Below are 60,948 nucleotides of genomic sequence, written 5' to 3' on the forward strand. Positions count from 1 at the left end.
CCCACATGCCCTAGAGTGCAGGCTCCACAAAAAGAGAAGCCACTGCAATGAGAAGCCCGCACGTGGAAACAAAAAGTAGCCCTTGCTCGCCACAGCTAGAGAAAGCCCAAACACAGCGATGAAGACCCAGCGCAGCCAAAAATTAATAAATAAACCTAAAAAAAATAAAAAAGAATATTATGAACCCAGAAAGTAAAAAACACTAAAGAGATTAGTATTAACAAATTTCAGTAGGATTATAAGAAACATATAAGCTAAATTACAGAGAAAAATAAAAAACACAGTGGTACATGAGAGTAACAATAAAATGCCTAGGACTACATTATGCTGCGCTGAGCTTAGTTGCTCAGTCATGTCTGACTCTTTGCAATCTCATGGACTATAGCCCGCCAGGCTTCTCTGTCTATGGGATTCTCCAGGCAAGAATACTGGAGGGGTTGCCCTGCCCTCCTCCAGGGGATCTTCACAACCCAGGAATTGAACTGGGGTCTCCTGTATTGCAGGTGGATTCTTTACTGTCTGAGCCACCAGGGAAGCCCAGGAATACATTATAGGGGGTGTGTATCAAGAAGATTCTGAAATTTTATTGGAAGACATAAAATAAGAACTCAAGAAATGGAAAGATATGCCATGTTTCTGGATGAGAAGATTTCTTAAAATGTCAGCTTATAAATTAATACACAAATGTAATGAGGCTCCTGTCAGAATTTCAAAGAACTTTATTTTCTAATTGGATAAAATGACTGCCAAGATAAGTTGTTAAAAAAAAAAAAAAAGTAGTGACGGGGCGGGGGAAAGCTTGCTTTATAAACACACTACAAATCATGGTTCGGCACAGGATACATTTGCTGAACAGGACAGAATTGAGAACTTATTTAATTGCCTATCTATTGATTGAAAAAACATCCAGGACCAGTTTGGTCCCTTCACTTCCAAATTTTACCCATGTCAGGAATCACACGTTTATAATCATGATTTACTCCCAGAATCTCATTATCAAGCATCTCTCCACTATTGCCTGTCTTTCCAGCTCACTAGCTTTAATATATTTTTTCTGAAATATTTGGCCTAAGGGGAACACTCATTTTTCGATTCTACCATTTTCCCCCAATCAATTTCCTATTGACCCCACTGGTTAACAATGACTGTTCACTTATGTGTGGAATTTAATCATACAACTAGTGAATATAACAAAAAAGAAGCAGACTCACAGATACACGGAAGAAACTGGTGGTTACCCTTGGGGCAAGAAAAGGGGAGAGGAGCAGTACAGTGGCAGGGGATTACAAAATGCATGCTATACGACTGAGTGAGAATGCACGCACAAGATGTACTTGACAATACAGGGAATATAGCCATTATTTAATAATAACTGTGATTGGAGTAAAACTTTTTAAAATTGTGATTTATTGTATTGTATAACTGTGTTGTTGTTCAGTCACTAAGTTGTGTCCAACTCTTTGCAACCCCATGAACTGCAAGATGCCAGGCTTCACTGTCCTTCACTATCTCCCAGAGCTTGCTCAAACTCATGTCCATTGAGTCAGTGATGCCTCCAACCATTTCATCCTCTGTTGTCCCCTTCTCCTTCGGCCTTTGATCTTTCCCAGTATCAACGTCTTTTCCAATGAGTCGGCTCTTTTTATTAGGTGGCCAAAGTATTGGAACTTCAGTATCAGTCCTTCCAATGAATATCCAGGGTTGATTTCCTTCTAGGATTGACTGGTTTGATCGCCCTCCTGTCCAAGGGACTCTCAAGACAACTGTAATGTATGTAAAAATTGTACAGCAACTATAGTGTGGATAACACATGCATGCTCAGTGGTGTCTGACTCTTTTGCAGCCCCATGAATCATAGCCCACCAGCTCTTCTGTCCAGTGGATTTCCCTGGCAAGAATATTGGAGTGGATTGCCATTTCCTATTCCAGGGGATCTTTCTGACCCTGGGATTGAACCCAGGTCTCCTTTTCCTGAACTGGCAGGAAGATTCTTGCAACTATGTTGCTGCTCTTAGTCACTAAGTCATGTCCAACTGTTTGTGACCCCAGGGACTGTAGACTGCCAGGCTTCTCTGTAAATAGGATTTCCCAGGCAAGGATACTGCAGTGAATTGCCATTTCCTTCTTAAGGGGATATTCCCCACCCAGGGATCGAAACTGCGTCTCCTGCTTGGCAAGCAGATTCTTTACCATAGCCAAAATTGAATATAAGCAGGAACAAATGAACTAAGTAATTTGAACAACTTGATGGTATATCCATGGTGAGATAAACACCTTAAGGTCAAAAAAGAATGTAAGTGAATCTTGACATTTTCTTAGCAGGTTCATGCTTGGTAGTTCCCTTGGTATTACAACTCTGAAGTCATTCTGTAAGAATCGTTTATTTGTACTTCTATTAATGAACAGTGAAATGTGCAAGAGGTACATGTTCAGATCAGATCAGGTCAGATCAGTCGCTCAGTCGTGTCCGACTCTTTGCGACCCCATGAATCACAGCACGCCAGGCCTCCCTGTCCAACACCAATTCCCGGAGTTCACTGAGACTCACGTCCATTGAGTCAGTGATGCCATCCAGCCATCTCATCCTGTGTCGTCCCCTTCTCCTCCTGCCCCCAATCCTTCCCAGAATCAGAGTCTTTTCCAATGAGTCAACTCTTTGCATGAGGTGGCCAAAGTACTGGAGTTTCAGCTTTAGCATCATTCCTTCCAAAGGAATCCCAGGGCTGATGTCCTTCAGAATGGACTGGTTACAGGCATGTTTATTAATGTACATGGTTATCGTCTCTACCCAGCACTGCAAGATTTAGTAGTGTTGTTTTAGAGAAAACTTAGATGTTGCTTGTGTTTTCTAACTTAAAAAAAGAGGTGGTATGAGTGTGACACACAGGAATATATAAGTAGCTTAAAATTCCTAGTGAAGAAAATATGGCTGAAGATACATGAATCTCAAAAGGACAACTGCCTCATGGCCAGGAGTCTAGACCACTTCCTGATGTGGTGGCAGGTCTGAACTTCAGAGGCTGGGACACACGAGATGCCTTAGAGCCTGATGTGAGGTTGGCTGACAACATCGGGGACTTCACAATGCAGGGAACCTGGCAGCATTTTCAACAGATCCCTCATTTGCACTTAATGGCTCTCCTTGGAAATCACTCTATCATTCACTTTCAGTTCACTGTTCTACACTACCTTTCTGCTTGTTAAAAAGACCACGGAGAAAAAGCACTTGCTGAAGAAAAAAGGAAAATATACATATACATGTGTGGAATGAGAAACTATAATCTTTTACAAAACTAATTTTCAAATGAGTATATCCACTTTTGTTCCAGAAAAATTTTAAACCTCCAAAGGAAAAATAAAACCAAACAACTTTGTTTCCTCTACATTAACTATAAAAACGGACTTAGGAATAGAAAACCTGAGATCAATAACCACAATATGTTATCATTCAGTTTAGTCACTCAGTTGTGTCTGACTCTGTGATCCCAAGGACTGTAGCACACCAGGCTTCCCTGTCCATCACCAACCATGCTATTATTAACAGCTAAACGTACTGTTGCTCAGCTGGTAAAGAATCTGCCTGCAATGTGAGAGACCTGGGTTCGATCCCTGGGTTGGAACGATCCCCTGGAGAAGGGAAAGGCTACCCACTCCAATATTCTGGCCTGGAGAATTCCATGGACTGTATTGGGTCGCAAAGACTCAGACACAACTGAGCGACTTTCACCTTCACGAACGTACTGAAGTGTACTGTCGAGCTTTATACTGTCTTAATTCATTTAGTGCTCAGAACAACCCTAGAAAGTGTTGAGACTATTATTATCTCATTTTCAATCTGAACAAACTGAGACCCAAGTCTAGGAAACGTACAATAACGACGACCCTATATGCAAGACAGCAAAAGAGACACAGATGTATACAACAGTCTTTTGGACTGTGTGGGAGAAGGCAAGGGTGGGATGATTTGAGAGAATAGCATTGAAACATGTATATTATCATATGTGAAACAGACTGCTAGTCCAGGTTCAATGCATGAGACAGGGTGCTCAGGGCTGGTGCACTGGGATGACCCAGAGGGATGGGATGGGGAGGGAGGTGGGAGGGGGGTTCAGGATGGGGAACACATGTACACCATGGCTGATTCATGTTGATGTATGGCAAAAACCACTACAATATTGAAAAGTAATTAGCCTCCAATTAAAATAATTTAAAAAAATAGGCAATACCCATTTTTAAAATTAAGTATTCCAGCATGTAGAAAAAGAATCAAGTTTATGAATCTTGCAAGACATGAAGCTAGCATCAATAGAAATGACAGCCCAGTCTATGACTGCATATGTAAAAAGCAGAAAATGGTGGCCCTGAGAGCTTGGCCTGCCTAAGAGCCCTGGCCTGGGAGGGGGCTGGGAGGGCTTACCGAGGAACTGAATGGAAGGTTGCAGACCTTAGCAGCGGTTGTGAAACGGGAGGTTTCCTCCACTTTGTCAGAAAACAAATTCAAAATGGTATTAGAAATGAAACAGATGGCTGTAATTTCCTCTAAATAAACATATATGTGTATTAAAATTACAATTTTAAGGCAATTTTGAAGGCAAAAGGAGAAGAGAATGGCAGAGGATGAGATGGTTAGAGAGCATCACCAACTCAATGGACATGAACTTGAGCAAACTCCAGGAGACAGTGGAGGGCAGGAAAGCCTAATGTGCTGCAGTCCATGGGGTTGGAAAGAGTCAGACATGGCTTAGCCACTGAACGATGACAAAATTACATTTTCCCTCTTTTACCTAGAAAACGAAAGAAATCTTATTTTAAAACAAAGTACCAAATTGATTAGTCAGCTGGATAGAATAGCTTTTCCTTATTAGCATCAACTACATAGATTCCAAAATTAGAAGACCAAATCTATTCACACTAAAAAAAAGTTTTTAGGAATAGTTTTTAAAAAGAAGGTTCAGAACCTATGTAAACAAAAGTATAAATATAAATAGCATAAACTCTGAATAGAAAGATATCTTGTTTCCTAATGGCAAGTCTTACCATTAGATTACCAGTTTTCTCACAATTAACACAGAAATATTTATCAAGTGATTTCAATAAGCATTCTAGTTTTTATAATTAAATTTTTACTGAAAATTTTTTTTAACTTTGCACTTTTCAAACAAATTCAAAAGACAAACTGCTATTTTGAGACCAGCAATATATATTAGTGACAAAAGACTAGTACTCATATCACATTTTATAAAGAACTCCTCTGTTAAAAAAAAGAGACCACGAAAAGGAAAAATGGGCAAAGGATAATAAAATGAAGGATCATATGTAAAAAAACAAATTGAAAAAGAATGGGAAAGAACTTGCCTTATCAGTCATGAACATATTATAGAGCCACTACCATGAAAACCTTGGTTTTGTCGGGCCTCTGGAGTTGTCTGATGAAACCTGCAAAGCCCTTCTTAGAATGCTTTTAAAGCATAAATCAAACACACAGGATTAAAGAAATCTAGACACACTAAAATCCATAACCTTCCATGGTGAAGAGACACTAAAATAAAAATAGAAGGCCAGAGTAGACTCCACTACTTACAGGAATTTTATCAAGGGCAAAATGATTATTTCGGCTCAGTGGGCAAGTGCTGGCTCCCATATGAGAAAGAAGATGGTTCCCTACCTTGTGTCATAAACAAAAGTGAACTCTAAGTTATTAAGGGTTTAAAAAGAAAAAACTAAAACAACAGTCTCAGAAGAGGTTAAGGAGATTTGCACGTATAGTCTAAGAGCTGAGGAACCCTAAAGTGAAAGTGAAGTCGCTCAGTCGTGTCCAACTCTTTGCGACCCCATGGACTGTAGCCTACCAGGTTCCACCATCCATGGGATTTTCCAGGCAAGAATACTGGAGTGGGTTGCCATTTCTTTCTCCAGGAGATCTTCCTGACCCAGGGATTGAACCCGGGTCTCCCACATGGTAGGCATTGTAGGCAGACGCATTACCGTCTGAGCCACCAGGTATAATAAAATATTTTTTAAAGTTGTAAGAAAAAATACAGCATAAACAAACTGAAAAGCAAACACTGGGGTAGAAACAAATGCTCAAAACTTAAATATATGGGTTAGTATCTGTACTAGGGTTTCCCTGTGGCTCAGAGGTTAAAGCGTCTGCCTCCAATGTGGGAGACCAGGGTTCAATCCCTGGGTGGGAAGATCCCCTGGAGAAAGAAATGGTAACCCACTCCAGTATTCTTGCCTGGAGAATCCCATCTGTACTATATAGAGAGCTCATATAACATCATGAAATCAGAAAAAAAAAAAAAACTGAATAGAAAAATTGGCAAAGGATGTGAATAATCATTCCAAAAAAGAGCAACTGCAAATAGCCTACAAACATGAAAAAATGCTCTACAGAAAATGCAAACTAACGTAAGCGAACATCTTAGAAATACCGAAGTGGCAAAATTTAAAACTTGAGGACACCTCCTGCTCCTGATGGTGAATGCAGGTGGGGATATCTTTACATACTGCTAGTAGAAATGTAAATTGTTACAGATTTTTGGAAAGCAATTTACAAGACACATCAAAATGAAAAAATAAATTTTCTTTGGCCGATAGATGCAACTCTTTGAAGTTGGATCCCACAGAAACAAAAAGGTATACATACAGGGCTATTTATTGCAGCACCATCTGCAAAGGCAAAAATGGAAACACCACATAAATGCCCAATAGTAGAGGAATGGTTAAGTAAACTGTGATAAGCCACAGCATCGAATATTAATATTGTGAAATCATTGAAACAGATGCTGTGTATGCTCAATTGTGTCTCTTTGCAGCCCCATGGACTGTAGTCCACCAGGCTCCTCTGTCCATGGAATTTCTCAGGCAAGAATATTGGAGTGGATTGTCATGCACTCCTCCAGAGTATCTTCCCAACCCAGGGATCAAACCATGAATCTCTTGTGTCTCCTTCATTGGCAGATTCTTTACCACTAGTGCTACCTGGGGAGCCAAAATAGATGCTGCTGCTGCTAAGTCGCTTCGGTTGTGTCTGACTCTGTGCAACCCCATAGATGGCAGGCCACCAGGCTCCACCATTCCTGGGATTCTCCAGGCAAGAACACTGGAGTGGGTTGCCATTTCCTTCTCCAATGCATGAAAGTGAAAAGTGAAAGGGAAGTCCCTCAGTCCTGTCCAACTCTTAGCGACCCCATGGATCGCAGCCTACCAAGCTCCTCCGTCCATGGGATTTTCCAGGCAAGAGTACTGGAGTGGGGTGCCATTGCCTTCTCTGGAAATAGATGCTAGATGCATCCAAATTGGCTTGAAGGGATTTTCAGAATCTACTGTTAGGTAAGAACACCAATATGCAGAGAAGAATATACAGATAATCTCATTTTTGTAAAATAGCAAGAGTAAAATAATGCATATATATATATAGCAGAAAGGATACACATGCCAGATTGTAACAATGATTATCTCAGGGAGGAAAGGGGGACAGTGAGTGTTAGGATGACAGAAGAAATTAAACCAAAAAAAAAAAAAAAAAACGAGACCCTATGAAGCAAGCCCTCAAAATTACATTGCTGTTGTTCAGCTGCTGAGTCGTGTCCGACTCTTTGTGATCCCACAGACTGCAGCAAGCCAGGCTTTCCTGTATTCCACTATCTCCTGGAGTTTGTTCAAGTTCATGTCCATTGAGTCGGTCATGCTCTCTAATCATCTCATCCTCTGCCACCCTCTTCTCCTTTTCCTTAAATAGATACTTGTATATACCCACAAAAAAATATATGAAAGTAACCCCACTAAAATATCAAGTTATTTAAGAATAATGGCTTTTCAAGTGATAGTGATCAACACACTGAACTCCATGTAGGAAGAGTCCCCACAAAGACCACATACACCACAGCAAAGCTTTGATTACAAGAAAAAAAAATCCAACTCAAACTGGCTTAAACAAAAAGAGAATTTATTGGCTCACGTGAGTGAGAAGTCCAGAAGTAACGCTAACTTCAGGTGCAGTTTGATCCAGACGCTCCAGACTTCATCAAAGCTCCAACTCCGACTCCCTTTCCTTTTCTTAGTACAGCCCTCAAGCTGGCTCCTTTAAATCAGAAAAACTGGCTACAAAAAGTTCAGAGTTATCACACCACGTTATCTCCAACGAAGTGTCACCTTCTGCAGTTCCCGAGGGAGGCTTAGCAAACATGCTGTAACTAAGTGGCCTGATCCGGGTCTGTCACCCATACCTGAACCATGTCCTGGGGGGAGGGGGCCAGTGGCACTGGTTTAAGAGAACCAGGTCAGCTCTGGAGCCGACGGTGTGACAGTCCCATTCAAACTGCGTGTGTGATGGGCTGCCACTATCCAAAGAAAAGGGGGATGGTATTCTGAGGAGGTGGATGGGCGAACACAACATAACATGAAAAGGGAATAAAAGAAAATAATACAAATATCTGATGAAATACTAGAAGTGCTCAACCACACAAGTAATCCAAGAAATACAATAAAATTGCATACTTTTGTTATTTATCAGGTTAGTGAAAGAAAAAGACACTGCTGTGTGTGAGAGAGATGGTGAGGAAGCAGGCCCCACGAAAACTAAAAGCTCAACCACTACTGGAAATGTCTGTGACAAAACAGCTCTAAGAGGCAATGAAACGAGCTTATACCATCCCTAGAAACACTACTGATTCATAAATATGAAACAAAAGGCTAGCAACGAATAGGAAAACTTAAAGGCCAGAATGTAACAGAACTTGAGTCATGTTTCCTTTCCTCAAACCTGACAGATGTTACTATTAAAAACAAACAACAACAAAAAAAACCCCAGAGATTTCTGGGTAAACCTATATTCCTTATCTCCAAATCTTGACTTGGCTTATTCTTTCCGTTCTGTTCCTTCAACATTTCTAGACAAAATCCAAGATGAAATCTATAGTTGATTACCCTCAGCATAGCTGGGGTCAGAACTAGTATAAAATCATCTAAAACTGATTAAATTATCTTATTCCCATCTCTAACTTGGGAAAATAAATGAAGGACATAAAAATCTCCTAAGTATGACTGGTGAAATGCACCTCAAAATATAGAAGCATAAGGATTGAATACTGCAAAGATCTACAACCTATAGGATCAAGAGGATTATCCCACTTCATTTGAAAATCAGAAAAAAGACACATTAAATTGTATTTAAATATATTATAGATATGAGGTAGGTCTGTGCTATTCCACACTTGGAACAGAATCATGTAATCATGTGTATTTGAGTACACGAGTCACAATGAATCAAAATCAAGACCAATTCCACTGTGTTCAATTAGAAAGCCAAGTGTGAATTTGAACATGGCAGCTGAGTACCTGAAATGAAAACATCCCCTAGATTTTAATTTTGAGCAAAAGGCCATACCCAGATTTAATAACTTTTCTCATGTCCAATTATAAACAGGAAATTAAGGTGCCATAAGTTCTGACTTTTCTAGGTCAAAGATTTTCATTCCACCATGAGGAGGTAAAAGAACTAGGAGACCACCTACCCTTCTACCTTAACTTTTAGGTAAAATGACTTACACAGTTGGTTTACATCAATGGGATTTACTCTATAACCAAAAAATCTGAAATACACCTATTACACATAACAAAAGAATGATAACCCTGCTATTTTAAAACAGAAAGCTAGTGACTAGCCATAGCAAAGGGAGCAGTGGTTAAGAGCATGGACTCAGGAGTGAAGATGCCTCGACTGGAATCCAACTCTCACTGATTCGCTTTGTGATCTTTGGGAAGTTCCTTAAAATATTTGTATTTTATTATTTTCATCTTTAAAATGGGCATAATAGCAGTACCAACCAATCTCTCAAGGTTGCTGTGAGGTTTAATGAGATAAACCAGCACTTAGAACAGGGCTCGACATCAAGGAAGCTTCAATAAATGTTAACTATCCCTCTTAATATAAACTGAATTTGTTTGTTTAGCTCTATATGAATATTCCCAGAACTCAGAATGAAGTGAAGTGAAAGCTGCTCAGTCATGTCCAACTCTTTGAAACCTCATGGACTATATACAGTCCATGGAATTCTCCAGGCCAGAATACTGGAGTGGGTAGTCTTTCCCTTCTCCAGGGGATCTTCCCAACCCAGGGATCAAACCCCGGTCTCCCGTATTGCAGGCAGATTCTTTACCAGCTGAATCACAAGGGCAGCCCAAGAATGCTGGAGTGGTAGCCTAACTTCTAATCGTTCTAATTTGCTCCATCTGCAAAAGGCACTCAACTTCAAATGATTTCAGAAATGAAGAACTGACAAAATCTTGTTATTTAAGTGACAATTTTTAGCTATTACAACTACTTCATTTAGAAAACCTACACTATGAAACAAGAAGCTTGCAACAAGAATAACTCTTGCAACAAGAGTTTTATATATATATAATATATATTCTATATTCCTACAGAATATAGGAAGTAGTGTAACATTCAGGACTTCCTCAGCTGATGAGAGCAACAAGGAAATGTATAATACTTCCTGCACAAATGCATCTAGGGAAAGCAGGCTAGATTTATTAAAAAACTATAAAAGGTTACAATATAAATCAAACAAAATTAGTTGTTAAAAGTTAAGTGACTCATATGTATCCAAATTCTGACCAAATAAAGACAATCCAATGCATAGGAAGAATATTCTATGGCTCAAGGAGCAAATAGCAATAAACAGAAATGTCAATACAGAAACCACATATACAAATCTACAGTTTTAATGTAACAACAAATCATAAGTACATGTGTTAGCTATCTTTCTCTAACATTAAAGTAGTAGTATATGTTTCATTTTCTGTAAAAACATACGTAATGCATAAAACCTTTAATCCCATGTAATATAGTCTAAGAAGTGTGAACCACGTAGTACGTTAAGGTTTTCTTATGTGAAGATATACATTTCAGTCTATTATCACAAGCATTGTAAAGGTGACCCACAAAAATGTTTATCGTTTGCAACTGTATATAGAGAACAAACCGCCCAGAAATTAGTATTTCTTATTAATCTTACTGAGTGGTATTAAAGTGGCCTGCCTGAAAGGGCAAATCACTTATCTGCAAGCTTAAAATAGCAGAGATCAATGTATATTAAATAATACATGAGTGAAAAAAATATACAATGTACAATAGCAGGAGGTTACAAAACTGAATACTGTGTAAAAGATTTATTAGTCTGTACAAGTTTGTACCAAGATTTTCACTGCAACAGTATTTTTCCATACACATCGAAATCTGGAAGCAATATGCCTTTTTCAAATTATAGTTTAGTGTTTTTTTCCCCAACCCTCAAAACACAGAAATGTTTTTGAATATCAACTAGTCATTTACGGAAGTCATAAGATACAGATATTCATTAACATTACACAAGCTATAATTGAAGTACCAGAACAAACACCACCAACATTTATGGGAAAAGGTGTTGGTTTTAAAGGTGATAAGTGCTACATGAGTTACACAAACATACTACTCCTGTCCTCCTGAAACCAAAATGGGGGAATCTTATTGCGATTCTGTCAAATACCACACAACCCAAAACGCTGCACAGAGGCTGATGAAGCCATGTACACATCACAGAATTAAAACTCCAGCTAAGCAATGAGCTGCTCCTCAAGTCAAGGAAGACCAAACTTCTTTAACATATTAATGCTACTTCTGAAGTATCGTCAGAACAAACGGGGATTTAATTATAAATTGGCCTCGACCACATCCTGCAAAGAGGATTTTGCTTAGTACTAAAGAGAATCCGTCAGCGAACATCCTAGGAAAGCTGTGGAATCATGCTCTTTGTTATTCCTGAAGGGAAATCTGCCAGGTTTGATGACATCTGTTTATCTCCCAGTAGTCCTGGGAGTTCTACGATACCAATTAATTCAGTAATTGATAAGTATTTAAGCGAAAAAGAGACCAAAACCAGACCTTGTATCAACATATACTAGAGAGGTGGATTTTTAAAAAATCACATGATGAATGTAAATCATAAAATCAAATGTACTTATAAAGGTACACCTATTTTATGTTACATAAAAAACTGCAAATTGCAAACTTTGCATGCTTACGTTTTACCTGGAAAAGTCAATGAGTGGGCTTTCTCACAAATATTTACTGCCATGATACAAAACAAATATGTGCAAACTGCAAGGTCCCTAAAATAGCAGTTAAGAGAGTTTATATACAGAAAGATGACATTATCTGATCAAATACGCAAGAGATGGCGTTTCCCAGAGTTTATAACACAGAACAGTAACCACCACACGCTCCGCCTCCTTGGCCTTCTTCCCTGTGTGTCAGCTTGACTCCTTTATTCTGGTTCTCACTTTCCCACAGTCCAGGGGTCTGAATGATCTTTTCAACAAGTTCCTCAAAAGCACACTGTACACCATCACAGGTTTTTGCACTTGCCTCTGAAATTCAAGGAAAAACGTCAAGAAGTATATTCTCTTCTAGTCATAGTTCTATGTTTTCCTGGAAAACTATTATAGCAGAAATATCAGCAGACAATATATTTTTATATATATGATTTCTCCCCACAGGTTTAATATAAGTGAATCTCCTGCAACTCTGAAAGTTGAGCTATTTAAATTCTATCCATAAGACTAGTGGTATGTAAGCTCAACATCTTGTGGTAGAATTGTACATTTTAACGCCCTACTCAAATATCCGTACGTGTGCCAAAGTTCTTAACTTTTTGGTTACTTGTTAAATTAGCCTCTGAAGCAGACATCATTCCCATTTTAGAATAAGGAAATTTAAACTCCAAGTTAAACAATAAATCAGGTTATTCTGTGCCTGCAATGAACAGCCATAGGTGGTTGGATAAGTGATGTACAAACTGTGAACACTAGTTCCATTTTCAATTTATGCTCAGGAGACCCATGTGGATATGCAGGACTGCTCTCTCATCTTGTGTTTCCCCACTGACTTTTTCCCAGTCTGATGACTATTTTATGTCTTCATCTTAAAGCTCCTCTACCTCAGCTGATGATCCAGCTCCACCGTGGGAAAAGCAGAAACAATCTGGCAAGAACTACTGATCACCCCACTAATAGATTGACTAACCCACCTGCATTGTCTTTAGGCTTTGCCTTCACTCCTGTTACAATGGGGGAACCCTCCTGGCTGCCGGCTGGGGCCATCCTTTTGTCTACTTCCCGGGATCCCAACCCTCCTCATTCACTGAAGGACCGTGTACCCACTCTACTGGATTATACACCAACCAGCTTGAAAGCCCACCAAAATTACTGTCCATCTTATTAATCACTTACCCCCCGACTAACCAACCTGCCCTCCAGCCGACTTATCCTCTAGTAGCCACCTACTTTCCCCACTCTCTTCCAAAACAAAATGGTGATAAAGAGATATCTATATAAGTTGTTACCACTTTATCTCCAATTTTTCTTCAAACTAATCTGATTCCACCACTCCATGGAAACTGTTCTTTTAAAGGTGACCAACACCCGCTAGCTTGTCAAATCCAATATCCTTTTCTTATTTGACATCTTGCAGCATTTGATACAGCTGGTCACTTTCCTCCTTTAAATACTTTGTCCACTTGACTTCCAAGACAGCTGAACACTCCTGGTGCTCCTCTCTCACTGGCACACCGTTCACAACCTTACTCCCTGGCACCTCCTCTTTCTGCTGACTTCTAACTGTCGGAGTACCTCAGGGTTCAATCTTCGTCCTTTTCTATCCAGCTTTTCTTATAGTGACTGTTCCAATCTCATGACTGTCAATGTGATTGACATTGACAATCTAAACCCACCTAAATGTCAAACAAACCCACCTAAATGTCAATGACCATGATGTTTACTCACCGTCTCAAAGACAGTTCATTCTTATGTCTAAGCAGAAACCTTGGGTCCCTGCTCCTCTGCATAAACCTGTTCTTGTCTCGACCTTCCACATCTTACTTACGGCACCACCATTCACCTAGCTGCTCACAATAAGACTTGAACCCATCCTTGATTGCTCTTTCCTTACCCTGCACACCCAACCTATCCACCTGACAGCTTTACCTTTGAAGTGTCTCCTGGATCTACCAACTTTCCACCACTACTACTGCCACACTTTTTCTTCTGCTTCTTATGGCCAAATGAATCTTAAAAGAATATCAAACCACAGCACTACTCCCATGCTTTCTACCACACTTAAAATACAATTCATTTCTTCACCATATCCCAGGAAGTCCAACACTAACTTCCATCATCACCAACCTTTCCTCCGACACTCTGTTCCAGCCCACAAGCTTTCTCCTGTTTCTTGGACACAGTACACTGCTTCCTGCCTCAGGAATAAGATGCTCTCTATCTAGATCTTCATACCATGAATTCTTGCTCAAATGGTGCTCTCTCAAAGAACTTTTCCTTATTTCCTCCCACCCTCATCATTCTCTCTCCCCTTACAACATTTTATTTCATGCAGAGCACTAGTTATGAATTCGAGTCTGCTTCCCATACTGGAATTGTAAGCTCCCTGAGGGCAGAGAGTTGGACCATTTTGTTCATTGTTCTATTCTGTGTTCAATAAATGTTAATTGAACAAACTAATATATGGAAATGGAAGACACCTAGCAAGTAAGCAGCAGCAGTGCTACTCAAGCCCATTCTAAAATTCCCTATACTTTCCATTTGTACCACCCCACTTCTATCCATATATGATGTTCTCCCATTTCCATTTCCTGATTCCTACTAGGTTCAAACTGATTCCTAAAGCTGGCTTGACATCACAACCAGCTAGGGTGTTTCTTATAAACTGCTTTCAAGGCTCTGTTTCAGACTTGTCGTAAGTAAAGCCCAGAGAGTTGTAATTTTTTAAAGCTCCCCAAGTGATACTGCCAGTCCACTTTGCCGGACAAGGGGTCAATCAACTTTTTCTGTGAGAGTAAATATTTTGGGTGGTGATGCCATATTGTTTCCATGTAATGACTGAACTCTGGCATGAAGCACAAGGGCAGCCACAGACAATAATGCAGATGGCAGGGCACGGGCACGGTGTGCTTCCTTACAAATGGCGGGGCCAGATCTGGTCCAGGCTGTAGCTTGCCAACCCTTGCTCTACAGTGCTTCTCAAATATTAGCATGATACAAATCACATCTTGTTAGAATGCAGATTTTAATTCAGAACCTATGGCTTAGGCCTCAAATGAAGCATTTCTGACAACAGTGGTGCTGCCAGACACGGCCCAGCAGGCACGCACGCCTACAGCACTGGGTCACGGGAGGAGAGAACGGTGTGCTGCGCTCCATACGGCCTCACAGTGATCCTGTTCTTTTTTACAGTGGGAAAAATAAGGAACCTACTTCTACAGTTAGCTAGTTTTACAGTGCAGCTATGAACTAAATAAATATTTTTTATGGTTCATAAAGAGAAGAATGTAATAGAAACTCCATTTAAAAACTCTTCATTAATAATGAAAAGATAAATATTCACACACTTACCTATAAATAACATGGAATGCTTTCGTGCAAATTTCAGGCCTTCATTTCTATCAACTTCACGATTTTCCTAAAAGATAAATGCAAAGATTAAGAAAAGCTATCAAAATATACAACCAAACTGCCAAGTGTCTGACTTCTCACCTTATCAATTTTATTTCCAACTAGCATGTTTACTATGTCATTTCTCGTGCAGTATGTTTCCAACTCATTTAACCAATTATCCAGTTTTACAAAGGTGTCTCTTCTTGTGACATCATAAACTAAAATAAAAAGAATCATTTATTAAATAAATATCAAAAGCAAGAAGCAATGACATTATATTTCTGATATGTACTAGGAACTGACATTAATATACAGGCAAGTCTGTTTTTCTAAGCTGTTAATGCTTTAAAAATCAATGTCCACTGATCCAGATGGAAGAAACAAGTGTACTTTTTAAAAAATGCATTTATATACACACTTCAATTTAATTAACATATGCTGTTACAGAAATGAAATAGCTGCCTTCATAACAATAAAAAAAGTGAAAGTGAAAGCTGCTCAGTCGTGTCCGACTCTGCGACCCATAGTCCATGGAATTCTCCAGGCCAGAATACTGGAGTGGGTAGCCTTTCCCTGTTCCAGGGGATCTTCCCAACCCAGGGATCAAACCCAGGTCTGCACTCCCACATTGCAGGTGGATTCTTTACCAGCTAAGCCACAAGGGAAGCCCAATAAGAAAAAAGGTTTGTCTAAAAGCTAAAAGGTGTTTAGACCCAAATCTGTGGCAAAATACAAAGAAGTTTTACATAAATTTAAACATTTATGAACCTGTTAACTTATTTCTTACAAGGACCAGAATTTGCAAATTTGAAAACACATGTAAAGTTAGAGGGTGGGCAATGAGGACCTACTGTATAGCACGGGGAACTCCGCTCAATGTTATGTGGCAGCCTTGGATAGGAGGCACGTTTGGGGGAGAGTGGGTACATGTGCATGTATGGCCGAGCCTTTTGACCACCTGAAACTATCGCAACGTTGTTAACTGACTATATCTCAATACAAAATACAAAAAAAAAAAGGTCAGTGGGTGGAACCCTGATTATCTTCCTCTGTTTACATATTCATCATTCTGCATTATAGGAAATAATTTGTTAAAGTGTTTTCTAAACTTAGGAGGTACTGAACCAAAACCGAGAGTCACTGTCAAATTAACAGAAATGAAACCAAAGCCTCACAAGTTGTGATATAAAATGAGGTCTCGCCCTACAGTTGAACAGTATTCATTTTAGACAGTTTCCCAGCAATATTAAGAACAAGCACTTTTCAACAAATTATACCGAAAATCCACACTTGGTTTTTAAGTTCTGTGCGATTATAAACCAATAGCATTAAGTGCTTTGTGCTATTTTTCAAGACTAATAAAAAAGATTCCACTAAGCAACCAACACTCCTTCCATATAATCTGGCAGTAAATATCAGTAAGCTGCTAACTGAAGATCAGTTCCTGGTAATACTCTAAGACAGATCAATGACACAAGGACAGGTCCTTAGTTATGTACTCATCAACACGTGCTTTTAAACCAAGTAAATAATAGAGGGGTTTTAATAAAGGTAAGCAATTTTTAGGCTGTACTTTAAAAAATGTTTTCTATGTATTTTCTTTTGGGAAAATGCATTAAAACCAAACCACTTCTTATTACATGTTTCTGATCTTTATTTTTTAATTGCTAGACAAAGGGCTGAAACAAAATTTTAAAAGTTTAAATATTTCCTAATATTACATAAAGTTAATATAAAGTCACATAAAAGCAGCCGTAAAGAAAAATAAAGCAAAAAATTACTGACCTTCACAAACAGGAAAATCAGAAATTCCAGTAATACAATAACAATATATTTTAAACAGTAAAGTAAAACCTTACCTAATATAACACCCTGTGCACCTCTATAATAGCTGGGAGTTAATGTTCTGAATCTTTCTTGACCAGCAGTATCCTAAAAGTGACAATCAATTATTATTAAACAAAACATTGGATAAATAACAGATCTTCAAAATATTAATTTAAGAGTAGAAAGTTAATAGCATGATTAAAACATCAAGCTTATTTAAAACTTAAAATTTAAATAAGACATGTTCTTTTACTGACAAATGCTACACAAAAATTAAATTAACAAGTACTGCCTCATCTCTAGGAAAAAAATGTAACAAAGTTCAGATTTTCTACCACTTGGACTCAAGATTTTTATCACATATGAAACCCATTCATAGGAAGCCATTGTTCTCAACTCTGGTGGCACAATAAAATTCCCTGGGAAATGAAAAATACAGATACTGAGGTTCAACCCATAAAGATTCTGATTTAATATGGGCATGAGAGAAGCTTTAATAAGCTTCTCAGGTGATTCTAACATAAAGTCAAAGGTTGAGAACTACTGTTAAAGAAAATTACAGGGCTGTTTTATTTCAGGCAAGCAGTGTTTAGGTTGTACTTTTAAAAATATTTTCTAGGTCTCTTCTTCCAGAAAAACGCATGAAAACCAAACCACTCCTTATTATGTTTCTGACTCATACCTGGGGTATAATATAAGAAGTACCCTAGCTAGGAAATGTAAATTTCATATGGAAGGGAATTTTTCTGCTCAATGACCAGTTTAATCCCAGAGCCTGAGGAATTCTTGCCATAGGACAGTTGCTCAAATTTTGTTGGGAGAAAAAAAAAAAAGAACGAAAACTAGAAACAAGTCTCTTCTGGGCCTGGTTCCTTCTGTCTTCCTTCTACCATCCTCGGACTGTGGCTTCAAGTCTACCTAAGATTATGCAAATATGCAGTCTGCAAACTGCTGCCTTAGCCCACCACCTGTTTCATTACATAAGCTTTTATTAAACAAAGTCTGACTGGAACACGGCCAGGCCCATTCACTTGTGTACTGCCATATGGACTGCCGTATGGTCCACCTTGGGGCTGGACTAAACATTTACTATCTTGCCTTCAAAGAAAAAATTTGCAGTCTGCTAATGTAAAATGACCTGAAGAAAAATAAAGACACATCAAACATCAACAACTACCAGTCCTCTGATTGTGAGTGTGGGTTTAGCTATGGGGCAAGCATAGGCTCAGCTGGGTCAGGACTTATGATAACCATACAATAAATAGTCAGAAGTTAGATCATTGCTTGCCTTCAAAACAGGAATTTGTAGTAAGAGTATAACATCTTTGTAAGATAAAAGAAGCAAAGTTTATTATCTGTGGTTTTATTTTCTGATGGGAGAAGACAGAAGGGATATTAAAGACAGAAATGGACAGAGGAAATGGACAAAGCTGGAAAGGCTAAATAACAGAAACTGGGGAGCGGAAGGGCAGGAGGATTCAGAGAAGGTGGGTACCGCGTAGGTCCTGATGAACACGCTGCACCACCAGGGGAGGAGGAGCAGGGTGAGGCCCAGCTATTCTACTTGAGTAATCCCAGGACGTGCATCCAACAGGGAGAGGAATTGATTTTATTTATATATGAATAAAACCACAGAAAAATGAGAGGCAACAACAGATTCATATATTTCTAACACTGACTGAGAAGGCCCTCCTATATACGACATGACACCCAGAAGCATGAAGAAAATGACTAATTCAATCATGTAAAGATTAAAACCTTGGTATGACCTAAGAATCTCTCCCCAACACCACACTCACCCCCCTTTTGCCCCCGACACTCATCCTCAACAAGATTTGAAGGTAAATCACAAACTAGGGGGAAAAAATCTGCAGCATATAACAGAGTGTTACACATACAAGAACATTAACAAATACTCATCTTAAGGTTTTGAAGACAAATGACAGAGTGGAAAAAACGTGGCGTATGACAAAAAGCTAGAAATTTTATTGTATAAAGACTTTAATCATGAAGAAAATGAGCACAATATAAAAAGGCAAAGCATATTAACAAAAATTCATTAAAATATAATCATATATAAGAAAAAAATCTCACTAATCAAAAGAAATGCACATATAAGTGAAAAACTATTAGAGAGAGGCAAAAATGAGAAAGATTAACAATATATAGTACAGAAGACCTTCTTCCTAAATCTTAATGTTAAATCTTCACATTCTTTCAGCCAATAATTCACTTTCTAAGTATACATCATAAAGTAACTGGACAAGTGCACAAAGATGTAAAAATCAGGAGGCTCACCAAGGCACTGATGATCTTTGTGAAAAACTATTAACACTGTAAATATCTTTCACTGAGGGTTGACTAAATTATAGTCATAAGATAATTGGTCATTATACAAATGGTCATTTAAACTGATGGACTTCTGTACTGACACAGAACAATGTATACAATGTGTGCGTGGGGGGGGTGCGGTGGGAGGGACAGCAGGTGAAAGGATTAAAATACAATCCTTTTGGAAAACTGCATATGAACACATGTGACAATGTGCATGCGTTCAACATATTTTATAGAATGTTCACTAAAATACACACATTGACTAAAGATGGAACTGTCTTCTCTATTATCCTTTGGTTATCCTTTTTTATCAATAGAATGAGACTATATTATCCTCACAGTCAGGAGTAGCCTCTCATTTAAAAAACAGGGATAAGCTTATGATAAAGATGTCACTACAATAATACTTGCCAGCTAGTATTTTTATTGAGCAGGAACTAGAAAGTAAATTAAAAACAAAAAACCTCCTGTATCAAAGTAAGATCTCACAGCAACCATCAAACCTCAGATCCCACCCTAAACTATTTCTCAAAGCAGGAGCAAGGGCAGAAGAGTTTATAAATCAAGCAAGAAAAACATGGAAAATCAGGTTCCACTTCAGGACAAAAAGAAGGCAGCATTCCTCAACATATATTTTACTATGGTCTAGTCCAACATTTTCCAAATTATTTTCTGTTAGGCATTACTGTACTGATTGATAGTATTTATTTAGGGGAATGGTCAAACAAGATACAATCATGTAAAATATTGTATCTTAGAAAGAAATTAATGGGGGAAAAAAAAGCCGTAAGACACACAGTCATTTGGAATAAAATGCGTGTTGGAAATAGAGTGCCATTCAGAGAATGCCATTAACATGAATGACATCATACAATGCATGAGCACTTGCTGGTTCAATCTGTAACTGACACCCAGCCAGCATTTACTCTTTAACCACCATGATGAAGTATAATTCAACTTGACTGCAGACCAGTTCTAATGTGATTATCATGTTATAAAAATATACTGAGATATTTAACTATAGCAGATGTGGGGATTTGATGAGTGTATTTTTATACATTTTATATGTAACACATTTACTATATAAGCAATCACATTTAGATTGAGAGACAGGAAGGCCGGAGAGAGGAAGGAGCAAACAGATACAGACTGGGCATCCTGGGGGTTCTGACAGCGAGTGCTGCCACACTCAGCACTGCCATGGAGGGGTCGACTTAGCAAAGAATGTGGACCAGAACAGCTGGGTTCACAGGCAGATGAAAAGAAGCCAGTAAGGAAAAACACTGGACATCAGTATTCAAAAAATCCAAAGTTGGCAAACTCAAGTGTTATAGATATTTACACTAACAAACATGAAAAATCATGTTTTCTAAGTATTACTTCATTCCCTTCTCCGCAACAACCGCCTTCAGCACTAGTTCAGGGTGACTTGTCTTTTTTAAAACTTCAAAGAAACACATTCAATAACAATGATTCTCTGCGGCAGATGACTTTTTAAAAAAATACTGCTTTCATATATTCTGAAGAGACTACATATTTTAAAAATCTGAGCAGGTGAAACAGGTCTCTGCCTAATTACAGAATTATAAAACATAACTACTTTTTGTCTATCCAGTAATCAGCATCAAATCTCCCAAGTTATTTAATACAAATTGCTCATTCTCCTGTAGGACACTATACACATCAATCTTTGCGTCTTCAAAAAGTACAAGTTTAATATTTATACAAAATACATTTTAAAAATTCTTACCCATATTGCAAGTTTTGCCTTATTTCCGTCCACTGAAATTGTTTTCACCTTAAAATCAACACCTTGAAAAAATGAAAAATTTTATAAGAATTCCAATAAACTTTAAAAATCAATTATCAAGAAAACCAAGAAAGAAAAAAGCCACTTTATTAAACGCCCAAATTCACATCCAAATTCTTAGTTATGGATGTGAAGATGAAAGGAAAAGTGTCACTAAAGTTTAGCAGCTTAGGATTTAATCAGGGAAATGAAAACCAAATGCTTGTAGAATTCATTCATCCACCAGTACTTCTTGAAAAACTTAAAAAAAAAAAAAAGAAATTCAGTGTAAGGTGGTGACTGCGCATTAAAAGTCAAGAGCTAGAATTCACAGTGCTAATGCAGAGAAGATCTCTGGATGAGGGCACTTTACCAGAGGTGCTCTAAGCTATCATTAAAGAGTGTTGTCCATAGCTGGCCAACACCCTAAATCAGATTCTGACTGTGGGCATCTTGGAAGATTGGTAAAATTACAAAAGAGCCACTCTCTCCTTGCCTTATGAATTCTTTGTCTTTCTTTTTGTCCTAAAGAAAAGTATTCGCTTTACGTAACTTTATCAATAATCACTTGCTACTGTATGACTGCAAAAAGAGAATTTATACACAAAAACATTTATGCCCAATCCTTTAAGAATATTCGTAAGTGAAGAGGCGTGCTCAAGGAGCAGTGAGACTCTATAAGCACTGATTTATGTAAAGAGAAGACGAATTCCTTAAGAAGTCATAAGGGTTTACTACAGCAGCCCTGCAAAACCTCTCCCTTTCCAGAAAAAGGAGCTGACACATGACATCTGGCTTAAATGAGCAGTGACTGCCCAGTGTCTTAACAGTATCAAAAATAATAAGCAGTCTCTCTCACTGGCCAGAGAAAACATTAACTCCAGACACTTGGAAAGAAACTTGCAAAAGATTTTAGCTTGTTGCAATTAATTCAGGACAGCCACAACTAACATGATATATATACATGCTCATATACTAAATGCTTCCTAGAACATCTATCATCAATATGGAAATATATTAGCAATTCTTGGATGACTTCTGGTAATCCATTATATACACAAATAAGGTAATACAATGCATTTCAAAACATGCATTACACCAGGTCTTTCTGTATGCCAAGGATTTTAAAACAACAGTTTGTGGTGTTTTGGGCTAAGGTGATAAGGAAGTTCATAAAGACATGTTTAGAATGTCAGGCAACCATGAGTTAAAGGACAGTGCTGACTGCAAAAGTCCAAGGATGTAGCCTAAATGTAGTTTCTTTGTAGCCAAACAAAAAAAATTTTATGTTAAAAAATCTTGTGTCCACCAGGCCTATATAAAGAAATATGCCACACCATCTATATTAAAAATATGGAATTTTTACATTCTACTTATATTTGCTTAAAAAAAAAACGTGAAAAATGCAAATGAGAATGGTTTTGACTTGGTCAAGGTACTAAATGAAGGCAATTGGTACACATTTCATAGAGACAGCCTGTCATATATACTCTATAGTTAAATTCTCAAGGTTCTTCAGAGAAAATACAAAGAACTTATTTTCCCTTAAACACCTAAGACAACATGCCCAAGGGCAGACTGGCCGTTCTGCTAGCCTCCAGCTATGCAGTCTACCCAGGAAAAGAAACTCTATGTTGCAGTGTGCTTTTGTTCTCCTCCCTTCCCACTTCCTCTTTCTCTTTTATACTTTCTTGCATGTATTTCTTGGCGGTCTACTGACTGTCTCTGATTAACTGTCTCTAAATTACTCTTCTGACAGATTTGAAACCTACAGAAAACACCCTCAGGAAACACTCCCCTTGGAGTCCCACTATCCAAGTTAAGAGACAAGCAGCCTGAAAAGGTACTTCATCTACACTCAGAACCTTCAGTTTCCATTTATCCTCCCTTGGTTCCTCCGCTGAATCTCGTGTGCAGACATTGACCCCTTTAGCTCTTACATGCTCAATCTGCTTCTTCTCCATGTCTGGATCTTGTATTTTGCAAGTGGCTATTAATTTGCCTTTATTGGTGGCAGCAGTAGGAATCTTTCTGATAAATTTGATTTTGCCAACTTCTCACTGTATTTGATTAAACTATCTTTTCAACCTCACGTGGATGACAAACAAGGAGGTCATAAAAGAAGCAGACTATTTAGAAAAAATACCCCTTCCTGTCTCTCCTCCTCTACAGCACTGAACACACTAATAACCAATTCTTTGACTTTCCGGGGACACCAGATGTGTGTCCCACAGTTCAGTTCAGTTCTGACATCATCTTCCTGACGTTAAAGGGTAGATCCCACAAGATAAAAGTGCAGTCCCACAAGACTGCCACACCCCACGTCAGATTTCAGTCTCATGTCCAGGTTATTACCTGTGCTTCTGACCAACTGGCTATACACTAGAGGTTCCCACTTAATTTGAGATAGTGGCTCAAAGAACCTAGGAAAACAGTCTACTGACTTACTAGATAATCATTCTATTAGAAAAGGGCACAACCCAGGAACAGCCAGATGGCAGAGATGCACAGAGCACCGTGTGGGGAACTGGCAGAGCTCTCACGCCCTCTCCACGCATGTCATCCTCCCAGTATCTCCATGTGTTCTCCAACACAGAGCTCTCTGAATCCATGGGCTTTCTTATGGAGGCTTGGCTGGTTAAATCTTTTGCCTTTGATGATTAAACAAACAAAATCTCCAGCTCCTTTCCCCACCCTGGGAGTAAGGAAGATAAACTAGAGCTAAAGTTCCAATGCTTTAATCACATGGTTGGTTCTCCTCCAGGCTTAGAGGCTTTCTAGAAGTCACAACAGTAATATAAATTCAGGTGTAGTTGAAAAAAGCCTGAAAATACAAAAAACATCCTGGGAATTCCCTAGCAGTGCAGAGATTAGGATGCGGTGCTTTCACTACCGGGGCCTGGGTTCACTTTCTGGTTGGGGAACTAAGATCCTATAAGCTGTGCGGTGCAGCCAAAAAAAGGAAAGAAAGAACAGATAAACAAAAGACATCTTTAATGATTCTTATTACTTAAGAAAATCCAAGGGTATAGCAGAAAGCAACACAACATTGTGAATTAATTATTCTCCAATTCAAAATAGATTTAAATTGTAAAAAATGATAATAAAAAAGAAAATCCAGTAGTTTAGGAGTTCTGTGGCAAGAATAAAACATATATTTCGTAACATAAACTATAAAATCACAGAACTGTTGCTTCAGCTTTTCTTTAATTGTTCATTTGGGCTTGCATTTTTGATACAATATTCAATTCTGTTCCTTTGCAGGAATCTTTCCTTAGGCACAGGCCTATTTTATGAAGGTTAAATTGGCTAAAATGAGGTAATATAATCAACAAAGCCTTTGAAATAAGCAATAAGTGAGACATGAAAATTTACCAAAGGCATTATTAACTGCACCATAAAGAAATACCAATGAATGGGAAACCAGAACACAACAATGGAAGCATCTGCCTTACCAAAGACGAAAAAGCAATCAAGAGAAGCTGACTCAGAACTAGCAGAGATGTGAAAACTAGCAAATATTAAAAACAATTCTAACCATATACCACATGTTCAGAAAGTTAAGCAGACATGAGCTAGATTAAAAAAATCCAAAACAAACATCTAGAGATGAAAATGACAACATCTGAGATTAAAAAGAAAATACACAGGATGAGATTAACAGCAGATTAAGACATGCAGAAAAAAACACAACTGAATATATAAGAAAACCCCATAGCTAACATCATACTCATTGATAAAGAACTGAAAGCTTTCCCTCTCAGATCAGAACAAGATAAGAATGTCTACTCTTACCACTTCTATTATCAAGAGTACTGGAAGTCCTAGCCAGAGCAATCAGGCAAGAAAAGGAAATAAAAGGTATCCAAATTGGGAACGAAGAAGTAAAATTATCTCTGTTCACAGACCACATGTAGACAACATTTCTTATATGTAGAAAATCCTAATGACTCTATTCCACACACATACAAAAATACTGTTAGAACTATTAAGTGAATTTAGCAAAGTTACAGGATATAAAACCAACATGCAAAAATCTACTGCATTTCTATATCCTGCTGCTACTGCTAAGTCACTTCAGTTGTGTCCGACTCTGTGCGACCCCAGAGATGGCAGCCCAACAGGCTCCCCCATCCCTGGGATTCTCCAGGCAAGAACACTGGAGTGGGTTGCCATTTCCTTCTCCAATGCATGAAGTGAAAAGTGAAAGTGAAATCGCTCAGTCGTGTCCGACTCCCAGCGACCCCATGGACTGAAGCCTGCCAGGCTCCTCTGTTTATGGGATTTTCCAGGCAAGAGTACTGGAGTGGGGTGCCACTGCCTTCTCCTTCCGCTAAGTCAGTTCATTCATGTCCAACTCTGTGCGACCCCATAGACAGCAGCCCACCAGGCTCCCCTGTCCCTGGGATTCTCCAGGCAAGAACGCTGGAGTGGGTTGCCATTTCCTTCTCCAATACGTGAACGTGAAAAGTGAAAGTGAAGTCACTCAGCCGTAACCGACTCTTTGCAACCCCACAGACTGCAGCCCACCAGGCTCCTCCGCCCATGGGATTTTCCAGGCAAGAGTACTGGAGTGGGGTGCCATTGCCTTCTCACCTTCTCCTTCTATATCCTAGTAATAAACAATCCAAAAAAAAAAAAATCATTTCATTTACAATAGCATCAAAAAAATAAAATATTTTAAAAATAGATGATGACAATACTACTACTCAGGAATAAACCTAACCAAGGAGCTTAAATATTTATACACTGAAAACTTCCAAACACTGATGAAAGAAATTAAAGAAGACACAAGTAAGTGAAAGACATGTTCTGTTCATGAGTTGGAAGGCTTAATATTGTTAAGATAACAATATTACCCAAAGTAATCTACAGATCCAATGCAATCCAATAAAAATTCTAACAGCATTTTTGCAGAATGGAAAAGCTGACATTCAAATTCATACAGAATTACAAGAGGCATTAAATAACAGAACAGTACTGAAAAAAATTGAGGACTTGAACTTTACAACTTCAAAACTGACTCAAAACTACAATAACTAAAATCAACAGTGCCAGCATAAAGGACATTTAAACCAATGGCAGAGGCCAGAAATAAACCATCACATATACAGCCAACTGACTTTGTAAACAAGGAACCCAAGAACATGCAGTAGGGAAAGGACAGTTTTTTCTATAAATGGTGCTCAGAAAATTAGATGTTCACAAACAGAAGAATGAAGTTGGATCCTTACCTTACACCATATACAATTAGCACAAAATGTATCAGACTTAAATGTAACACCTAGATCTTAAAAACTCTTAGAAAACATAGGAAAAAAATTTTCATGACATGGGATTTGGTGATGATTTTTTTGGCTATTATACCAGGAACACAGGCAACAAAAGAAAAGTAGATAAACTGGATTTCATCAAAATTAAAAACTTATGTGCATTGAAGGACAACATCAAAGGGGTATGAAAAAAAAATCTCACAAAATGGGAGCGGCCACAACTGGAGAGCCTGTGCTGCAACTCGAGAAGCCAGCGCACCACAACACTGAGCCTGCGTCCTCAGAGCCCATGCTCCACAACAAGAGAGGCCCACACGACGCAACGAAGACCCAGTGCAGCCAAAAATTCAAAAAAGAGAGAGAGAAAAAATATTTGAAAGCTTTCTAATATGAAGAATGACTATAACTCAACAACAGAAAACATGATTCAAAAACGGGTAAAGGATCTGAACAGACAATCCTTCAAATAATAAACACAAATGGCCAACAAGCACATAAGATGCTCAACATCATTATCCATTAAGGAAATGCAAATTAAAACCACACTGAGACACTATCATAATGGATTAAAAACTATTATTAAAAAACAAAAAATAACAAGCATTGACAAGGACATAATTAGAATGCTTGTGCATTGCTGGTAGGAATGTAAAATGGTTCAGCCACTGTAAAAAATAGCTTGGTGGGTCCTCAGGAAGCTAAAAATAGAATTACCATATAACATAGCAATTCTACTCTTAGGTACAGACCCAAAGAACTGACAATAGGAACTCAACAGATACTTGTACAATGTTCACAGCAGTTGTTATTCACAAAAGGCAAAAAGTGGAAGCAATTCAAGTATCCACGGAGAGATGAAAGGATAAACAAAATGTGGCATGTACATACGATGTAATATTATTAGTCATAAAATGAAATGAAATTCTGATATACACAGCTATGAAATGGAATGAAATTCTGATATATGCTACAACACATATGAAATTTAAACACACTATGCTAAGTGAAATAAGCCAATTACAAAAGGACAAATATTGTATGAGTCTATAAATATTGACAAATACTGTATGAGTCTACAAAAATATTATATGAGTCTAATACAAGGATTCTATAGACTAGGCAAGTTCATAGAGACAGAAGGCAGGAAAGGTTCATAGAGACAGAAGGTAGAAATAGCAAATTAGAAATAGAAGGACATTTCCTCAACCTTATAAAGATGCTACCAGAAAACTACTAGAGATCATCAGTGAATTTAGTAAAATTCCAGGATACGTACACAGAAATTGCTAGCATTCCTATACACTAACAATGAAAGATAAGAAGGACAGATTGAAGAAACAATCCCATTTACCACCAAAACAAAAAGAAAATAACCTAGAAATAAACCTCCCCAACAAAGATCTGTCTAGTCAAGGCTATGGTTTCTCCAGTAGTCATGTATGGATGTGAGAATTGGACTATAAAGAAAGCTGAGTGCCAAAGAATTGATGCTTTTGAACTGTGGTGTTGGAGAAGACTCTTGAGAGTCCCTTGGACTGCAAGGAGATCCAACCAGTTCATCCGAAAGGAGATCAGTCCTGGGTGTTCACTGGAAGGACTGATGTTAAAGATGAAACTCCAATACTTTGGTCACCTCATGCGAAGAGTTGACTCATTTGAGAAGACCTGATGCTGGGAAAGATTGAGGGCAGGAGGAGAAGGGGACGACAGAGGATGAGATGGTTGGATGGCATCACCGACTCAATGGACATGAGTTTGGGTGAACTCCAGGAGTTGGTGATGGACAGGGAGGCCTGGCGTGCTGCAGTTCATGGGGTCGCAAAGACTCGGACACGACTGAGTGACTGAACTGAACTGAAACCTCCCCAGGGAGACAAAAGACCTGCACACAGAAAACTAAGAAACTGGATGAAAGAAATCAAAGGTGACACAAGTGCAGAGACATACCATGTTCGTGGACTGGGAGAATCAGTGCTGGGGAAATGACTACACCACCCAAAGCAATATACCAAATCCAGAAATACATCAAACAAAGAAAGTAAAGACTTAACTAGGAAAGCAAGGACATTTCAGTATAAAAAGGTCTATCAACCTTAAGTTAGAGCTGAAAAGCACATGGGAAAAAAAAAAATCACAACCTTTCCTAATAAAGCCTCTAAGTAGACTGGAAAAAAGAAACAATTTATATATGATGAAGACCATTTGACATTATTTGAAATAATGAAATGTCAGAGCCGTTATTTATTGCTTTACTCCATTTAAAATGTTTACCTAAATTAAATTATATGAAATAGAATAGTTCTTTTTTTCTTTAGGTTATATTACATTTCCAAGTATTTTAACAAGTTTATGTTATGGCATTAAACAAGATGTATTAGCTGCTTTCTATTTTCATTAAGTCATCTTTCTGTTACGTAAGCTCAAACGATAAAGTAACATGTGGATGGAGATCTTATATCTGCCCTTAGAAGCCAAAATGTGAAAGGGAAGTCGCTCAGTCATGTCAGACTCTTTGCGACCCCATGGACTGTAGCCTACCAGGCTCCTTCATCCATGGGATTTTCCAGGCAAGAATACTGGAGTGGGTTGCCATCTCGTTCTCCAGGACATCTTCCCAACCTAGGGATTGAACCTGGGTCTCCCGCATTATAGGCAGACGCTTTACTGAGAAGCCAAAATGGGTATTTTTAAAAACCTACTAAGGAGGTAATAAGAATGACTGACCTAAGTCAACCAACAACAACCAGAATTCGTGTAACTTTAGCTGAAATGCATCAACCCTCACAAAATAATTTAGCATTTGTAACAACTTTAAGTCTTACAAATTAAGAAGTAGTTTGTGAACCTGTCTTAAGTAGAGAAGGTGTTCTAAATTTTCTCTTTATTTGAAAGGTTTTACTTAAAGCACTTTTTGTATTAAAAGGTTTCTTTAGGAAGGGTAAATTAAAAAAACAAACAGAATACATGAAGAAAATTGTGGCTATTTACTCAGACTAGATCTAACATCCACGCTTAAATTCAACCAACTGTATCTAATGCAGCTGATTAAGTACTTCAGATAAAGACATGATTAAGCATCATCTTATGGCCTGGCCATGGAAAAAAGAAAAATCTAATGTTTTTTCCCCCCCCAAAACATTCCCATGTAACAAAAGCCTGGTCAAATATTCTTACAGTTTTGTCTGTGTGTGTGTTTATTTTTATGTCAGAAATGTTACCTTGGATTATATCATTGAATATTGGCTGTTTCATTATGTTTCTTCTTTAAGATGAAAACAGACTATATAACAATCTTCTTTTGTGATTCCCATGTTTTCTCACTCTAATTTGTTTTAACATTCTTATTCATTTGGGTAAATTCTACCACTCATCCATTTCTAGCTTTTGTTCTTTACTGTGTTTTCCACAGTCTCTACTGTCCCTTGTGAGCCCTCCAATTTCATCTTCACTTCAGCCATAGCTTTATCTTATTTTTCTTTCCACTCAGTCAGCTTACACTGCACTTTCTCATGTGGTCACATTGTCTCTTCCCTGACCTCATACCACTGTTTTGTGTTCTCACTGATAAATATTTCCATTAAGGGTCTTAAATTCATGGAAGATGTTGGATCATTATTTTCATCTTTACAGCAATATTTTCCTCTGATGAATATTCTTCACCTGTCCTTTGTTTTTCCATTCCTTTCTCCTTTTTCAATTCTCGAATGGCAGTAGCGGCCTTGAGCTGGATTCTTTCTGCCAACTCATCACTGAAAGTGATGAGGTTTTCCTAGACAAGCTGTCTACAGGAAGCTAATACAGAAGGCCACAGTGGGATGAGTTCTGTACCAGCAAAATTTTGTTTTGATTCAGGGTTTTACATGAGAATCAGTTAGCTATTTACTTCTCAACATCCAGAGCAGACGGAAGGCCTTAACATTAGTCAAAGGCATCACCTCCCCTTGTCTGTGTGACTCCTTGTTTGGTTTCATTTCCCAACTTCTCAAAATCAAACCAGAGACAGGGAAACTCCTGCCGTTGGCTTGAGAAGCCATTCTGCTTTTACAAAGGCTAACAGGTTTTGCACCTCACGGTGGGCCTCTCAAACTCATGAAGCATCTCCTGCTGGCTCCAAGCTCTGCAGCCATGGCATCGTCCACTTTCTCTCATAGGTGGCCTGCCTGGTCTCCACTGCTTCAGGCAGCCATTCCAGTTTTGTGGCTTAGCAGACCATGTGCTTTGTATTTTAGTTTTTCCCTCTTTGTTGTTAATAGCCAATTCCCAGAAAGCAGAAGAAAATGCCAACTTAACAGTACCATCTTCAAACCCAAAGTCCAACAATTAACCTTAGTATTTTATACATGATAGAAACTTGAATGTCTCACTACATTACTGAAAGATCAAGGTATGCTTTACTTACTATTACATTGTGAGGTAAAATACTAACTTTCCACAAAATACTATTTTTCATATGGCCATTAACAACTAAGATAATTATTTTTATTTCAAAACCTCATGTGTATATTGGTTATAACCTAGAGCAGAAAATTATCTGATGCCAAAATGTTAAAGATTCTTTTCAAGACCCAGGGTCGACTGGGGGAACAAATTATGAATGTTCTTTCAGTATGCTAATCTTAGTATTTGTTTTTAAAGCAGAACCTTTTTAGTAATAAAGACAACAAATCATCTGTCAATCTTTAAGAACCCAATGACATTTGGGTTTGAAATGAAGACAATTTATACTATGGGCTTCCCTGGCAGTGATAAAAAAATCTGCCTGCCAATGCAGGAATTGAGGATTCGATCCCTGGAACAGGAACAATCTCTGGAGAAAGAATAGCAACCCACTCCAGTATTCTTGCCTGGGAAATCCCAAGCAGAGGACAGGCTATCGTCCATGGGGTCTCAGAGTCAGACAAGACTTAGAGCTTAAAGAACAAGTTTATATTATATATAGGATCATTCCCTTAGTATTTAACTCTGAAAGTGAAAGTGAAGTTGCTCGGTTGTGTCCGACTCTTTGCGACCCCATGGACTTTAGCCTACCAGGCTCCTCTGTCCATGCGATTTTCCAGGCAATAGTACTGGAGTGGATTGCCATTTCCTTCTCCAGGGGATCTTCCCAACCCAGTGATTGAACCCGGGTCTCCTGCACTGTAGACAGACACTTTACTGTCTGAGCCACCAGGGAAGCCAGTATTTAACTCTAGGTACATTTTTTTTCCTGCCAGTTACTATTCTTCTACTCTTTGCTTATCCAATACCAGGGATGTTCTGAGTAAAATCAAGTTTTACTAATAGCTCATTTTTTAAAGAAGCAAATAATATACCAAAACCAAATTAAACAGATTTTGAACTAGTAGTGTTTTAAATGATTCCATTTTCATACATAACAGTATATCTGTCAATGCTAACATGTCATACAAAAGAGAAGTAATGCCTGATATAATGTATTAAATTCAGAGGCACCATGAGATCATGTTGATAGAAACGAAGAAGAGCCTTTCCTCTGTTGTTGTTGTTTAGTCCCTAAGTCCTGTCCGACTCTTTGTGACCTCGAGGACTGTAGCCCGTCAGGCTTCTCTGTCCTCCACCATCTCTTGGGAGTTTGCTCAGACTCACGTCCAAAGCTCTTCCTTACAGAATTCTAAGTAAGAAATGGAAATGGAAAGATGGGATTTGAAAAACCACAGTTCAACAACCACCGGAGCTGGATTGACAGTGGACATGAAGAGACATGGTGCACTTCATCCAAGTAACGGAGGCCAGTCACCACTAAGGGCACTGATACACACCACGCTCTGAGAAGCACCGCTGAGAATTCCTGCCCAAAATGCACAACCTGAATCTAACCATGAGGACACATGGACAGCTGCAGTGGAAGGATATTCTACAGAATGACTGGCCTGCACACGCTCTTCAAAAATGCCAAGGCCACAGAGACACAGAAAGAATGAAGAATGTTCAGATTAAAAGAGACTAAGGAAAAATGACAGCAAAATTCAATGTAGGATCCTGGACTGGACTCTGGACCAGAAACAATTCTTTCCTTTGGTATATACGATATTAGCGGGACAACTGATAAAAATCTATCTGCATACAGGAGAACCGTATCCATGCTCATCAAGGAAATATACGTTGAAGTACTTAGAGTTAAAGACACTGAAGATACTGAATGCAATTTTCTCTCAAACAATTCGAAAAAAGCAAGAATACTGTGCATGTGTATGTGGAGAGAATGCTAAAGCATATGTTATAAATGTGAACATTTCGGGAATCTGATAAAGACACTTTCCCTAATTGTAATACAAGATCAGATCTTTACTACATTCTACTCATCAGATCATCAAATTTTAGAGCTGGAAGAAAAATGTATTCTCTCGCCCAAATTACTTCCAACTTACAGATGAGGACAAGGAAGTTAATGACTCCCTCAAGATGACAACGTTTGAGGCAGAGCCAAGATGATCATACTGCTCTGACTCAGCTCTTTCTACTACTACAAGTTGTCTCTTGAACCTTTACATTGTCATCTACTCCCTAAACATGTGATACCAAATTATCTAGCTCTATCTTCTCATATATTCTAGTAAGCTGGTATGGCAAACCACTTTCAGGCAATCTAAACTTCAGTTTTTAAAAGGTATTTATGCACACAGTCTTTAATAACTAATATCAATAAATATGTTGCCAGAAACATGTTGGATACTATATGAAATGCTAAAAATACAAAACCAACACACTCTACTGTGAGTGACACTGCTAGGTCCATTATGACAGACACCACGTTTGTATTATTGATCACCATAACCCACCTCTTAGGACAGTGCCTGGCATACAATAAACATTCAAATGACTGTATGCTGCTAAATAAAAGACGTCCCACAGCACAAGAATGTGTATAAAGATAATCATAACATCCTCAGTGTTAACAAAGAACCATAAGACAACAGCAATGGAAGTTACATTTTTGCTTGATTAGATCTACAAAGACTTTGGAAACTGAATGACTACCAAAGGTAACACTAGAAAGACAAGTAAGATTTTGACAGACATGGAAGCAGTGGGGTAGTGAGAGGATGGGTAGGGGGAGTTAGATAAAACAGCCTGAAGGCAACAAAGTATTTGGCATTTCTACTAAAATTTTAAACATGGGCTTACCTATTGTTGCTGCAAGTTCTGGATCAAAAGTATCATCTGTGAACCTCAAGAGCAGGCTAAAAGAGATGTCAAAAAGACAGATTAGTAATTCAACTTTTCTTTCTCAACATTTGATAAATCTTCCTGACTGCTCTATTTTGTCACAAGTTAGACACAACTTCAAAGAGCTAATGTAGTCAGCTTCCAGAAACATGGCCTCATTGCAGGTATATTCAGAGGAATTATATTATTGGAAAGGCAATTAAAGAATCCCCAAAGCAAAGTAGTTTACTAGAAAACTTATCTCCTATGCTCCATTTCCTAAGTGTGAAAAGAGGTTTTTGTTTTTTTTTTATATAACTACTGGTATGCTCTTCTGAGAAAATGGTATTAGCAAACATGTAATGCTTTAACCGACATGGACAAAAGGGGAAGAGGAAGTCTCTTGGAATGCAACAAATTAAATTTTTAAGAAATCTAATGCTTCATCCACTCCGAATTCAGGTAAAAACAGAAAGGTGTGAAATCAAGCATTCTGAAACAAGTAGTCTATTACCAAGTGGGAAGAAGAGATACAATAAAAGTAAGGGCTGAAGGTCACATGCTGGCTGAAGTAGGTTTCCTCTGGCAATGCTGGGTAAGGCACATGAAACAAGTCGGCAATATGCAGCTACCAAAGGCTGTCAAAGAAAGGAATGGCAGGAACTGCTCTATATTTTGAAAAGTTAATGCCAGCAAAAAAAAAAAAAACCCTAAGAAAATCAACAGAAGACAACTGCCATGATTATAGTAAGGGATAATGAAGGAGTACACCTAGGAAATGGTAAAGAAAGGAAGGAAGGCATGAAATGAAAGGAAAAGATAATCACAAAAGTATTCCAAGATTTTATCTTCCAGAATTATTTTATTTAATATAAGGCAGAAATGTCAGTTATTAGAAGTTCTTCAAAAATAAAACCTAAGTTTTTATTAAAGCCCTTTCAGTTCAGTTGCTCAGTCATGTCCGACTCTTTGCAACCCCATGAACCGCAGCACGCCAGGCCTCCCTGTCCATCACCAACTCCCAGAGTTCACCCAAACTCACGTCCATCGAGTCGGTGATGCCATCCAACCATCTCATCCTCTGTCGTCCCCTTCTCCTCCTGCCCCCAATCCCTCCCAGCATCAGAGTCTTTTCCAATGAGTCAACTCTTCGCATGAGGTGGCCAAAGTATTGGAGTTTCAGCTTTAGCAACAGTCCTTTCAAAGAACACCCAGGACTGATCTCCTTTAGGATGGACTGGTCTGATCTCCTTGCTTTTAGATTTATAAAATTAATAAATCTCCCCTCACATTATCCCTAAGTAGGATGACACCATTCTATTGACTTAATTGTATTAATAAAATCAAGACAATAACTATCTTATGTCTGAATTTCAGGGGACAAAAAAATGTATGACTATTTCTATAGACTGTAATTACTGCTGCTAAAGATTTTTTTTTTTTGTCCACAGGGTATATTGCAAAACATAATGGCCTCCTGGCACTTTCCAAACCCAGTGTCATTAATTCAATTTGAAGGACTAACTCTCCCTTTCCCAGTTTTGCTTTCTGGTGATCACAAAACCAGCACGACAAAAGCAAAGTAAGACAAAAGAATCAAATTGGAGCTTTTTCTACTTAACATTGAACTATAACTAATTTTATTTAATTCCAACATGAATTAGGTGACAGCACTAATAAGAATCTTAAAAGACTACTCATAAAAATTTTCTTCTCTCCCCAACATTAAACTTCAAATTAGGGAAGCCAAAAAATTTCAGTTACTCATAATTTAAGAATAGAAAAGTTGTGTATTTATACTCATGTCACCAAAGAAAATATTACAAAAATGTAGACCCTTACCTAGCACTAGTGGTAATGATACCATAACAATAACATAATTGATAAGAACAGTATGGGCTATTATTCATTGAACTTGGACAACGAGCCAGATACTGAGCCAGGGGGTTTTCTTATATAATTACTAATCCTTAAAACATCACTTGTCATTAACGGTATTTTGTCAGGAAAGGCAAGGAGGTAAAACAACAAATTTTAATATAGGCTCTGAGGATAAGGGAGCAGATCTTAGCCATGGGTACACTGTCAGATGAAAATGTATCCTAAATTCTACATGTGCATTTTTCTAGGTAGGGAGTCTACTTCTCTCCTAGATTTTGAAAGGAATCCACAACCCGAAAATGATTAAGCAACACCGTTCTAAAGCATGTACGGTTAAGCCTTCATTTTCAACGGTTAAGGAGCAAAATACTGAGCTATAGATGGAAGGAATAACTCCTGCCATTCCACTTGGAGGAGACCAAATCTATAATTAATCAGTGTGATTATCACTAAGGTGCATTTCTCAGTTTACAAATGAAACTGGTCAAAAAGGACAGGGATGTAAGAGACACAGAAGGGACAGCAAAGTAAATAACAGCAGGTCTCTATAATCCCTTCCAGTTCTGAAACACCTTGCTACTTCTTTACTTCACTATGCGCTAGCCATGGAATCAAAGAATACTGCACATTTAACACTAGATAGGTTTGAGAGATTTCTACTCCAACCTCACTTTTGAAACAAAGAGATGAAGGCCTAGAGTGTCTGAGTGTCACACACAAGGTCAAACAAGTGGCAGCACCAGTTTCATCATTCTGGTCTCCTGGCTGCTCTCACATGTTTGATTAACTCTAAGTATAAAATAAACTGGAAAAATAACCCACTAGTTTGAGTGAGTTAAGATCTCCTTTGTTGCGCAATGATTTCTCAACAACATACGTGATGCCTCACTTTCATTAATTCTAGATTTACAGAGAAATAGAAACTATTGGTTAGAACAATCCTGTAGAATTGTATTGATGTCAAATGTTTTTGTACTAACTCACCTTAAAAAGCATGCTACACTAAATGGCTTCAGTCATGTCCAACTCTTTGCAACCCTATGGACTGTAGCCCACCAGGCTCCTCTGTCCACGGAATTCTTCAGGCAAGAATACTGGAGTAGGGATCTTCCCGACCCAGTGATGGAACCCAAGTCTCCTGTGTCTCCTGCTCTGGCAGGCAGGTTTCTTTACCACTCGCACTACCTGGGAAGCCCCTTAAAAAGCATAGGCTTCTAAGTAGTAGTTCAGTTGCTAAGTCACGTCCGACTCTTGGCGACCCCATGGACTGTAGCCCGCCAGGCTCCCCTGTCTATGGGATTCTCCAGGCAAGAATACTGGAGTGGGTTGCCATTTCCTTCTCCAGGGGATCTTCCTAACCCAGGAATTGAACCTGGGTCTCCTGCGTTGCACGCAGATTCTTTACTGACTGATCTATGAGGGAAGCCCAGGCTTCTAAAGAGTCATTTATTCTCATTTTATCTAGGAAGATAAGCGTTCCAAGTTTTTTTCCAGAGCATATCATGTCCACCAGTAATGTATATCTAGCTGGAAAGATAAGGTAACTTTCTCCCTAAATGTAATCCTTTCTTCAAAGAGGTAAGGGTGTTAAAATTGGAGCAGATAAGCTCCAAATAAATTTGTTTGCCAGGAGGGGACCAAGGAAACCAATAAATCCACTTAACAGATTTTACTCTAGAGAAAGAATATCAACTTTCACTGTGACTTAGCAACTACAGAACAATAACAACAATAGGAGTGTTTACTTTGGGCTTCCCTGGTGGCTCAGACGGCAAAGAATCCACCTGCAAAGCAGGAGACATGGGTTCAATCCCTGGGTTGGGAAGATCACCTGGAGAAGGGAAGGGCTACCCACTCGTCTTCTGGCCTGGAGAATTCCATGGACTGTATAGTCCATGGGGTTGCAAAGAGTGGGGCATGACAAAGCGAGCTTCACTCAATCATCCCTCCAATACACTTAGAATAGGCACCAACCAATCATGTTTTGGGCTGAACCACACAAAACAACATCCAACCACTCTTGACTTCAAAATCAGCAATTTCATATGCCTTAACCTAAACGGGAGTCACATCTCAAGAAAAAAAGGTCACGTGGCCAGGGAATTCCTAAGACAATGTTCACATATTACTTAACTTTTTAACTCTCACATATACTAGATAGTGATAATGAAAATATTACTCAGCCCTTTACATACACACACACATACTATTTTTTTTTTAGTCTGCAGTGTTTCATTTCTTTATTCCTTGTTACGTACAAATTCCTCATTCCAATACACAAAGTACATCAAAAGAGGGAAACTATGAAAATATACTGTCATGCTTTAAAAGTACATAAAGCTGCAGAACACATTACAGATTTCAAATGCTTAAATATCTTAAAAAAAACAAGATCTCACGAAGTAATTTGAAAGATAAGCTTATAAGGAGGCATAGCTAAAATATGAAATTGTTTACAGCTTCTGGAATTTGGATCTCATTTAAAGATCAAAGCAGCCTGGGACACACCCTACTCATAATCGGATGACAAGGATAACATCACCTGGAGAACTTTGCTCTAAGACCTGGATGAAATCAGAGCTCTTGCCCAACACCCAGCAGGCTCCACGTCTTCCCTAATACTCAACTTTAACTGCTGTCAACATTATTACCCGCCCCCCGCCCCCGGCAAAAACCGTCAAGAAAGAAAAGACACATACTAACGTGTTTCGTTACCTCTATATGACGTGGCAGAGCAAGAAACAACAATTACACTGGATTCTCAAAAGTGGCCCATAGCTTAAGCTCCTGCATCTTAGACCAAAGTGAATTATTTAAGCAGTCAGAAGACTTACGAGTTCTTTCACAGCTGACTCATTAAAAAAAAAAAAAAAGAATAATTGGCTACGGGGTGCACCCAAATAGGCCAGGAATGTGACCTATGGCGTCACGAAACTTCCTGTGCAGAACTTCACGTATTTAGAGAAAGCCCGACAGAAATCCCACGATGGTCAAGTCACAAGCTCTCCGCTCGCGGGGTGACAGGCAGCTCGATCCCTGGGGCTGGGAGGCCTCTTCCCTCCGCGGGACTCGGGCCCCGACCCGCCCGCCACGCCCTAGGCGCCTCTGCGGCGGCGACCCGGCCGGCCCAGCGGCGCCCTCGGAATCGCTCTTCTCCCGGTGCGACAGCAGGGGACGCGATCCAGGGAACCAGGCCGGGCCGAGGCCGCGGGGCCGCGAGCCGAGTTCGCCCCGGCCAGGCCCGGCCCGGCCCGGCCCGCCGCCGTTTACCGTTCCCGCCGGGGCCCCAAGAAACAAGCCGCCACCGAGGAGGAGAGCCCGCCACTGTCGTCACGGCTCGCAGACCCGTCTCACCTGGACTTGCCCACGCCGCTCTCGCCGATGATGAGGATCTTCAGGGTGGTCAGCACGTCCTCGTCCATCCTGACCCTGCTCCGCACCGCGAGCAGCCGGCCGCCCCTTCCGCTCCTCAGCCCTTCCCCCCCCGGGGCGTGCTGCCGCGCATGCGTCCCGCCCCGCCCGGGGCCACCTTCCTTTCACACCGGGTGTTTAGCTTTTGCAGGGGCCCGGGACGCCCCAGTTCCGCCCGGAGGTAGAGCTCTGCGTCTGCGTAAAACCCGGAGGACCGGGCTTCCTTCCGGGGAGGGACCGTCTTCTCCTGCGCAAGCGCAGAGGAAGAGAGCCCTGGTTCGGTTTCACGCAATTCTGAAGAGTATTTCTCCTGCCTCCAGTTAACGTAACCGTCCTTTCCTGGTGCTTGGAAGAGGTGTGAGTTAGGGGCGTATAGTGCTCTTTTATTTCAGTAGCTTCTCAGAACAGCTGCACTGCAGTGGGAAGTTTTGTGCGTGAAGGCATGATTATCTTAATTTTAGTTCCAACCACCGTGTATGCTGTGTGCTTAGTCGCTCAGTCGTGTCCGACTCTTTGCGACCCCGTGGACTGTAGCCCGCCAGGCTCCTCTGTCCGTGGGGATTCTCCAGGGAAGAATACTGGAGTGGGTTGTCGTGCCCTCCTCCCTCCAGCGGATCTTCCCCACCCAGGGATCGAACCCAGGTCTCCCACATTGCAGGCGGATTTTTTTTTTTTTTTTTTTACTACACCGTCTAAACATCAGGAAATCCCAAGAATACTGAAGTGGGTAGCCTATCCCTTTTCCAGAGGATTCTTCCCACCCAGGAATCTAACCGAAGTCTCCTGCATTGCAGGCGGAGTCTTCACTGCCTGAACCATCAAGGAAGCTCATAGTCATAAGAGAACATTTTTAAGACTTAAAGTTTGGGATGACCTATGAGCAAGCCTCGGAGAAGGCAATGGCACCCCACTCCAGTACTCTTGCCTGGAAAATCGCATGGGTGGAGGAGCCTGGTAGGCTGCAGTCCATGGGGTCGCTAAGAGTGGGACACGACTGAGCAACTTCACTTTCACTTTTCACTTTCATTCATTGGAGAAGGAAATGGCAACCCACTCCAGTGTTCTTGCCTGGAGAATCCCAGGGGCAGGAGAGCCTGGTGGGCTGCCGTCTATGGGGTCACACAGAGTCGGACACGACTGAAGTGACTTAGCAGCATAGCAGCAGCATGAGCAAGCCTAGTTTGGAGGAAGGGATTGTAATTATGAAACGACTTAGAAGTGTGACGGGAGGGCGCCCTAAATCTGTGCTGTCTGCAAACATTCCCACAGCAGCAGCAGGTTCAGAAGGGGCCAGGTCAGCAAAGGGGAAAAAATGATCAAATTTGGACCATTGCCTCTTCTGCCTCTTTTTCTGTTCCTCTCAGCATCAGGGAAGAGAAGACTTAGAAATGCTGCTTGCAGAATTCACATGCTCTGAACAGGTGGCAGCATGAGCACTGTGAGTCACAGCTTGTCCAGGGGTGCTCCTACCCAAGTATGAGAGGCCTTTGTGGCTACAGCTCAGGTGCTACTGGTGAGAAAGAGTCCTACAGCATTCCTCCCCTCCCCTCCCCATAAACTCCATTGGCCCCTGGCTAAGCAGAGGTTCCAGAACAACACCCTACCTTCCGGGTATCTTCCTACCTCCATTGTTGTGCACGGGAACTTTGGTTTGCAGTGAAGGAGGAGATTGTTCCTTTGTTAGTTGTATTGATAAGGTCCTGGGGACTTGGGGGCTTCCTTGGTGGCTCAGTTGTGAAAGAATCTGCCTGCAGTGCAGAAGACTTGAGTTCGATCCCTGAGTTGGGAAGAACCCCTGGAGAAGGGAACAGCAACCCACTCCAATATTCTGGCCTGGAGAATTCCATGGACAGAGGATCCTGGTGCCCTTCAGTCCATGGAGTCGCAAAGAGTTGGACATGACTGATCAACTAACACTTGGGGTCTTGGGAGAGATGGGTGAGAGGGAGAGTCTGAGGAGTGGGGAGCTGGCCTGCCCCTTTGGCCCCTTGGATGAGATTCCAGCCCTTAGGACGAGAGGTCAGGATCAAGAGCTGGAGGAGCCAGATGAGGCTTTGTCATTTGATGCAGACAGTGCTGTTTCAAGGCCCACGGGACAGTATACCTGAGCCTGGGAAGATGGTCTTGTGTTTTAATTCTACATTTGACCCTTGTTCAGTCAGTCATGTCTGACTCTTAGCAACCCTGTGGACTGCAACATGCCAGGCTTCCCTGTCCTTCATCATCTCCCAGAGTTTGCTCAAGTTCATGTCTACTGAATAGTCGATGATACTATCCAACCATCTCATTTTCATTTGACCCTATATCTGTTACAACACACACAATATCACTTCCTACTCAGGGATTCATTCTTCAACAAAAGGTGTGCTCATGTGCACTCTTGGACTTCACCCATGTTGCCACCATAGCCCACCACCCAGAAGCAGCTGGGCTGATAAGACTGGAAGGGCCTAATGCAGGCTCCATTGTAGTGCCAGCAGGCACTATATCCTGATGGTATCTGGTGAGATTGGGGTACTCTCCTACAGAATGCAGCCTACCAATGATGCTTCTGCTTTCCTAACAGGCTCATAGTCCACGGGGAGCATCTGACTTCCCAGGTCTGGTTACTTGTTCCTCCTATGTGGCTCCCACCATGGCCCCTGATCTGTCTGGGCTCTGGTAGCACTATTTCCTGCCTCTTCCCCTTCAGGTCTAGAGTGGGGAAGACTTCCTACTCTGTTCATCTCTGAGTTTATCCTTTGCTGGTTGCCCTCCCTTGACCACAATGCTGTAAATAGCCCCCTTAATGATAGTGTCTTGAGACATCTGAACTGGATTGTTCCTTGCTGGGACCCTGACTGATAACGCCAGTCTCTTTACATCTTCACTGTGAACTGAACACCTAATAATCCCACTTTACAATTAAAGAGACAGAGCCTCACAGGGTTGAAGTGGTTTCCCTTGGGTCAGAAGACTGGGGGCTGAGAACGGAGTGCAGCTGTCCTAATAGGCTCCATTACGCCTATTAGCATCATCGCTGTGCACACTTTAGCTGAACTGGAAGAGTTTATTTCACCCGTTCCTGATTATAGGAAGGTAAGTCCTAACTCCTCTGGTTATTTTCTAGTTTCATCCTTTAACCATCAACAATCCAGAAAGGAAGAGAATTTGACTTTGGAGAATACTGATTCAATGGGTATGAGTTCTGGGCTATGCAGATACTTGCATTATGTTCATTTTTTACCACTGACTAGAGCTTCTTAGATATTTCATGTTGATAATATTTTCAGTTCAAAATGCTGTGTGAGCTGTCTGATATGTGAACATGGGGCAGAATAGATGGACCACGATTCAAGGCAGGCAGTAGATTTTCTTGAAGTCATACTAAATGAATAGTTAAAATTCAGACTGAATAGTAAGATAACCATGGTGCCCATGGCTAATAACTCAGAGTACAAAAAGCCAACTAAAGATAAGCTAGCAAAGTATTTCAACAGAGAATATAGTATTAGAGGTGAGTTTGTTTTTTTAATGTAAACTTAATTGTGACTTTTTAATCAATGTAATAGGAGAATCTAAAATTGAGATAAACTAGTATGGATATACCTGGAAGCAAAATTACAGAGTGGCCAAACTCTTGTCCTGTGAAGATACTTGAATTCTAGTCCTGGCTTTGCTACACATTGACTCTGTAACTACTGACAAGTCACTTAGTCTTTCTGACATGTTTCCTCATGTAAAAGTAAAGACTTGGGAAGGTGACATAATAAGAAATACATGCTTGGTCTCCACCCACAGTTCCTGATACAGAGCTCTTAAACCGCTTGTAACTCCCTGAGTGGTGAGACCAATACGAGCCTCTTACAGAGAGTCACCCAACCCTGTGGGATTTCCTAGGCAATAGGCACGTCTTTTGTTCTAATGAGGCAATACTCTGTAGGCTCCTGGATGGCTTAAGGTTGGGACTGGTCACTAGAAAGAGTATTTATAGTTTCTGATTTAAAGATTCTCAGTATCGAGCCCAGAAGTTAATCAATAAAAGGACAGTGCACATCAACGCTGTATTAGAAGAGGAGGGTTACAGCACAGCCAAAGAAATAAAAGAGAAAGTGAAGTACAAAGGCATTGAGAGGCCACATGAGTGGGTGGGAGGGAGCAGGACACTGAAATGGTGACAACCAGAGTAGATCAGAGAACTGGCATAGGTGAAGAGAAGGGCAGGTTAAGGAGGAATCTTAACCAATACTAAGGGGTTGTTTCCAGGGTCTTAAAATGGCTTACTGCCACAAGACTGTGCTTTTCAGTCCTTAAGCCTAGCCTCAAAAGAACAAGTAGCTTACAGTAAACTCTCCTACGTCCCTTCCAACTCAGCATTTTATTAATCTTGGTGACTGAGTTGAAGAGCAAAACATAACAAGCACCTACTCCTTGAAGAATCCATTGATCATGTTAGGAATATGTAAGCTGGAGTACAGGCTACAGTGAAAGAAAGTGAAAGTTGCTCAGTTGTATCCAACTTCTATAGTCCATGGAATTCTCCAGGCCAGAATACTGGAGTGGGTAGCCTTTCCCCTCTCCAGGGGTCTTCCCAACCCAGGGATTGAACCCCAGTCTCCTGCATTGCAGGTGGATTCTTTACCAGCTGAGCCACAAGGGAAGCACAAGGATACTGGAGTGGGTAGCTTATCCCTTCTCCAGCAGATCTTCCCAACCCAGGAATTGAACCAGGGTCTCCTGCATTGCAGGCGGATTCTTTATGAACTGAGTTATCAGGGAAGCCCATAGGGAGTACAGGCTAAGCTGCTATAATAAAGAGACCTCAGAATACAGTAGTTCAGATAAGAAAGATGTTAATTTCTTTCCTACTTAATAGTTCAAAGAAACCTGGGTAATAGGGGTGTAGGGGTGGGGGCAGATGGCTGTATTCCAGATAGCAAGTCAGACCCAAGCTGTAGGGTTGATTGACCAATACCAAGTTACGGTTTCCAATTCTGGATCCATTTCTGTTGCTGTTGCTTCCTATCCAGGGAGAAGGGGAAGAAATGAAGTCCAGAGAAGGAACTCACGTTTACCTCAGTGGTGCGAGAGCTGACATATTTACTTCATGGCCCTTTGACCTGAGGTCTTCCCCAAGCCATACGCCGTGTGTGTCACGTGCTCAGTCATGTCCGGCTCTGTGACCCTCGAACTGCAGCCCGCCAGGCTCCTCCTCTGTCCATGGGATTCTCTAGGCATGCATACTGGAGCAGGTTGCCATTTCCTACTCCACGGGATCTTCCCAACTCAGGGATCAAACCTGGGTCTCTTGCATCTCCTGCACCGACAGGTGGATTCTTTACCACTGCAGCACCTAGGAACTATTTACTTTTCAGAGTCCTCAAATAGCTGCTCCAAATATACATTCCAAGTTTTATAACTTCATTCAGTGGGAGGGAAACGGTAGAATATACTTATTCCCTCTTACCTGAAACTGGATCCCTTGACCTTTGGAGTTTGGAATCTCTGGCTCTCTATTCACAGGGCTAGCACTATTGAGTAAGAGGAGGACCACCTTTGTCAAAAGCTCAAACTTCAACAGAATGTCTTTCATAAATAGATTGAGTTTATAATATGTAATTCACATTTTTGATACACATGGAGGACATTGTCCAAACTCGTCTCACGAGAAGAAAACTTCTCAGTCCAGTTATATTGTCAAAGGAGCGTCCATTTAGGAGTAGGCTGCCAGCCCAGCACCACATCAAAACCTCTTGCCCTTTGCTTTCACTTGAGCATGCTTATGTTAGGTTTATCTACAGTTCTAGTACACCAGAGTCATTGACACACAGAGAACGTGGCAGGACTAGGCCCCAACCTGACTCTCTTTGACCTGAAAGGCCTGAGGGCTCAGGCTTTCCCTACTGTCAATGCTAGGGTGTTAGTGTCTTCTGGCTATCTAGCCAGCTGGCTGGACCTGCTTCCTGCTTCCTCCCCGCCAACCCCATTTCCAGGAGACTGAGTCTGGTTGTTCTTCCTCTCTAGTTCTGAGATAATTCTGAGAACAACCTGACTCTGTATCTGTACTCCCACTGTCCTCGTGCCAAAACAAGCTTGTATCCTTGTCCTTTAGATCAGGTTCTCCTTGTTGATAAACTGGACTGAATATGTTCCCTTTTGTTAGTTTTGGTCTTTTATTGCTATAAAAATTCTCCCACCTTCTATCTATGATACTTTTTATATGTGCTTAATGCACTGAGTAGCATTTCAGAAAAAAAATGATAATAATGTGGGTTACTTTTTCTAGTTCCTCATTTTGATAGGGGGCTTTCCTGGTGGCTCAGTGGTAAAGAATCCGCCTGCCAATGCAGGACACTCAGGTTCGATCCCTAGGTTGGAAAGATCCCCTGAAGAAGGAATTGGCAATGCACTCCAGTATTCTTGCTTGAGAAATCCCATGGACAGAGGAGTGTGGCAGCCTACAGTCCATGTGGTCACAAACAGTTGGACACGACTTTGCAACTAAACAATTTTAATAGGACTATCTATAGAGTTTTACCTACTGTTTATTATTCACCATAGCTTATCAATGTGATGCAATAATGGATTTTGTTATATTATTCTATGCCATGGTAAATGTTAACTGATTTTGGTAAATTATTCCTCTATTTCTGTTCAATTATATTTTCTGGCACTTCATCTGTGAGTTTGCACATATAAATATATCCCTAAGTGAGACTGATTTATCTTTTCCTGTAAGTCACTTTCACTTAGAGATGAAGGAGCACGACACATTGTCCTAAGATAATCATAGATATATTAATAGCACACATATAGGCAATTTTTTGTGGCAGATTTATCGTGGTAGACATATGCTGTTTCTGACTACCCCTAAACAATTTCCCCTTCTTCTTGTTAGCACTTTCCTAATTTCCTCCAGAAAGTTGTTGTTTAGTTGCTAACTCATGTCTGACTCTTTTGCAAGCCCATGGACTATAACCTGCCAGGCTCCTCTGTCCAAGGGATTTCCCAGGCCAAGAATACTGGAGTGGGTTTCCATTTCCTTCTCCAGGAGATCTTTACAATCCAGGGATTGAACCTGCGTCTCCTGCATTGGCAGATGGATTCTTTACCACCGAGTCACCAGGGAAGCCCAAACTCTAATGAAGTGCCTCCCTTAATGTCATTTGGGAAAAGCTGATCTCCAAATCACCAGTTCTAGGAGGAGGCACACAACCAAAGCTGAGCTAATCAGCTCACTCCCCTAGTCAAAGTGAGTCAGTTCATGGCCAGTCACGATTCAGTGGGATGAAATTCTAGGACTCTTATTGAAATTTTCAGAAGAGAGAAATCCATTTTACAAGAGATGCTGAAAGGTTAGGACATGGGGGTGCAGCTACTGGCAGCTTGAATAAGGAATAAGGAATTTGAATAAGAAATAGAACCCAGAAGAAGAAAGCAGAACCAAGATATGGAAACAAAAAGCTCCTGAGCAAGATGATTGAGCCAATTACTTCTGTTACATAAGCCAGTGAAGGTCACTAAGTGGTGTCCGTGTCCGATCCTTTGCAACCCCATGGACTATACAGTCTGTGGCATTCTCCAGGCCAGAATACTAGAGTGGGTAGCCTTTCCCTTCTCCAGGGGATCTTCCCAACCCAGGGATCCAACCCAGGTCTCCTGCATTGCAGGTGGATTCTTTACCATTGAGCCACCAGGGAAGCCCAAGAATACTAGAGTGGGTAGCCTATCCCTTCTCTAGTGGATCTTCCTGACCCAGGAATCAACCAAGGGTCAATTGCAGATGGATTCTTTACCAACTGACCTTTCAGGGAAGCCATGTAAGCCAGTAGTTCCTCCTTTTAAAGAAAATCATGAAATACTTTAAACATAGAGATATGAGTAGAGAATTGTATGATGAAAGCCAGCTTAATCAAATCTGTTAAGCATCCATACTTTAGATGTCTTAAAAATAAAGGATTAAAGACAGATTTGAGATACTCTGATCCCACCTCTCAGCCCAGAGACAGTTTCTGTCATAAATTCAGGCTTCATGCCCACACATGATATTATATTTTTTACTACCTATCTATCCTTAAGCTTCTTTTTTTTAACATATTTTTTATAACTGTATAATTTTATCAAATTGTATAGACAGTTCTTCATCTTGACCCTATCAAGTTATATTTACGTTCAGTTATGTTCAGTGTTATGTTTTGGAGATTTAACTACGTGGTGAGATGAGCTGTAGCTCACTTCAAATACTGTAGTTATCGTTCTCGCTCTGGTGTTTCTGGTATTTTGCTAGTGTGTCTTTTTTCTCTCAAGTCAGGGTGAGTTTGAGTTTCCCTTACTTGTCAACCAGAAAGTCCTTAATTGACCCATTCAGGAAACAAGTGGCTCTCTTTTGTCTCTGAAGGCGATTTTACTGTCAACAAGTATCAGTCACTCACCAGCTTCATTTTGGTAGCTTGTGAGCGGTCAGTGGTGATGGGAGGGGGACAGCGAAGTGAGGAGACTGGGTTTGCTGCAGGTGGCTGGCCGGAAAGAGCTCATCCCGGAAGTTCAGCTCAGAGCATCCAGAGAGAGGTGTGAGCACTGACAGGGTCATGGAGGACATCATTCACAGAAAACAATCAGTCCTTGTTTCGGTTGATGTCATCATGCGCCTGCTTTCTCTGGAGGCTTTCTCTACCATAGGACATGTTGGGTCCAGAAGATGTTCTTGGAACTGTATCCTGCCTCCACCACTTGAGTGATGCAGTACCTGAAGGATGGGCAGTGGTGGGAAAGCATCTCAGAGGTGATTTGTCACTCTGGCCTGGGGCTCATATACAGATAAGAACTTAGCCCCAAATACCTCTGACCCCTGTTACATCTTTCTTCACAAGTTTCAAAGAAAGGAATTGGAAATCCCACCTTTTCTTTCTGTCCTCGTCTCTACATGCTGCTTTTCTTTTTCCCCTCATTTCAGTTGCCCTTCATGTTCCTTTTAACCTAATATTTTCCTCTGTTGAACGCTAGGAGAATACATTGAGTGATCTGCTCAGAATGATCAAAGAGATGTTTTTGCTGGAAGTAAGTGTATACCACTTGATAAATTTACCTTTAAGCCCCAGCGTTGAAACTGGGCCCAAGGCAAACAGTTTTAAGTTCATCCTTCCATAGGGAGATAATGGAGATATTTTGCCAATTTCTGATAACTTAAGTATTAAATAAACCCTTGCTTTCAAAAAAAAATGCCCTACCCTATGTTTGAAAGGTTGCTAGGGAATCAAGTTTAGTCTGCATGTTTAGTCACCTTCAGAACATTAGTGTAGTTTCTGAGATGCCTCAAACTGAAATGGAAGGGAGCTCCAACTTCTCCAGTAGAGAAGCTGCAATGCTTTCCAACCCTCCAGAAACCTGGAATTTTTAAACTATTGATGCTGGACCCTATCCCTCAAGAGATGCTGATATCATTGGTTTGGGGTGGCCATGATTTTTGTTTTGGGGGTTGGGAAAAATGATAGTTGCTCTTTGTGACCCCATGGACTATACAGTCCATGGAATTCTCCAGGCCAGAATACTGGAATGGGTAGCTTTTCCCTTCTCCAGGGGATCTTCCCAACCCAGGGATCGAACCCAGGTCTTGTGCATTGCAAGCGGATTCTTTACCAGCTGGGCCACAAAGGAAGCTGGGGGAGGGTAGTAATTCTTCAGATAATTCTCATAGGCTTCCAGGGATGAGATTCATGTGGGGGAGAGAATTCTACAAGTTCAGGGTCTCGTGTGCATTGAGACAGTGTAAAGTGGTGGTGGTGGTGATTCTGGGAGCAATAGTTTCACATGGAATTAGTGTGAGCTCTGCTGGAAGAGCCGTAATCACTTATCAGAAGAGATAACACTCATAGAACTCAAAGACATTGGGGAGTTCTTGGGTAACTAGGAGAGAACCCCACCAAGGGAAGACTGAGGCTCTAGGAGACCCCAGGAAGAAGACCTAGGAGGTCTTTCTGTCCTCTTGAACCCCTAAACCACAATATTAACACAGTCACTACATGCTCAGTAACTTGTGTGCAAATAATGTGAACCTTTCTGCTTCATATGGTAAACTTCTGATCAAATGCAACACAGCAATAAAACCAAGTTCCTCACTGCAATGCTCTTGGATAGAAAGCACATGCTGGCATATACAAACCCTGTCATTTACAAAAATTGGTAGAGGGAACAAAGAGGTTCTGGAAAGCTTGTGATGTTCTGTTTCTTGTTTTAGGTGTTGATTACACAAGTGTGTTCAGTTTATAAAAATTAATTGGGATATATATGTATAAAGTGTGCACTGTTTTCAGTTTGTATTTTATACTTCAAAACAAAGTATTTAAAAAAATGAAAACCAAATGACCGTTGCTTCCTTTCATTATGTGCATGGGGGTGGCTAGATAATTCTTATCGATGGGAAAACAAATGTCTGTGTTGAACTCTTCGGCTCACAGAGCTTGGGAGGAGGAAAATGGGGGTGGTTTGGGGACACAGGACACACGGACAGTGCAAGGACTGCGAGTCCTTCAGAGCTGCACAGGGTGAGCTCCTGAGGAGACGGGTTTCCATTTGGCAGAGTGACAGATGCACCTTTGAATATGCAGAAAAGTAAAAAAGTGAAAGTATTAGTCACTCAATCTTGTACAACTCTTTGCGACCCTATGGACTGTAGCCTGCCAGTCTTCTCTGTTCCTGGGACTCTCCAGGCAAGAATACTAGGTAGGAAGCCATTCCTTTCTCCAGAGGATCTTCCTAACCCAGAGATCGAACCTGGATATCCTGCACTGCAGGCGGATTCTTTACCATCTGAGCCACCAGGAAGGTGGCCCCCAACCTGAAAAGGAAGTGGAAAGCTAATTGCTCTGCAAATGAAGGAAATCTAATTTAGGAGAGAGCCAAAGGTGAAAGGATCTGGAGAATCGGAGAATACGAGGGGATACCCAAGGGACAGGACTGATTAACCTGTGTGATGGCAGATTGAAGACCGGGGAAAGGATGACCAGGAAGAATGGGATGAACTCTGAGATGCATCAGCCAAAGGAATTTTGAGAAAAGAGGCATCTAGTATTTAATGCTCAATTGTTCATGTGGCTGCAATGAAAACCCCTTCCATTGTTGCAAATCCCCAGTAGCATCTGCTACCCTAGTTACACTTGCCCTCTAGTGTTACAAACTGATCCAGGGGGAGTGTGGGATGATTTGGTTAACTGGCCTGTTGCAGGACACTGAATTGAATTTTCTTTTAATGCTGCTGCTGCTAAGTCGCTTCAGTCATGTCCGACTCTGTGCGACCCCATAGACGGCAGCCCACCAGGCTTCCCTGTCCCTGGGATTCCCCAGGCAAGAACACTGGAGTGGGTTGCCATTTCCTTCTCCAATGCATGAAAGTGAAAAGTGAAAGTGAAGTCGCTCAGTTATGTCTGACTCCAGCAACCCCATGGACTGCAGCCCACCAGGCTCCTTCCTTCATGGGATTTTCTAGGCAAAAGTACTAGAGTGGGGTGCTACATGCCGGCAACTTGGTGATTTGAGGCCAGACTCTTACGCTGTAAAAGTGTGCTGCTGCTAAGTCGCATCAGTCGTGTCCGACTCTGTGCAAGCCCATAGACGGTAGCCCACCAGGTTTCTCTGTCCCTGGGATTCTCCAGGCAAGAACACCGGAGTGGGTTGCCATTTCCTTCTCCATGTGACACCACCATAAAAAAATGAAGTGAGCCCTTAACGTGACAGTTAATTCTAACACATGGATTATAACTGCTATTTTCACCCTCAAGTATAAGAGATCAGTGTCTCACTGGCAGCTGTTATGTGGGATAAGTAAAAGTTGAAGTCAAGATGCTAAGTTAGAGTTCTAGGGAAAGATTAACATCTGTAAGCTTGTTTCCTGATCTACAAATGTAGGGAAATAACTCTCCTATAGAAATTATCCAAGATCTGGATCATCGAAAAAGCAAGAGAGTTCCAGAAAAACATTTATTTCTGCTTTATTGACTATGCCAAAGCCTTTGACTGTGTGGATCACAATAAACTGTGGAAAATTCTGAAAGAGATGGGAATACCAGACCACCTGACCTGCCTCTTGAGAAACCTATATGCAGGTCAGGAAGCAACAGTTAGAACTGGACATGGAACAACAGACTGGTTCCAGATAGGAAAAGGAGTACGTCAAGGCTGTATATTGTCACCCTGCTTATTTAATTTATATGCAGAGTACATCATGAGAAACGCTGGGCTGGAAGAAGCACAAGCTGGAATCAAGATTGCTGGGAGAAATATCAATAACCTCAGATATGCATATGACACCACCCTTATGGCAGAAAGTGAAGAGGAACTAAAAAGCCTCTTGACGAAAGTGAAAGAGGAGAGTGAAAAAGTTGGCTTAAAGTTCAACATTCAGAAAACGAAGATCATGGCATCTGGTCCCGTCACTTCATGGGAAATAGATAGGGAAACAGTGGAAACAGTGTCAGACTTTATTTTGGGGGGCCCCCAAATCACTGTAGATGGTGATTGGTGATTGCAGCCATGAAATTAAAAGACGCTTACTCCTTGGAAGGAAAGTTATGACCAACCTAGATAGCATATTCAAAAGCAGAGACGTTACTTTGCCAACAAAGGTCCATCTAGTCAAGGCTATGGTTTTACCAGTGGTCATGTATGGATGTGAGAGTTGGACTGTGAAGAAGGCTGAGCACCGAAGAATTGATGCCTTTGAACTGTGGTGTTGGAGAAAACTCTTGAGAGTCCCTTGGACTGCAAGGAGATCCAACCAGTCCATCCTAAAGGAGATCAGTCCTGGGTGATCATTGGAAGGACTGATGCTGAAGCTGAAACTCCAATACTTTGGCCACTTCATGCGAAGAGTTGGCTCATTGGAAAAGACCCTGATGCTGGGAGGGATTGGGGGCAGGAGGAGAAGGGGACGACAGAAGATGAGATGGCTGGAGGGCATCACCGACTCGATGGACATGAGTTTGGGTAAACTCTGGGAGTTGGTGATGGACAGGGAGGCCTGGTGTGCTGGGATTCATGGGGTCGCAAAGAGTCGGACATGACTGAGCAACTGAACTGACTGAACTGAAGTAGATGAATGTATTTGAAACAATGGCAAATTGCACATGTATTTGTAGCAAAATGTATTTGTAGCAAATGACACATAGTAAATACCCAGGAAACATTACCTCCTTTCCTTCTTTCACCTCATAATATTGTATGTAGAAGTATTTTTTACAAGTATTTTGTAACTTGTAAAGTCATAAAGGTGGCTCAGACAGTAAAGAATCTGCCTGCCCTGCAAAAGACCTGGGTTTGATTCCTGGGTTGGGAAGATCCCCTGAAGGAGGAAATGACTACCCATTCCAGTATTCTTGCCTGGAGAATTTCACAGACAGAGGAGCCTGGTGGGCTACAGTCCCTGGGGTTACAAAGAGTCAGACATGACTGAGCAATTACAGAGAGAGAAAGTCATAAACATTGTTGGTTAAATTAGTGAGAACTAACATTTGCTGATTATTTGTAAAGTATATTACTTTAGGAGAGAAAACTTCCAGAAGTAAAAACAGTATTTTTATGCAGTAAGTGAAATTAATGGTCTAGTGGTGTTCTACCAGGATTGATTTTGCTTCCCAGTGGACTTTGCAATATCTGGAGGCATTTCTGGTTGTCACAAGTAGGAGATGCTTTTGGCATCTAATGAGCAGAGGCTAGGGATGCTGCTGAACATCCTACAATACACAGGACACAGACCTACAGCAAAGAATTATTCAGTTCAAAATGTGGACAGCACCACTGTTGAGAAATCTTGTTTTAACAGTAAGGCAAGTTAGTCTGGTTAGTCTTGATTTCAACTTTGTTGATGCCCAAGTACCTATTAACATTCCTGAACCTTAATGTATTCCTTCCTAGGCCTGTGAACTCTCATAATGAATGGGAAAATTCCTTTCTAAATTGACCCCTGTAATTATATATTTAGGCATATAAATTCTTTACCTGTAATACCAATACAAAGCTTGTGTTCTGCCCAGAAAAGTCTAGAAAACACTGCCATTAGACACTCTTCCACAACCCACTAGAGGATATATTTTATTTTGTAACATGTCACCATTTCGTAGGCCTGAACAGCGCTGCCTATCTCTAACAATACTCAGTAGACCAAATTCCACCATCCCCTACTCATTTCATGATTCAACTATGAGGATGGAGCTCTTTCTGGTAGAGAAGGTGATGGCTTCTCTACCAGAGTGAAGAGTTGCGCTTGATAACAAAAATCCCAGGTCTTCATTTTTAGAGATCAGAATGAGAGGACTCCAAGCTAGAAAAAAAAATTCTTCAGAAACATTTCTACTATTAGAGAATAATTGTCAGGAATGTTCTTTCTGGTTGTGAATCTAACAGAGCATAGCTGGTAACCGGTGGTAACTGAGTCATTCAGTAGTGTAGTGTTAGTTGTTCAGTCATGTCCGACACTCTGTGACCCCCCAAGGACTGTAGCCTGCCAGGTTCCTTTGTCCATGGGATTCTCCAGGCAAGAATAATGTAGTGGGCCATTTCCTTCTCCAGAGGATCTTCTCGACCCGGGGATCAAACCTGGGTCTCCTGCACTGCAGGCGGATTCTTCATTGTCTGAGCTACAAGGAACTATTAGGACTGCTATTAGCTATTAGCTATTAGGACTGCTCTGTTCAGCTTCTTCATCTCCAATTGTCCAGACTGATAGGGACAGATTAAATGGACAAAGGGGGTGATTAAATAGTTAATCCCACTAAGAAATCACAAGTAGAGAGAAAAGTATGGGAGAATCTGTATAATGATCACTCAAGAAAGCAGGTTTGCTTAGCAACAAAATCATGCAGCAGAAGCAGGAGACATGACCCCAAACAATAAAACAATGATGGAATGAGACTTACATCTAGCCCATTGAAGTCTGCATGCTAATGATCCTTGGGAAGAGGCTTCTTTTGCATGTATTAAGAGCAGAAACATAGGGCAAAGGTGGCATTATACCTGAACCCTGAGATAACTTATCATGTTTTAGTATATGTTACCGCCCTTTTGCTCATTTCTAGAGCCCCAAAACAGTCCTGGTTGGGCCAAACAGGGTCAAAAACTCCCTTGCCCAATGTGTAGGAGGAGTTAATGATGAAAGACTCCAAGAATGAGGAAGAAGGAATTAATGATGAAAGACTCCAAAAATGATGAAAGACTCTCACCCTCTCCACTTTCCCTTGATTATAAAACTATAGTCCACTCAGCTCTTGGTGCATTACCCACTTGCCTGCCCTCTTGTATTTCTCACAAGCATCCTATAGTGTTAAGTGCACTTCTTACCTGTCACTTTGCCTCTGAATGAATTCTTTCTTTGCAGAAACATAAAGAATCTCAGTAAGTCCTGAGACCAGGTATGCAGTTTCAATCAGAAGACTGTTGGTTCAAGTGCTCTCTTAAGCCCAGGGATTGTGAGTTCAAGTCTCATCTGAGGTGCAGCAGGTTTGAATCCCATCCAAGGAGTGTGGCTTCAAGACTACTACTGCTGCTGTCCTATGACTGGCTCAAGTGATAGAGCTTGGACCTCCAACAGCAAGACCAGAGCTGGATCAGGACAAAGGATGCTGAGAAAGTGGGGTGAAACAGGCAGCCTGGAGTTGTCCTGAAGTAATAATGATCCTCTCCTTAACTTTGTATTTTCATAGCACATTATTTATTGAATCCTTTTAACAACCCAATGATGTAGGCAAGATAAGTAATTTTATCCCTAGCTTACAGATCAAAGCAACAGACCTATAAAGTTTGAGTGTCTTGTTCTAAATTATGTGGCTATTAAGAGCTTAGGATCCAGATTGAAGTTCTTGGAGTTCTGTACACAAACATGTAAAGTTTACCTTACGGTCCTTTCCTTCCAGTTCTCTTCATTTGAGTTCCTCATCTCAGTGGCAAAGAACTGGAGGTTCCAGCCTGGCATAGTAGGGATGCAAAAAAGGGGAAAAAATCCTTCACCAGAACAAACAGACTTTAACTCATTGGTGTTCTCCAAGCCGAGAAAGGAGCAGTCTTATAAAAATCTTTGAGAAAATTATTTGTTTCCTAAAAAGTCATTTTCATACTGTAATCAATCATCCTGGAAAGATTTTTTTCAATTAGCCTTAAAATAATATATAATTTTGTTATTGCCTAATTTTACTCTACTACTGTAATTTAAATCATATTACAGTGATTTAATTTATTTTTTCCAGGATGATTATTTTAAACATTTGAAGACAGCTTGTTCTAAGTTAGCAATATCCTGGCCTGAATGCATAAACTTACCCTTCATTAACTCTCTTAGCTATTTATTCTCCCCTGAAAGGATTTGTAGTTCCCTTAACTTCCTCTTACTCAAATGTTCAATGTGATTATTTTCAACAGAACATACAGATCTTTTTTACTTTCTTAGAATGTAGAGTCATATTTGTTCCAGTTACAGGAAGTCATTTTGATGAGGGTTTTATTGTGTTCATGTGTTTGAAGGTAGTTTTAGTTTTATTTTTGTTTGTTTTCATGGGAGTTAAGTTTCACAGTGAACTCTTAGTGCTATTTAAAGTTACAGTTTTTTTAAATATATAGTTACAAAATTACAGTTTATCTTTATAAGTGTGAAGAACAAAACCAAGAATGTAGTATTTCCACAGCAGTGGAGAGCTGCTGAAATAAAAATATGCACCGTCTAACTTCTAAAAATGGGTTTCCCTGGTGGCTCAGTGGTAAAGAATCTGCCTGCCAATGCAAGCGACACAAGAGACACAGGTTCCATCCCTGGGTTGGGAAGAGCCCCTGGACACGGAAATGGCAACCCACTCTAGTATTCTTGCCTGGAAAATTCCATGGAAAAAGGAGCCTGGTGGCTATAGTCCATAGGGTGGCAAAGAATTGGACATGACTTAGCAACTAAACAACAACAACTTCTAGAAACACAACTCAAGAATTATCCTGTTACTCCTTTTTGCTACTGTACTTTGTAAACTCATAGCTTCAAAGACATAGGATTCATTCACTACCTCCTGTAATAGGAGAGCTTCAGCTGGGGAAAAAATAAAACTATTTTGTTCTAATTTCATCTACTTTGTCCATGGAAAAAATGTCGCCTGCCATATCAGTGAACAAAGGATATTGAAGTCATCAAGTCATCATAATACAGCCAATGACAATGAACCCTGAGGGAACTCAATTGGAAAAAGGATGCCTGCCATCTAGTGGTCAACTGCTGCAGCCACCCCCTGTCCCCCACCTCAACAACGTATCCCAAGGAGACTCAGGATGAGAAAGCATAGGATATTGGCCCCATTAGCTAAGGTGCAGATCAAAGCAGTGATTTCAGCGAGCCCAAACTCTTGCATCTTCCCATACAAAAAATGGCACCCCACTCCAGTACTCTTGCTTGGAAAATCCTAGCGACTTCACTTTCACTTTTCACTTTCATGCATTGGAGAAGGAAATGGCAGCCCACTCCAGTGTTCTTGCCTGGAGAATCCCAGGGACGGGGGAGCCTGGTGGGCTGCTGTCTATGGGGTCGCACAGAGTTGGACACGAAGTGACTTAGCATAGCATAGCATACAAAAAAAAAAGAGCTGAATTATTTACCTTAAGTTGTCTGATTTTCTTTAGTTACCAGTAATCTCTTGAAGTTCCAACTACCTGGTCTTTGTTGCAAAAACTGCTATCTATCCTGGCTGTCTCCTCACCTCCTCGGAGTGTTCACTGAGTGATCTGAGAGTCCTGTCTCCCAGGCTTGAAGTCCTCAGGGTATCTGCTGAATAAAACATAACTCAATTTTTAGGTTGTGCTTTTTTTTTTTTTTCCCCCAGTTGACAACTTCTAAGAGAAAACAGGGAGGCAGGTATTTGAGAAGCCACTATGAACTTAGAAAAATTCAGCACATAGGGGCAAGAATAGCACTGAATGAAACTGAAATGCTGAAGTTCATAGGCTCTTTAGCATTTCAACCCTTGTCTATGTTTGAACTACGTGCTGCTTTTCCTATAACTCAGTGTTTCTTTGTTGTGTAGTTATGTCTAAGTTATGTCTGACTCTTTGCAACCCTAAGGTCTGTAGTCTGCCAGGCTCCTCTGTCCGTGGGATTTTTCAGGCAAGTATACTGGAGTGGGTTGCCATTTTCTTCTTCATTTCCTTCCTGACCAGGGGTCGAACCCGCATCTCCTGCTTGGAAGGTGGATTCTTTACCACTGCGCTATCTGGGAACGCTGGATGTTTCTTTTCTCATCTTCAGTGCATTTTCTAAGACAGCAAAAATTTTTATTATTGCTGGAAAATGCCTGCTTCAGTAAACAGTAAGTTTCTTGGGGCCACATAAACCAAACCAAGAATCAGTCAGTCAGTCTCTCTCTCTCTCACACACACACATACACGTATTTTTATTGTGAAATATTACCTATGTCTAAAATGTACATGTATGGTTTAACAAATAGTTTAAAACCATGTGCCAGTACAACCACCACCCAGGTCAAAAAATAGAAATTATCTAACACAGAAGTGACTCATCTGTGCTGTCTTTCCTACTCCCAACTCCCCTCCCATCCATGAGAGGATACCACTTATCCAGACTTTTATGCTAATCATTTCCTGCTTTACATTATATTATCATCATACATGCATGTATCCATAGATAATGTGTTTAGTTTTGCTTGTTTTCAAATTTCTTAAGTGGGATGATAAATTTTCTCTTGCTCTTAATTTTTTAAATAAGATGTATCTATTTTGTGTGCAGCTGTAATTTATCCAATTTCATTGCTATAAAAATTGTACTTTATAAAAAAATCCCACAATATCTTTATCCTGTCTGCCAGTGATGACAGTTTGAATTGTCTCCAGTTTGGGTTAATTTTATAAAAAATGCTGCTGTGAACCTTCTTGTGTATGTATCAGGGTATAGCTAGGAGTGAAATTTCTGTGTCATTCCTGGTAAGCATATCCTGAACATAACCATGTAGTGTGAAAGCACCTCCCGAAGTTGTTTTGTCATGAAGTCACATCTGACTCTTAAGCGACCCCATGGACTGAGTCCTCCAGGCTCCTCTGTTCATGGAATTCTCCAGGTAAGAATACTGGAGTAGGTAGCTATTTTCTCCTCCAGGGGATCTTCCCAACCCAGGAATTGAACCCAAGTCTCCTGCATGTCCTGTACTGGCAGGCAGATTCTTTACCACTGTGCCACCAAGGAAGCCCATTTAAATCAATAAATGTCTCTGAAATTTTTTATTTTTTTTTCCTCTAAAGGTTTTGTGTATCCCTAGTCTGACGTATTCATAGATAATTGACTTTGTTTGGTGCTGTTGTAAATCATAATTTTAAGAATTTGCTGCTTTACAGAAATACAATTGGAATTTGTATACTGATTTTATTTGGAGCTACCTTGCTAAACTCTCTTACTGACTCTAATATTTTATTTGTGAATTACATTGTTTGATCTACAAACACAACCATGTCATACCTGAATTATGCCAGTTTAATTTCTTCCTTTCCAATCATCAAACTTCTGTGCCTTCCTCTTGCTTTATTGCTCTGCGTAGGAGCACTACTAAAATGCTGAATTGAAAAGTAGTAATGAACATTCATGTCTTTTCTTGAACTCAAAGGGGAGCTTCCAATGACTCATCATTATATCTGAAATTTATGGACGGTTTCTGGGTTGTTTACAAATAATTTATTTTCTATTCACAATTCCTGGGAATTTTAAATCATAAGCGGAAATGAATTTTATCAAATACATTTTTCTGGATCTGTTGAGGTAATTATAGGATTTATTTCATTTGTTAATTAATTACATTTATTCTTTTTCTAATGTTAATCTGCATCTTTGGGCTTCCCTGGTGGCTCATGGGATGGGAAGATGGCAGATGGATGTGAAAGAATCCATCTGCCAATGCAGAAGACATGGGTTTGATTCCTAGTCTGGGAAGATTCCACATGCTGCAGAGCAACTAAGCCCATGTGTCACAACTATTGAGCCTGTGCTCGAGAGTCCGGGAACCACAACTACTAAGCCCAGGAGCCACAGCTGCTGAAACCCATGCATTCTAGAGTCCATGCTCTGCAACAAGAGAAGCCACTGCAATGAGAAGTCCGTGCACTGCAAGAAGAGTAGCCCCTGCTCGCCGCAACTAGAGAAAGCCTTCATGCAGCAAGGAAGACCCAGCACAGCCAAAAATAAATACAAAAATAATGTTTTAAAATATCTTCATCTTGTATATAAACCCTCTTTGGTGATGATGGATGATCCTTTTTACATGTTACTCACTTTGATTTGCATGTGAGTTTTCTTTCCTGTTTTCCCATGTCAGACTTTAGTATCAAAGTTTAGCTACTCTCAGAAAGTAAGTCTTCCCTCTTGTTACTCCTATTATCTCCTATTATCTGGAAGAGTCTGTGCAGTATTTCCTTGAAGGCAACTTTAGTTGTATCCCATTATATTAATGCATCACATGGGTTGTCACGACAGCTTGGAATCCCAAGGAGCCTTATCCATAGATCAAATCTTCATAGTCCTGTCGACTCTCCCATGGGCTTTCACTGAATACACACTGGTGCTGAGCCAAGACCTGGGAGCAGGCAAGGAGAGCTGAGAGAAACTTCTGAAGGTTTCATTCAGTGCAAGGCACTGGCTGCCAGCTTCCTATGGCTAAGGGATGTCAGAGTACTGACAACAGTCCCTCACTGAGAGCACTGCATAGGCTTCCAAAGCCTGAGGGTAGGCTGCAGAGAGACCTCCTGAGGCCCTGATTGAGAATCATAGAGAGAACTTCCCATGGACCCCAAAAGCTAGCAGCTAGCCCGTAGAGCAGAGAGAGATCACCCATGATTTAGCAAGCTGGGTAACTTGGCTACAGAACAAGAGAACTGTAGGGTCCCATGCCCTGCTGAAGGAAAAGTGCTAGCTCTTCTTTCTAAACATTTGAAGCTAGTAACCTGAATCTAGCAAACCTGAAACAAAGGCCATACTCAACTCAGGTACAGATTAGATGGTAGCGTAGATGGTAAAGCATCTGCCTGCAATGCAGGAGACCCGGGTTCAATCCCTGAGTCAGGAAGATCCCCTGGAAAAGGGAATGGCAACCCACTCCAGTATTCTTGCCTGGAGAATTCCATGGACAGAAAAGCCTGGTAGCTTATAGTCCATGGGGTCACAAAGAGTCAGACACAACTGAACAACTAACTCACCCACAGATTATATGAGCTCAGGCCCCTAACCAGAAGGCCTTATTGAATAATTGAAATGCACTTCTCTGGAAATAAATATTATTAACTTCCCTGTCCATGTCTTGTCTAATATCAAAAATTAAGATACATTCAAAGAAGCAAGAACATATGAGCTAGGATTGAAAAAAGAAATGGTCAATAAAAGCAAACCCAGAGATGGCCCGGATGTTGGGCTTATCAGACAGTGACTTTCCATAACTATAATAAATAATAAATGTTAAGGGCTCTAGTGGGGAGAAAATGGACACTGCACAAGTAGATGGGCAAAATCCACAGAGAACTGGAAGTTATAGAAATGTTAGAAAATATATAACAGATATAAGAATCATTCAGTGAACTTAGCTGACTGGACACAGCAGAGAAAAAAAAAATTAGTGAAGCTTGTAGACAAGTCAATTGAAATGATCCAAAATTAAACTAAATAGAGGGAGGGAAGGAAGTTAAAAAGCGACAGAATCTGAGTTCTGCAAGATAATAACAATAGCCAAACCCTGTACATGTAATAAAAGTCCAAGGAGAAGAGAGTGGAGCACCGGAAAAATTTGAAGAAAT

At 40.4% G+C, this 60,948-nt stretch overlaps 1 protein-coding gene and 1 long non-coding RNA gene across 2 annotated transcripts; one reads left to right on the forward strand and one right to left on the reverse strand.

The window, feature by feature from the left end:
• Window positions 1-10,715: 10,715 nt before the first annotated feature.
• RAB18 (RAB18, member RAS oncogene family) lies at window positions 10,716-39,365 on the reverse strand. The gene is made up of 7 exons (XM_061436277.1): window positions 39,115-39,365; window positions 33,859-33,914; window positions 21,404-21,465; window positions 17,352-17,424; window positions 15,592-15,710; window positions 15,451-15,517; window positions 10,716-12,414 (listed from the first exon to the last, which is right to left on the reverse strand). Exons 1-7 carry the CDS (start codon window positions 39,180-39,182, stop codon window positions 12,239-12,241), a joined length of 621 nt encoding a protein of 206 aa, XP_061292261.1. The 5' UTR covers window positions 39,183-39,365; the 3' UTR covers window positions 10,716-12,238.
• Window positions 39,366-39,440: 75 nt separating this feature from the next.
• LOC133259154 (uncharacterized) lies at window positions 39,441-60,447 on the forward strand. Its single transcript, XR_009740295.1, has 2 exons — window positions 39,441-42,249; window positions 44,181-60,447. It is a non-coding gene; the product is annotated as an uncharacterized LOC133259154 (long non-coding RNA).
• The last annotated feature ends 501 nt before the right edge of the window (window positions 60,448-60,948 follow it).

The sequence above is a fragment of the Bos javanicus genome, chromosome 13, assembly GCF_032452875.1.
Source record: "Bos javanicus breed banteng chromosome 13, ARS-OSU_banteng_1.0, whole genome shotgun sequence".
Taxonomy (NCBI): Eukaryota; Metazoa; Chordata; class Mammalia; order Artiodactyla; family Bovidae; genus Bos; species Bos javanicus.

Bases quoted from the DNA above. Each gene is read 5' to 3' on its own strand.
- RAB18 (XM_061436277.1), bottom strand. From the start codon at position 39,182: ATGGACGAGGACGTGCTGACCACCCTGAAGATCCTCATCATCGGCGAG. The intron at 33,915-39,114 runs GTGAGACGGGTC...CATCTCTTTTAG, and splicing joins AGCGGCGTGGGCAAGTCCAG to CCTGCTCTTGAGGTTCACAG. The intron at 15,711-17,351 runs GTAAGGTTTTAC...TTTTTATTTTAG, and splicing joins TGCACAGGGTGTTATATTAG to TTTATGATGTCACAAGAAGA.